The sequence below is a fragment of the Poromitra crassiceps genome, assembly GCF_964638095.1.
Source record: "Poromitra crassiceps genome assembly, chromosome: 15".
NCBI classification, from domain to species: Eukaryota; Metazoa; Chordata; class Actinopteri; order Beryciformes; family Melamphaidae; genus Poromitra; species Poromitra crassiceps.
Window position 1 is genome coordinate 5386822 of NC_139634.1, and position 72089 is coordinate 5458910.

Below are 72089 nucleotides of genomic sequence, written 5' to 3' on the forward strand. Positions count from 1 at the left end.
AATCTATTTTCTTGTTTTTAGCTAGATCTTAACAGTTCTGTGTGTAAATTCTGCTTTTATTCAGTGAATACTGTGAGCAAGAATCAAATAAACTCAAACTCAAACTCAAATCAACCCCCCCCCCCTTTTTTTTTTTTACCCAAATGCATTCTGGAAATAAAGGTGTATGCTACTGTTCTTTCTTTTGTTCAATTCTTTCGGATGTTTTTAAAGGTCCATTTTCATGTACAAGATTTTCCATTTCCTGTTCGTCATTAGTGCTAAGATGTGTAAGGGAAATTAATTTATGCTGCTGTAAGGCCTTGGACCATGGCATATAACATATATCCATATAATATATATGGAAATAACAGGGAAGCATCTGTGGAAGTCTTGTTTTCATTCAATAAAACTGCCTTAAAAATCTAACTCAGAGTGGGATACTTACAACACCAATATCCTTTTGATCATAAATTGATCATAAATTACCATTATATTGGTTGATAAGCCTATGATACATATAATCTCAACAGACAACAAAGTATAGAGAGTGATTTCCATAACAGCAACTGGCATGTATTTGGCTCATAGTCATAAGGATGTCTTTTGCTTTAACTTGTGTGTTCTGTATGTAGCTTAAATAATCAAACATCAAAGCTTAATATTGTCATATCACAGCAGTCATATAGCCTAATAATCTATATAATTATATTTGATGATTCACTATTTTTTATTTTTTATTATTATTATTATTATTATTATTATTATTATTATTATTATTATTATTATTATTATTATTATTATTATTATTATTATTATTATTATTATTATTATTATTATTATTATTATTGTAACAGACTGTTCTGTATGTTATTGTGTACTCTTATTGTGAAGTCCGGAAGAGGAAGTGGACAGTTGGTTCACTCTCTGTATCTCTCTCGCCCCTGACCAAGTAAATGAGTGGCTGCAGCTCCCAACAACAAGCGGTCTCTGACTCATTTCTTCACCATAAACAATATATAAAGAACCCAAAACGCTCGGTTACATTTGTAATATCGAGTGGACGTTTACATTGAGGCCATCGGCCATTGTTGATGACGTTTCACTGTGCGACACTCAGTTACTCCATGTCAGAAATAAAGATGGACGCATGTTGTATACCAGTCAAACTTATGTCTGTTTATTTAGACAATTATATGTCAATAGAACAGTAAACATTACATTATTATTATTATTATATTGATATTATTAATTTAGTAACGTTACTTAGTAACGTTAGTAAATGCCCAACAATGATGGTCATTGACGCATGCATTTAGACGAGAAGGAACACGGACCACGTAGGCTACGTGACAGACCACAGGCACACATGACGGACCACACATCAAGACAAGTGGTCGTGTACACTGACTGACGATGCCTGACGACAAAGAACACGGACGGACCACGTAGCCTACGTGACTGACCACACACTGATGGTCCGGACCATGGTCAGAGCGTCTGTACGCTGACTGACGATGCATTATGAACACTGACGGACCACGTACTAGCGTACGTGACAGACCACACAACCAGCTGACCGACCACACACTGATGGTCCGGACCATGGTCAGAGCGTCTGTACGCTGACTGATGCATTAAGAGGAGAATGAACACTGACGGACCACGTAGCCTACGTGACAGACCACCTGACCGACCACACACTGGTGGTCTGGACCATGGTCAGAGCGTCTGTACGCTGACTGATGCATTGTGACGAGAAGGAACACTGACGGACCACGTGACAGACCACACTGACCAGCTGACTGACCACACACTGGTGGTCCGGACCATGGTCAGAGCGTCTGTACGCTGACTGCAATGCATTAAGAGGAGAATTAACACTGACGGACCACGTAGCCTACGTGACAGACCACCTGACCGACCACACACTGGTGGTCTGGACCATGGTCAGAGCGTCTGTACGCTGACTGATGCATTGTGACGAGAAGGAACACTGACGGACCACGTGACAGACCACACTGACCAGCTGACTGACCACACGCTGGTGGTCCGGACCATGGTCAGAGCGTCTGTACGCTGACTGCAATGCATTAAGAGGAGAATTAACACTGACGGACCACGTAGCCTACGTGACAGACCACCTGACCGACCACACACTGGTGGTCCGGACCATGGTCAGAGCGTCTGTACGCTGACTGATGCATTGTGACGAGAAGGAACGCTGACCGACCACGTGACAGACCACACTGACCACCTGACTGACCACACACTGATGGTCCGGACCATGGTCAGAGCGTCTGTACGCTGACTGCGATGCATTAAGAGGAGAAGGAACACTGACGGACCACGTGACAGACCACACTAGTGGTCTGTGGTACAGTGACGGACCACACCAACTGGTCCGGACCATTCGCTTTAGCACCCCCTAGTGGTACTGACCAATGGTCTGTACAGACCACTAAAAAATGATACAACCCCTGCTGCATTTTTGGACGCGAGGGTCGTCCCGCTTCCCAGTATTGGACATCGCTAGGTAGGGTATCTGGATCTGGTTGCGTTCATGTCTTTGATTTAACGTTTACACAGCGTTCGCGCAAATTCCAAGTAGCGTCAAGTCAGGCAGTATAAAACGAAAACTTCCGGGTATAACCTTCGCAATAATGGCAATTAAATAAAGTAAATGCACGTGTAATGTTTTTTTGTGTGTGTTTCGAAAGATACAGAACGGAGATAAACTGGAAGAATATCTGCTCCCTTCGAAAAGTAAATTTTAACCCGTAGTGAGTCGACATTCTGATTTTTTGTTACCAAGTAATACAACATTTATTTTATTTTGAAGGTAAAAACGTCTAGCTTCCTGTATTCTGTATAATTCTAGTAGGTTTGAGGCATTTTAGGACTGAACATAGCAAAGACCTGTTTTGTTTGTACTGCTTGCGACTCGAGGAAATCGATGCATCTGGGCGTGAGTTGTAGGGTTGTTTAATTAATTACTTACTAACGTTATGCGCAAACGATTATATGCCGTGAACGTTAGGCAGTTATCGCCCATTATGTATTTTTAGTTTTCACAACTGTGTGGTCATGCCCAAATTCCCCCACCCCCGCCGCCCGCCCCCTCTCTACTTTACAAACTCTGCGGAGGTGCTACTCATGTGTGAATGCAACATGCCTCATGTGTGAAAGGGTACACTTCACCTATCATCCGGGGCAGGCTCAGTGGGGGGCAACCCTCACCTGATCCGGAGTTCATGTGTGAAAGTGGCTAAGAGAGTGCAGTTCACAGAGGAGGGTGTGCCAGGCCTTACTGATCACATGGTGGACATGCGAATCAGTAAGAAAGAGCTGAGCCAGTACTGCCGCCGGAGGACACGTGGTGAGGAGGCCACCATCAAACTTATCGAGGACCTGCTGAAGCAAATGGGAGGGGCAAATGGGAGAGACCTAATGGGGGTGCCACTGCTGGAAGAGGTGCGCATGAAGCACATCTGGGATGTGCAGAAACGGCACATCAAGTGCATCCAGGACGTGCCAGTTGTGCAACTGTACACAGCTTTAGGCACCACCACCATCAAGGGCGGGGGCATGCTGACCAGGTACCGCTGTGCCAGAGGGTCCACATCCCTGGAGTCTTTTCACCTGCACCTGAACAGGTTCATTCCAGGTTGGTCTCTATTATTATGTATGATATTTAAAATAATTTGTATGTTTGTTTGTTTTTTGTTTTTTTTGTTTTAATGAAAGCATTATTCAGATTGAAAAGCTAAATATTGTTCATGTTTTCCCAGGAACCAGTGCAAACTCACTGAACTTCCAGCTGTACCTCCTGGAAGGCTTGAACAGGTGGAACCAGGATCGGGGGACTGCAGCTGTGACCAGCAGGCCGTCGTCCCTCCTCACCTACTCCGGTGATGTGGCCCACTTTGTCAACACCAACAGCCTGAAGGTGTTTGGCCAGGAAATGGAGCCAAACTTCAGGCCACCTGCCCAATATACTGGTATGTCTAAGGCCATGTTCAGACTAGGAGGCCAAATCTGATTTGTGAACTTTAATGTGCAGCAGCAGTCAGAGGACACTGAGAACGCTACAGATCTCTCTCTCTGCAGTAGACGAACCTGCATGCCAACCAAACTTGCGTTCTTTCTAGAACACTAGAACACTCATTGGAAAAAGTAGAGATAACAAAGTGGTTTTACATGTTGCCAAACAAGGCCAGGTCGAAACCTGGCATAGGGCCGGTGTGCTCAGTAAAGTGCAGACCTCTGCCAAGGTGTATTGAATCATTTGTGTTCAGTCTACTTTAGTGCACATCAACTGTAGTGTGCCTGTGCTGTAGTGTAGCCTATGTGGGTTAATAATCCTGGGTTTAAGCTTCATTAACATGAAGTGCCAGATTTATGGTCACTTTGGATAAAAGAGGTCGGTGGTTCGATTCCCGGCTCCTCCAGTCTGCGTGTCGAAGTGTCCTTGGGCAAGATACTGAACCCCAAATTGCTCCCGTTGGTGTGCCAGCACCCTGCGTGGTAGCCTGCCGCCATCGGTGTGTGAATGGGTGAATGTAACTACTGACTGTAAAGCGCTTTGGATAAAAGCGCTATATAAATGCAGGCCATTTACCATTTACCATTTACCTTCATTGCCTCGTGTTTTACTGTAAACGAGTAGGCTATTGTGACAAGCGAACTTTTTCAGTGAAACAAGTTCGCTTGTCACACAATACTCTTATTTGAGGGCATGTATGTTTATCGTTCACGTTCGCTAACCTGTCGGTCTTTAAACTCTTTGAACAGGTCGGGGTGCCTGTCTGCAAGATGTTTAGCCAGGTTCGATGTGTTTGAGCCTTTCGCTTTGGTCACGTTGAAGCACCTTTTACACACTGGTTTCGATGTGTCCACGGGCTTGCCTTCGCTGTCGGCAACGTATACAAAATATTTCCATATTTCGCTTCGTGCATCTGCTTTTTCTGCAAGCGTTGGGCGGCTTGCAAGACTCAGAAGAAGCCGCTGCCATTTTCGCTGTGTCTGTCCTCCTGTGTGTCGGGGTGCTGCAGTGAGGACTGAAGGACTGGCCATAGAGCGAGCAGAGAGGGAAGGGGGGAAAGTCGGCACGCCCACACATGAAGCAGACAGAGTCAGAGAGAGCTTTTTTTCACTTTTCACCAGTCACCATTGGTTCAAGGCAATACTGTGTTGCCTTCAAGTGAACTGGGACACAGGCTCTCAACTTTAATGCCGCAGCGTCCTCCTTGTATCGAGCTAGCCACAATATTAGCCAGAGGTGCATTATCGCCACCTACCGGACTGGAAAGTGGAAAGACATTACATCGCCTGGATCCGTGCTCAAATGCGGCGACTGAGTGGAATGTAAGGGCCCTGCTGTGCATGCTGCACACCGGCCCCAAAAATACAATTTAATTGACTGCTTCTACCTGCTAATAATAAGTGTGAAAAGATGAGTGCGAAAAGGAGCAAACATTGATGGTTATGGTCATATGGTCCTATCTTAATATTCCTCTAAATCTGGCTTGAAAAGGCCCAAAAAATGGTTCGCCCCCTGGCACACCCTCTATTTCTGTGGCACACCCAATGTGCCAAGTCTGGCTATGCCAGTGGTGCCGGTAGAGAAAGTGACGTCACTTAGGCGACAGTGTATGTAGTCTTTCTGATTTATAACTTCTAGTGCAACAGTTTGGCGACAAACTGCGACTTTCTTGACATGCAAAGTTATGTTTTAAATTGACAAAATTAGCGTTGGCACCCCATGGCACAATTCAAACGGGATCAAGAAATCCCACTGTGACATCATCAGTGATGTCATAAATCCGTCTGTCTGTCAGTTCAGAGTCTCTAGGAATCGAGCGCATGTAGCGCGCAACATTCCTAGTGACTATAAAAAGGCAGATGCTAAATGCTGAATGTGTCTATTTTTACACCCGTGTGCAAATGTGTAAATAGCCCATGTGACTATTTGCACCCGTGTGTACATAGCCCATGTGCCTATTTACGCCCAAATTCAGGAAATGATTCGAATGTATTTTATATTTTAAATATGACAAAATATTATTTCTAGAGCACAGGGCCTAAAATTTATTTAGCAACTTGGAAGGGGGGATTCCCTTTGTATATGCTTCACGTGGGAGGGGGGGATCCGTGGGTCCAGTGACCACAGTATTTTAAGGGCTTCGATGGGGTCCCCAACAAATTGGTGGATTGTTGAATGTTACCATTATTTCATTTAAAGAAGCTAACAATGAGAGAATGTAGAAGAATGGCTATTTTGATGATAGTTTCACTCTTACCTCTATACCTACCAAATAATCATAATAATTGTTGTGACTTTGTACCTACCTATGTCTTGTAATGGAGCGCCCCAGCACAATAATTTCACACATGCATAGGCCTAATTGTACAACGGAGTGACAATATCTTGAATGTTGAAAGAGAGAGACCGCTAAAGCTCCATTCAATTACCAATTAATAAGAGTTCCGGTTTGGACGTTTAGCCTTCAAAACAAAAACGGCCGCTATGCAACCACATACTATTACACACTATTACTACACGCATGCACGCACGCATGCACGCACGCACGCACGCACGCACGCAAACACGTTAGAGGTTCAAAGGTGAAATAAAATAATTTATTGTTCATTAAAAGGGAAAAAAGTTTGAAAACAAGAGGAAAAAAATACTGTTAATATGCCTGCCTGCCATCCTGCCTGCCACCCACCTCCCTGCCTGCCTGCCATCCTGCCTGCCACCCACCTCCCTGCCTGCCTGCCATCCTGCCTGCCACCCACCTCCCTGCCTGCCTGCCACCCACCTCCCTGCCTGCCTGCCATCCTGCCTGCCACCCACCTCCCTGCCTGCCACCCACCTCTCTGCCTGTCAGGGCCGATTTTACCAACGGGCTTACCCGGGCTGAAGCCCGGGCCCCGGGACATCAAGGGGCCCAAAAAAAAAAAAAACAACAATTAAATTTTTTTTTTTTTTTTTTTTTTTTGGGGGGACCCTTGATGTGTTTTTTTTGGGCCCCCTGTCCAGGGTCTTCGCAAAAAATGTTTTTTTTTACTGACGCCATTCAATGTTTTTTGCAGAGTAATAACATCCACTGTGAGATGGTGTCCACCCGCTATGCCGACCACTCGCAATGTCGACCTTAGGTTTAGGCGTGGGGGTGGGAGAGGTTAGGCTTTGGGTTAGGGTCTGGGGGAGGTTAAGTTTAGGCGTGGGGGTGGGAGAGGTTAGGTTTTGGGTTGGGGTCTGGGGGAGGTTAGGTTTAGGCATGGGGGCTGGGAGAGGGGAGGTCGGAACAGCGAGAGGAGGAAAGGCTCACCCACTTGACATTGATGTCATTGGAAAGTGACATTGTTAGAACATTGGACTTCACCACTCTAGTCAAACGCTTTGCCACGGCAAAAGTCAGGAAGAAGACATTTCAGGTACGAACAGACTTGAATACTGCTTGATTGATTTGTGCAATAATTGTGAGAATGTGTGTGTGCACTGTAATAATAACAGCAATAATAAATACTAAATAATAATAATAAAAGTGCTTGTTGTGACATCTCAGTGGCAATGTTTTCTTTCCAATCAGGCTGTTTATGAAAGAACATGATGGCTAAACCTACAGTTTGTGTTTGTAAGTTAGAATGCTGACAGGAGAGCAGGTGGTGACATGAAAGTTAGTGAGAAAAGGAGAAGATACTGAATAATGACATCACAACAGTATAATCCTAATGTTGATTTAAAATGAGATATTCCTTTAAATACGGCTAAAAAAGGTTAAAAAAAAACACTCAAATTTTTTTCCGGCGGCGCCCAACCCTGCAGAGATGAATAGCCCAGGGGCCCATGAAGTGTAAAATCGGCCCTGCCTGCCATCCTGCCTGCCACCCACCTCCCTGCCTGCCTGCCATCCTGCCTGCCACCCACCTCCCTGCCTGCCACCCACCTCTCTGCCTGCCTGCCATCCTGCCTGCCACCCACCTCCCTGCCTGCCACCCACCTCTCTGCCTGCCTGCCATCCTGCCTGCCACCCACCTCCCTGCCTGCCACCCACCTCCCTGCCTGCCACCCACCTCTCTGCCTGCCTGCCTGCCATCCTGCCTGCCACCCACCTCCCTGCCTGCCTGCCATCCCGTCCGCCTGCTGTAACCAGTGTCTGCAGAGTGATGGTGTTTCAGTTGTCAATGAGGAAGAGCTGAAAGAAGTGGTGATGGCTGTGTACCTGGTGCCAGGCCCGTATCTATGTAGCTATGAGGTCACCGACGCTTTTATTTTGAAATGAAAGGCACGTCAGGCAGGAAGTCATCTGACGCCACGTCCGCGGTAACTTGATTTCACTTGACAAGCGCAGGAGGTAGGAGCAGCAGGAAGAGATGGTGACTGCCTGGCGAGATAATTGAAAGTGAGCGAGACAGTGAGCGAGTGAACAACAGACGAGGTGAGTGAGTGACACTGACAGATTTTTTAGCAACAACCAAGAAAGTAAGTGTCTAGTCTGTCTCTTAAGTAACGTTACCTGTGACACGTTGGGAAGCTACTGGCTAATCATGCATGATGAAGGCTCAATTAAGGCTTGTTATCAATCATGCTCCCGAAGTCAGGTATGCAGGTGGCTGTTTCATGCATGGTTTCAGTTTCATGACCCAATAAGTAACTAAAAGAGTCGTTGTTTGTTGCAGCCCTACTCATCAATGGCAATGTGTCCCACGTTGTCCCACACAAACACACTATTTGTCCCACATTTTGGTTTGCTGAGATCTGGTCACCTTAACACAGGGGTAGGAGAGAATGTTGGGAAAAAATGTCTATGGAAAAATGAATGGCTGACCAGTCACCACCTGGACACTGGAAATGTTTTTAAGTAGGGGGTGCTGCAAGGAAGGGACTCTCTTTTGACGGTTCCCTTGCGGGTGCTGCCGGAATAGAAATTGACGTTATCTCATTTTAAATTAACATTAGGATTATACTGTTGTGATGTCATTATTCAATATTTTCTCCTTTTCTCACTCACTTTCATGTCACCACCTGCTCTCCCTTTAGGTCGTTTTACACTACAACAGACAGCAACACAGGCAGAAACACTGAACTTATTTAGTATTATATTTTATTATCTTATTATTGTGCTTGCTGACAAGCAAGGCACAATCTTAAAGTCCGACATACTTATTATTATTATTCCATCCGCCACAAAGTTTGGCGCGTAATAACTCCCACAATTTTTGCGCCACATAGACATGCCAGACCTCAAAATGAGCGGCTTATTGAGGACAGGTGTGCTATGACTTTTCTAAGGGTTTGTGAAAGCGGTTTGGCCGCAATTCGCCATTAAGCGCCATTTTTTTCCCCTTTGACTTGCATGGGGTTTGGAAAAATCTTGCAGTAAATTAGCTGTAATTCAGAAACCATAACCGCTACAGCTACAAAACTTGGTAGGGGGGTGCACGGAGGGCCCTTTACTATCCTCGAAAAAATTGCACCAATTGACCAGATGGTGGCGCTATAACAGCCCTCCTTACCTTTTGGTCCATAACTTTTGAACCGTAGGGTCTATCATCAAACTTATTTTTTCCCTGGATTCCTTGGGTCCTTCAGCATCTACTCATCTAGGCCACGCCCATTTCCTTCAGACTAGATTTTCCGCCATTTTGCATTTTGTCCAAAACCGTTTTTTTTGCCATTTCTCCTTGAAATGTTGTCCAATCTTCACCAAACCAACGCACACATCATGTGGGGACTGTCCTGCACAAGACTGATTTGGAGGTTTTTGGAAAAAACGCACCGTTGCGATATAATCCACTTCCACATTTCTGTGGGTGGGGCCTATTTCACAAAGATCGTCCGATGCTAACAAAACTTGGTACAGGTGTGGACGGATGTACTCTGAGCCTATAGGAGAAATATTGTGTTGAAGGTGGGGACTGGGACTTTTCCACTGAGAAACACCCACGTCCCAGGTTTCTGGAAGGCAGCATTAGACCCCTAATTGCATGGGCAGGGACCTTGCAAGCCAGGCGAGGACAGCAAGCACAATTACATTTTCGCTAGGAAATGTAGACATTCTAGTTATTATTATAAACCAAACATCAAAAATAACATCTCCACCCTCTTTGCTTTACTTATAGTCTTCAACTAAACCCTAAATATCGCAGTACAAAACATATAAAACACATTTTAATCATATATATATTTTTGGTAACCGTTTATTTTACCGGTACCCTAGTTACATATGAACTATTTGTAATTACACATGAACACCAAATGTAATTACACAGTAATTACCAATAGTTATAAATGACGTTCATATGTAGTTACATGGTACCGGAACTGTAAAATGGAGTGAGTCTATTCAACTGTAGTTCATATGTAGTTACATGGTACCAGACCTGTAAAATGGAGTGAGTCTGTTCAACTGTAGTTCATAATAGTTACATGTTACCGGACCTGTAAAGTGGAGTGAGTCTGTTCAACTGTAGTTCATATGTAGTTACATGTTACAGGACCTGTAAAGTGCAGTGAGTCTATTCAACTGTAGATCATATGTAGTTACATGGTACCGGACCTGTAAAATGGAGTGAGTCTGTTCAACTGTAGTTCATATGTAGTTACATGTAACTTCATACCTGTAAAATAAAGGGTTACCATATTGGTTTTATTGACATTGCAATTCCAATACAAAACAGCAGAGGGTGCTCCAGCACCATAGACTTCCCACGCCCCTGGTCTCTACTTGCCCACAGCCATCCAATGACACTCAATCATGAGACTTAATCTTCTTGGAAACAATTTTTATTTTATTCTGATTGGTCTTAGATTTGTGTCATATTTCTGTGGAGCCCGACATGAGCCCGAAAAGAAAAAAAGAAAGAAAAAGGCCCAGGTTGCCCATAGGTAGATCCGGCCCTGTGTGGGTGGGAGAGAGGTTTTGCCTCCAGCGTCATTTTTGAAGGAGGGAAATCCACTATATAATGAGTGTGCGCTTTGATTTTAGGCATGTGAAGGTTGCAGCAATCCTCTAGTCCTCCACAAGTCTTCATTCCAGGTAAGAATAGCAAAGCTCAAATACTGAGGAGATAAATTCTTGAATGACTCTTTGCTCTTTGCATTCTCACGGTCCTCTTACTAGTTTGCAAATGTTTATTATTATTATTATTATTATTATTATTATTATTATTATTATTATTATTATTATATTTGCTTCATTTTGCACTGCATTCAACCTTTTTCAGCATGCCGTGCCTTTGGTGAAAATGTCAGATAATCTTGTGCAGCAAAATCTCTTGTTCAGACATCTCTGTGTGTAACATTTAGGAGTGGAGTGGAAATTGATATAGCATAGTATTGCGATATTTCATGTGGCAATGGATTGTATCGCACGAATCACACATATCAAAATATTGTATTATATTAATTGACAGGTTTTTACGACAGTGTTGGTCAGTCTGTCTAGTTGACAATGTCACAGACCTTGCCACAGATGAAATAGTTATAGGACTCTTTGACTCGTTGAAAGCCTTCAACTCCGGAGACCTGTATGCCAATACCGTATTCACAAAGTAGTTATAAATGTCTGGTACGTTATACCTGGGCACCAGTGGCATGTCTAGGGAGTGGCCTGGGGTGGCACGGGCCACCCCTAGAATCCCCATATGATTGGCTCTCTGCCCAGTCAGTAAACCAAGCTTCAGTGTATAGGCGCAATCCAGTCTTAAAGGGATACACCACTTTTTTGGAAGTTTAGCTCATTTGCCACATCCCCCCCACATAACCAAGATACACCATGCCTTACCGGCACTGTCCGCTCAGTTTACAGTGAGCTACAGTCATGAAGTTAGTAATTATCGCCATAGAATGGAGGCTAATGGTACAGCTGTTAATAATCTGCCAAGACACACATCTCATGGCGTCAAAATACATGTTGTGCTTCGGGTACTCACCACACAATGAAATATTAATCCAAAATGCACATAATTGGTCTTTTTGGAAGGAAAAGCGGTAGCCGGCACTACTTTCCAAACATGGCCGCCGACCTCTTTTCCTTCCAAAAAGAGAGATTATGTGTATTTTGGATTAATATTTCATCGTGTGGTGAGTACCCGAAGCACAACATGTATTTTGGCACCGTGAGATGTATGTTTTGGCAGATTTTGAACAGCTGTACCATTAGCCTCCATTCTATGGCGATAATTACTAACTTCACGACTGTAGCTCACTGTAAACTGAGCGGACAGTGCCGGTAAGGCATGGTGTATCTTGGTTATGTGGGGGGGATGTGGCAAATTAGCTTAACTTAAAAAAAAGTGGTGTATCCCTGAGAGGCAGTAATGAGCCATAGTAGTGTCTAGCCTGCCGAAAGTCGCAAGAGAAGAAGATCTTGATTTGAAGATTTGGCAGCAGCTGAGCAGCAGCAGCAGTCAACTATAACACTAATGTCGTCTTGTGAAGAAGATTGAAGAGAAGCGTCCTCTGTCTGATTCCTGGTGGCTACATGGTGTCTCCACTGTATGCTATTTATGTATTGTGGCATGCGTGAGTAGACTCTTTGATACACATAGCTACTGTGCCAGTGGTTTAAAGAAAGACAACATACCTGCCAACAAACACAGAGATTTTCACTTAAAAAAATTAAGCACCCGCACTAAAAAAAATACCATGACATGTTACGGTAGGCTTGAAACTTCACCCTGTCTTTAAAAATAAGCCTGCTACTAACAGGGTAAACGGACAGTAAACCTGTGTGCTAGGCTACGTGATAATGTGGTGCAGGTGTGTTTTCATCTTAGCTTGCTAGTTGCTAACATTAGCAAACCTGTCGGCAGTCATTGTTTGGTTGTCAATGCTAATGCTAGCTATGTAAATCTGTCTTGTGTAACTTTGTAGGCCTGATGTGAGCATGTCAAATTTATCCATGCATGAACAAGGAAATCTATTGTGCAAGATATAAAGTGACATAGGTCTTCATGTGACTATTACAGTATGAAAAGAAATCAGAACATTGGGGATTTCTTCTCCATCAAAACAAAGAAATGTAAAACTGCACAGCAGGACAGAGCAGCCAGCAGCACTGCTAGTCAGTCACAGTCAGAGCTGCAGGAGAGAGCAGCAACACGCTCTCCTCCTTGTCAGTCAGATGAGTCAAGCCAGCAGCTTGACAGCAGGAATGTACAGCAGGAGTCCGCAGCGGTATGTGTGGGTAAATAGGCTACTGTAAAATCCTAATAGTTCCAGATTTCTCTTTAGTAACCTAAGCACTTATCTTGACATTGCCTTGATGTCAATGGAATTGTGGTTAATTGCCAGACATTGAAACTAAAGTTGAAACTATGTCAATTATGTGTGTAGAACAGTGATACTCAACCCAAGGCTCTAGAGCAGCGTTTCTCAACGGGGCCGTTTTGATTGCGTCGCGGACATTGGCCATTTTTTTTTTTTTTTTTTTTTTTCATATTTCATTTGAGTTAAATTCAGATTATTGAAACTGGATTAGCCTGACCAGTTTTACTTGTTTAACAAGCTGAAGCATATGCTCTGCCTGTAATTCAAGAGAAGTCTGCCTTTTCATTTCATATTTAATTTTAGTTCAATTCAGATGATTCAAACTGGATTAGCATGGACCCAGTTTAATTAAAAGTTATGACCAGTTTAACTAAAAAGCATATAGCCTGCCTGTGATTCCTTTTTATTTCATATTAGTTAAATTCAGACTACTGAAACTGGATTAGCATGACCAGGTTAACTTGTTTTATTATTATTATTATTATTATTATTATTACCTGTATAGGTTTTTGGGTCACGAAGCCCATAGGCCTTTGTCCGGTGAACACGCAAATTTCCGGGCCCTACTGTGCGGCACGTGGGGGCGTGAAAAATCAGGGGGTGGACTTTACATGTCTTCTGGGCCCCCCTCTGCGAGTGGACACCACTTGTTTGCCCATCAGTCCTACAGATAACCCACAATGATTTTTTGTCATTTTCATGCCATTTTCTTGCAGTTCAAGCATGTTCCACAGTGTGGCACAGTCCCACATTACCCAATGGAAAATATGGTCCGTGCACACCGTGTGCACGTGTAGCACTTATGCTGGAATAAGTGTAAATAGGAGACATATATAATCAAGTATACAGTAGAGTATGGACTAGTTCCAGGTTTGACTATGGAGCTGGTGGAAGAGTAATGAACACACCGACACAGAACTGCAAGAACCGGTTTGTATTAGATCAACAAAATGAAAATGCATATGTAACCATGCAAAGAAGCCAGTTACATAAATTGACAACGCCACCTTGGGAATTTCACCCAAAGAGTTAAACCAAAGTTCAGTTTTACCCTTAAATGAAAAGCAGAGGCAAGATGTTCCAAGTATAACAAGGGTACATGTTTATTTAATGCACAAAGTCCAAGTTAAAAGGTTAACATGCTAAAAGGCTGGTTGTTTATAAATTAAAAACACATTTAGATAGTTCTAAATGGGAGCTGCTCAACGACCAGGAGGAGGGGTTAAGAGTCCCCAGAGAGGGAGCTAAAAGCTAAAATGCGATCCCAAATTAAGACTAGGTGGGGATACACTACAAACAGCACGGCAAACCAAAAACACAAACCCACAGATAACTAGGAACACGGGGATTCACACACTCAGCCCCTCTCAATGGGACAATTTCTCCACTCCTGGCCGGGACAACCTGCAGTCAGAACGTAACAATTAAAAACAGGCAGTGGTATAACAGAAAGTGAAATAGTACAACAAAATAAATAAAACAATAAAGAAAGGGCAAAACAGCAGCTGGCCGCTACTGTAAAGAGACAGGCGAAACACAAGTATTAATACATATATCTATATGTTCTGTGACAAATACCTCTATGAACATTTTACCTTCACAGAGAATAAAGCTCTTGGGATTCTCAAGCTGTGATGAATGTTCTAGGCCGCATGTTCACTTCTGCCTACAAACAGTCATGGTTAGACAGTAACAGTGGAAATAACCAGGAAGTACCTGCATACAAGTCACCCAACATACAACCTTACTCACATAGTGTCAGCAACCAAGCTCCAAGCAACCATTTCCAGGGAAAACCAAAGAGTGTGGGATAAGGACAGCTCAGCCCCACAAGACACAGTATTTATTGAGGTGCACCTAATTATCTAAGCAGCAGCACCTGGGCCTGGATGGGTGTAAATCACTAGGGAGGGAACCTGACTACAACATGGGCCAGCCCTCTAAGTTAGCCTGGCTACACATAACAAAAAACACTTGAAAATAAATCAAGAAAAACAACAAATAAAGTAAATATAAAGAGGCCTTTTAGATAAAAAGAGTGGGTTTACACCTTCTGTAAAGTAGCACTACTAGTGGTGATTTCCGTTCAGTCCATTAATGTTCAAATCAATTCATTGAGTCAAATAATCACATTTCTATTCATTTCATTCCCATCTTCTTCCCCGTCATAAATACTATGCAATTGCACAATCCCATAAAGCCTTCAATTCAGTTCACACTATAAAGTGACTATTGTGACTAAAGTGCTTCAAGTTTGACAATTGTTATGACAATAATTGCACAACCCATATGACCTGTGTGCAATGAGGGAGAAGGGGAGAGAAAAAATGAGTAAAGACTAGTGTGTAAAGTTCTACCACCCAAGGGGAATGGGGCCTATGGTAGGAGTGAGTTAGGCTTGAGGCCTGCCCAGAGTTCAAGGTTCTTCTGGTTTAGCTCGCCATCCATTTAGCTCCAGCTATGAAGCCCATCCAGTATTCGCATGCACGGTTTCCTCCACAACAGCAGCAGTTCCTCAGATCAGACACTGTTGAGTGATGGCTTGATTACAATTTGCATATATAGTGAAGGCTGTAGTTGGCATGGTAGCTTAGCATTTATCTTGGCATGTAGCTTAGCATTTATCATTGCTGGTTTTAGCAATGATGGCAGAAGATTTCCATGCTTTCTGTAATGAGGATGCACTCACCCATGTGGTGTAAAAAGCAGTGTTGCATCCAGTTTCCAATATTCAGGTTCCAAATGTCCAATGTCAGTCAACGTGAACATGAGTCAAGGTTTGTGGCCTGCTTGCATCAAGGTGTGGGGTCTGCTCTCAGCAGGTGTGAGTGAGAGAGTGAGGCAGTGATTTCCTCTTCCCAGACCAAGAAAAGGGGGCGGGTGCAGGACTGAAGAGCCTGCAGCCGATTGGCTCAGGTGTTTGAGTTGACAGTTTTGCTTGTCCAATCATTATACAGGACTGTGGATAGGTGAGTGTGTATATGGCAGAATGTTCAATTCACCTGTGTTACACACGTCCCACATTACCCAATGGAAAATATGGTCCCTGCACACCGGAAGGAAACCATGTGATTGATGTGGCTGAAGATTACCCTCAATAGACTAGATGCACAAAATGAGTTCAGCTGCAGTACTTAATTGAAGCTGCACGTGGGGTTCCGTCTCGCTACTTGGGGGCGGGGCAGTGTAGGCTACTCAGAACAATCAAGGTGTAACTAGAGAACCCATAGTACATTGTCAAAGAGTTGTTTTCGTGCTATTTTCAATTACTGATTTTTACAGAATTGTGGTAAATGACACAAAGGTGACTTTGACAGAAGCGGACACAGCTTTAAGGCCATAACATTGCAGTGGATGCATAGAATGACTAAAGTTTTTGCACGTGTGTTCAGCCGGAGGTCCTGAACTAGTGTAGCGAATATCGCCTCATTCCGTTAAGCCATGCCAAAATGAGAGCCAATCAGGGTCGCTCAGAAGGCCGGGGTACAGCTAATTTGTCATAACATTGCAGCGGATGGATAGAATGACAAAAAATTTTGCACGTGTGTTCAGCCGGAGGTCCTGAACTAGTGTAGCGAATATCGCCTCATTCTGTTAAGCCATGCCAAGATGAGAGCCAATCAGGGTCGCTCAGAAGGCCGGGGAACAGCTAATTTGCCATAACATTGATGCGGATGGAGAGAATGACTAAATTCTTTGCACGTGTGTTCAGCCGGAGGTCCTGAACTACAATGATAACCTTAAATGGAAGTGGGCGAGGCCAAGGGGCGTCACCCCCCACCCTTCTGAGATCAATTTAGATAGTAAGTAGCCCTGGTGGCATGTGGGGACCTCAGGACGACATCCTGAGGGACTGTTTTGACCAAGTAGCATGGGAGGAGTTCAGAGCGGCAGGAGACCTGGGCGCGTACGCAGAGACGGTGTCATGCTTCATTAAGAAGTGTACCAACGACATAGTCCCCACAAAGAAAGTAAAAATAATGCCAAACCAAAAGCCCTGGATCAACAGCGAGGTCAGGGCTGCCCTACACGCCAGGACCACCACCTTCAGTTCAGGCACACCAGAACAATACAAGCAGGCACAATATGCCCTCCGGACCGCTATTAAAAAAGCACAGAGAGACTATGGAAGGCAGCTGGAGTCAAAACTGGACACCAACAACCCCAGACACCTGTGGAAAGGCCTCCATGCTGCTACAGACTTCAAAGAGGTGAAACGACAGAACCCCAGCACATCACCCACCCTACCGGACGAACTCAACGCGTTCTACGCTAGGTTCGACCCCTCTGGCAGAGCGCCTCCCATCCCCCCTCTCCCAGCCCTCTCCCACTCCCTCCCCCCCATCACCTCCCACCCTCTCCTCCCCCCCACCCTCCCCTCCCCCCCACCACCACCCCCCCTCTCCGCCCCCCCCTGCCACCTCCCTCCCCCCATCACCCCCCCCTCCTCCCCTGCCACCCCTCCCCCCTCATCACGAGTTTGGTGTCATTTGGAATAACTTTGGTTTTTTGGAAAAAAAAAAAAAAAGACGGATGTCGGATGCAACAATTCAGTAAAAATCAGTAATTGAAGCTAGCCCTTTCAAAGTTGCTGGACACGTAGGAGACAGTCTAAAGCCTACTCTCAGCAAAGGGTAGGCTAATCGGAGCTACGCTGAGCGAGCTGTGGTCCCGCAGAGTTGAAAAAAATAAGAAAACGCACGAAATTACGAAATCCTGCAAAATTTACATCTCTTTTTGGGCCAGGGACACAGTTCCACTCAACCTTGAGCCGAAATTTTGGCTACAGTGTATGTTGACAACCCCTAGTACATGCTCAAACCGTCATTTTGGTTGTAGCTTCAATTACTGAATTTTAGTGAATATAAAGATACGACATTTTTTTTGTAAAGAAAAAAAGTTCCGTTTTGACCTCCCATTTTTTGTGGGCTGAAAGAGGAGTGTGAGAGGAGTTCCCACAAAAAAAAATTACACCTTGAAGTTACTTCCCCTAGGAGTTATTCAGGTTTGATTTTTTTTTTTTTTTTTTTTTTTTTTTTCAAATTTTTTTTTTTTTTTTTTTATAGCCATGTAGGTACTCTAAGGACTCCATTTTTGGCGAGGAGCCCGAAAACCGACTTCATTTTGGCCAAAAAGCAAGGGAAATGGCCGAAACGCGACTTCCGATTTTTAGGGGGCGTTTTGACCTCCCATTTTTTGTCGGCGGGAAGAGGGGTGTGAGAGGAGTTCCCCCAAGAAAGGACAGCCTTCTAGTCCTTTTACTTTAGGAGTTATTAGCACCCCTATTTTCAACATTTTTAAACGATTGGACCGCCCCCCTGCCTAGGGGGAGGGGACTTTGGCTAATCTTTTCTCAGGATCTACTCTCCTATAGGAGGGCTACATGCTCCAATTGAAATTATAGCTCCAGGTGGTCCAGGGGAGTTAATTGACAACCCTAGCTGAAATTTGCCCTAGGTTGTTAGGGTTGTAGACCGTTCACCCATGTTGAAGGGCTAAGTTGGAACTAGGGTTAGGAAGTTAGACATGTAGTCTTATGTAGTTTTATGCGCTGGTCCCGAATATGGGCGGGGCTTCCGCCGGAAGTGACCGGAAGTGGGTGTAAATAGGCTTTGAACATGGCATTTTGGCCAACCCTAGGCTGTTTTGCATATGGGTTGTTGGGGGGGTGTCATATGAGCATGAATTGGGTTGATTGGAGTCGTTTGGTGAAACGGCTAAGAGACTTTTTTTTTTTTTTTGTATGGGAAAAGTACTTGGTGTTTTTTTTTTTTTTTTTTTTTTTTTTTTTGCTAATGCTAAGCTAACTTTTTTTATCTTTTTTTTTATGCTAAGGTAATGCTAAGCTAACATGCTAGCAACTTCCCGCACACTCCCGCCGGACCACGACCCGCTACAATTTGCATACCGCCCCAACAGGAGCACAGCGGATGCAGTAGCACACGTGCTCCACACCATTCTTACACCTATGTAAGAATGCTGTTCGTGGACTACAGCTCAGCATTCAACACCATAGTACCCTCCAGGCTGGTAAGCAAACTCAGGGATCTGGGACTAAACACGGCAATGTGCGACTGGATCCTGGATTTCCTAACAGACCGCCGCCAGGTGGTGAGGGTGGGCAACCTCACCTCCTCCCCACTGACCATCAGCATAGGAGCGCCCCAGGGGTGCGTCTCCAGCCCCTTCTGGTACGACCTCTACACCCACGACTGCGTGGCGACTCAAACTTCAAACTCCATTGTGAAGTTTGCAGACGACACAGCAGTCGTGGGGCTGATCTCAGGGGACGACGAGACGGCCTACAGAGAGGAGGTGAGGGTCCTGGAACAATGGTGCCAGGACAACCACCTCTCTCTGAACGTCTCCAAGACCAAGGAGATAATTGTGGACTACAGGAGAGGGGGGGGGCGCACACCCCCCAATCACCATCAACGGCGCAGTGGTGGAAAGGGTGGACAGCTTCAAGTACCTGGGAGTCAACATCCACCAGGACCTGACCTGGGCCGGCCACACCGCCACTGTTGTCAAAAAGGCCCAACAGCGAATACACGGACTCAGGCGCCTGAAGAAATTTGGGCTAAGGAAAGAAATCCTCAGGGACTTCTACAGAGGCACCATTGCAAGCCTGCTGACTGGCTGCTTCACCGCCTGGTACGGGAACTGTACCGCCATGGACCGCAGGGCGCTACGGAGGGTGAGGCACGCGGCCCAGCACGTAACAGGAGATGAGTTGCCAGATCTGCATGAACTGTATAACCAGCGGTGCCTCAGGAGGTCCCTGAAGATCATCAAAGACACAAACCATCCCCACAACAGCCTGTTCTCCCTGCTACCCTCAGGGAGGAGATACAGGGTTCCAAAAGCACGCACAAATCGCTTGAGGAACAGTTTCTTCCCGCAGGCCACGAGACTCCTTAACATACACAAATAGTGTAGTAGTCGTACCGTACCGTACTGCAGCTGCTACCATTATGTATGCCTAATGTTTAATTGTATGTTTAATAAGGTACATGCTATTTGCACCTGTATGTCAAATACGTCGAATTTAAAATGTCTGAACACGTCCAACGTATGCACAATGCCTAATGTTAATTGTATGTTTAAACATGCTATTTGCACCTGCATGTCAAATACGTCGAATTTAAAATGTCTGAACACGTCTAACGTATGCACATGACATGTGCACCTATGTGCAATGAATAAGCCACTGACTTGTCTTATCGCTATTCTGCCTTATTGCCTATTGCTGCTTAGTATTGCTTATTGATGCCTATTTCTTATTGCCTATTGCTCATTGCTTGTTGCCTATTTGTACTATGTCATAAACGGAGTCCACAGCACAAGAATTTCACACGTGATACTTGTACCATGGAGTGACAATAAAAATCTAGAATCTTGAATGTGGGCGGGGCCAAGGGCCACATGTGTGGGCTAGAAGGCTGACACTTGGTGGTCGTAGAGTAGCAGGGGGTGCCACAAACATACCAAAAGATCAGCCTTCTAGCCCTCACCTCTCTTGAGAAACAGACGTGTTCACCCTGCATATGTTGGTGTACACCGCGCATGCTTTATCATGTAATATGTAAAAGCTTATATCTCAAAAACGACTCAGGCTAGGAGGCTGAGATTTCAACTGCAGCCTCTCCTTATTATACAGGACCAGCCCTGTGAGTAGCAGGAGGATTGGAAGAAGTTGGATTTTTTGCCTTCGGCAGCTGAGAGCTGGTTTCTAGATTTTGGTCCAAAATTCAAATTGCTCCTATTGACTGGAAACTCAGCACACTAATAGAGCACCGTGGTGGTATTAACATACTTTGGTATCAGCCTCCTAACCTGAGTCGTTTTTGAGATATAAGCTTTTACATATTACATGATAAAGCATGCGCGGTGTACACCAACATAGGCCGGGTGCACACGGCTGTTTCTCAAGAAATGTGTGGGCTAGAAGGCTGACACTTGGTGGTCATAGAGTAGCAGGGGGTGCCACAAACATACCAAAAGATCAGCCTTCTAGCCCTCACCTCTCTTGAGAAACAGCCGTGTTCACCCTGCATATGTTGGTGTACACCGCGCATGCTTTACCATGTAATATGTAAAAGCTTATATCTCAAAAACGACTCAGGCTAGGAGGCTGAGATTTCAACTGCAGTCTCTCCTTATTATACAGGACCAGCCCTGTGAGTAGCAGGACGATTGGAAGAAGTTGGATTTTTTGCCTTCGGCAGCTGAGAGCTGGTTTCCAGATTTTGGTCCAAAATTCAAATTGCTCCTATTGACTGGAAACTCAGCACACTAATAGAGCACCGTGGTGGTATTAACATACTTTGGTATCAGCCTCCTAACCTGAGTCGTTTTTGAGATATAAGCTTTTACATATTACATGATAAAGCATGCGCGGTGTACACCAACATAGGCCGGGTGCACACGGCTGTTTCTCAAGAAATGTGTGGGCTAGAAGGCTGACACTTGGTGGTCATAGAGTAGCAGGGGGTGCCACAAACATACCAAAAGATCAGCCTTCTAGCCCTCACCTCTCTTGAGAAACAGCCGTGTTCACCCTGCATATGTTGGTGTACACCGCGCATGCTTTACCATGTAATATGTAAAAGCTTATATCTAAAAAACGACTCAGGCTAGGAGGCTGAGATTTCAACTGCAGCCTCTCCTTATTATACAGGACCAGCCCTGTGAGTAGCAGGAGGATTGGAAGAAGTTGGATTTTTTGCCTTCGGCAGCTGAGAGCTGGTTTCCAGATTTTGGTCCAAAATTCAAATTGCCCCTATTGACTGGAAACTCAGCACACTAATAGAGCACCGTGGTGGTATTAACATACTTTGGTATCAGCCTCCTAACCTGAGTCGTTTTTGAGATATAAGCTTTTACATATTACATGATAAAGCATGCGCGGTGTACACCAACATAGGCCGGGTGCACACGGCTGTTTCTCAAGAAATGTGTGGGCTAGAAGGCTGACACTTGGTGGTCATAGAGTAGCAGGGGGTGCCACAAACATACCAAAAGATCAGCCTTCTAGCCCTCACCTCTCTTGAGAAACAGCCGTGTTCACCCTGCATATGTTGGTGTACACCGCGCATGCTTTACCATGTAATATGTAAAAGCTTATATCTAAAAAACGACTCAGGCTAGGAGGCTGAGATTTCAACTGCAGCCTCTCCTTATTATACAGGACCAGCCCTGTGAGTAGCAGGACGATTGGAAGAAGTTGGATTTTTTGCCTTCGGCAGCTGAGAGCTGGTTTCCAGATTTTGGTCCAAAATTCAAATTGCTCCTATTGACTGGAAACTCAGCACACTAATAGAGCACCGTGGTGGTATTAACATACTTTGGTATCAGCCTCCTAACCTGAGTCGTTTTTGAGATATAAGCTTTTACATATTACATGATAAAGCATGCGCGGTGTACACCAACATAGGCCGGGTGCACACGGCTGTTTCTCAAGAAATGTGTGGGCTAGAAGGCTGACACTTGGTGGTCATAGAGTAGCAGGGGGTGCCACAAACATACCAAAAGATCAGCCTTCTAGCCCTCACCTCTCTTGAGAAACAGCCGTGTTCACCCTGCATATGTTGGTGTACACCGCGCATGCTTTACCATGTAATATGTAAAAGCTTATATCTAAAAAACGACTCAGGCTAGGAGGCTGAGATTTCAACTGCAGCCTCTCCTTATTATACAGGACCAGCCCTGTGAGTAGCAGGAGGATTGGAAGAAGTTGGATTTTTTGCCTTCGGCAGCTGAGAGCTGGTTTCCAGATTTTGGTCCAAAATTCAAATTGCTCCTATTGACTGGAAACTCAGCACACTAATAGAGCACCGTGGTGGTATTAACATACTTTGGTATCAGCCTCCTAACCTGAGTCGTTTTTGAGATATAAGCTTTTACATATTACATGATAAAGCATGCGCGGTGTACACCAACATAGGCCGGGTGCACACGGCTGTTTCTCAAGAAATGTGTGGGCTAGAAGGCTGACACTTGGTGGTCATAGAGTAGCAGGGGGTGCCACAAACATACCAAAAGATCAGCCTTCTAGCCCTCACCTCTCTTGAGAAACAGCCGTGTTCACCCTGCATATGTTGGTGTACACCGCGCATGCTTTACCATGTAATATGTAAAAGCTTATATCTAAAAAACGACTCAGGCTAGGAGGCTGAGATTTCAACTGCAGCCTCTCCTTATTATACAGGACCAGCCCTGTGAGTAGCAGGAGGATTGGAAGAAGTTGGATTTTTTGCCTTCGGCAGCTGAGAGCTGGTTTCCAGATTTTGGTCCAAAATTCAAATTGCTCCTATTGACTGGAAACTCAGCACACTAATAGAGCACCGTGGTGGTATTAACATACTTTGGTATCAGCCTCCTAACCTGAGTCGTTTTTGAGATATAAGCTTTTACATATTACATGATAAAGCATGCGCGGTGTACACCAACATAGGCCGGGTGCACACGGCTGTTTCTCAAGAAATGTGTGGGCTAGAAGGCTGACACTTGGTGGTCATAGAGTAGCAGGGGGTGCCACAAACATACCAAAAGATCAGCCTTCTAGCCCTCACCTCTCTTGAGAAACAGCCGTGTTCACCCTGCATATGTTGGTGTACACCGCGCATGCTTTACCATGTAATATGTAAAAGCTTATATCTAAAAAACGACTCAGGCTAGGAGGCTGAGATTTCAACTGCAGCCTCTCCTTATTATACAGGACCAGCCCTGTGAGTAGCAGGACGATTGGAAGAAGTTGGATTTTTTGCCTTCGGCAGCTGAGAGCTGGTTTCCAGATTTTGGTCCAAAATTCAAATTGCTCCTATTGACTGGAAACTCAGCACACTAATAGAGCACCGTGGTGGTATGAACATACTTTGGTATCAGCCTCCTAACCTGAGTCGTTTTTGAGATATAAGCTTTTACATATTACATGATAAAGCATGCGCGGTGTACACCAACATAGGCCGGGTGCACACGGCTGTTTCTCAAGAAATGTGTGGGCTAGAAGGCTGACACTTGGTGGTCATAGAGTAGCAGGGGGTGCCACAAACATACCAAAAGATCAGCCTTCTAGCCCTCACCTCTCTTGAGAAACAGCCGTGTTCACCCTGCATATGTTGGTGTACACCGCGCATGCTTTACCATGTAATATGTAAAAGCTTATATCTCAAAAATGACTCAGGCTAGGAGGCTGAGATTTCAACTGCAGCCTCTCCTTATTATACAGGACCAGCCCTGTGAGTAGCAGGAGGATTGGAAGAAGTTGGATTTTTTGCCTTCGGCAGCTGAGAGCTGGTTTCCAGATTTTGGTCCAAAATTCAAATTGCTCCTATTGACTGGAAACTCAGCACACTAATAGAGCACCGTGGTGGTATTAACATACTTTGGTATCAGCCTCCTAACCTGAGTCGTTTTTGAGATATAAGCTTTTACATATTACATGATAAAGCATGCGCGGTGTACACCAACATAGGCCGGGTGCACACGGCTGTTTCTCAAGAAATGTGTGGGCTAGAAGGCTGACACTTGGTGGTCATAGAGTAGCAGGGGGTGCCACAAACATACCAAAAGATCAGCCTTCTAGCCCTCACCTCTCTTGAGAAACAGCCGTGTTCACCCTGCATATGTTGGTGTACACCGCGCATGCTTTACCATGTAATATGTAAAAGCTTATATCTAAAAAACGACTCAGGCTAGGAGGCTGATATTTCAACTGCAGCCACCCCTTTTATAGAGGACCAGCCCTGTGAGTAGCAGGAGGATTGGAAGAAGTTGGATTTTTTGCCTTCGGCAGCTGAGAGCTGGTTTCCAGATTTTGGTCCAAAATTCAAATTGCTCCTATTGACTGGAAACTCAGCACACTAATAGAGCACCGTGGTGGTATTAACATACTTTGGTATCAGCCTCCTAACCTGAGTCGTTTTTGAGTTATAAGCTTTTACATATTACATGATAAAGCATGCGCGGTGTACACCAACATATGCCGGGTGCACACGGCTGTTTCTCAAGAAATGTGTGGGCTAGAAGGCTGACACTTGGTGGTCGTAGAGTAGCAGGGGGTGCCACAAACATACCAAAAGATCAGCCTTCTAGCCCTCACCTCTCTTGAGAAACAGCCGTGTTCACCCTGCATATGTTGGTGTACACCGCGCATGCTTGGCTAGGCTTGGCTAATGTGTACTAGGCTCTATTAGGCTGTGCTAGGCTGGACTAGGCTGGGGTGTACTAGGATATATTCAGCGGTACTATGCTATACTAGAATGTATTAGGCTGTGCTAAGCTACACTGTAATGTACTTGGCTTTACTGAACTATACTATAATGTACAAGGCTCTATTTGGGTGTACTGGGCTGGATTAGGCTGTACTAGCCTGGGCTAGGCTAGACTAGGGTGAACTAGGATATACTCAACTGTACTAGGCTATACTATAAATTACTAGGCTCTATTAGGATGTAGTAGGTTGTAATGGGATGTACTATGCTGGGCTAGGCTGGAGTAGGCTGTACTATGCTGTAGTACAATGTACTAGGCTATACTACAATGTAATAGGCTCTATTAAGGTGTACTAGCTTGTACTAGGATGAGCTAGGCTGTACTAGGCTCCATTAGGCTGTGCTAGGCTGGACTAGACTGGGCTAGGCTAGACTAGGGTGTACTAGGCTATATTCAGCTGTACTAGGCTATACTAGAATGTACTAGACTGTACTAGAATGTACTAGGCTGTGCTAAGCTACACTATAATGCACTTGGCTTTACTGAACTATACTATGATGTACAAGGCTCTATTTGGGTGTACTGGGCTGGACTAGGCTGTACTAGCCTGGGCTAGGCTAGACTAGGGTGAACTAGGATATACTCAACTGTACTAGGCTATACTATAAATTACTAGGCTCTATTAGGATGTAGTAGGTTGTAATAGGATGTACTATGCTGGGCTAGGCTGGAGTAGGCTGTACTAGGCTGTACTATGCTGTAGTACGATGTACTAAGCTATACTACAATGGGCTATACAGGGCTGGTCCTCTATAATAAGGAGAAGCTGCAGTTGAAATATCAGCCTCCTAGCCTGAGTCGTTTTTGAGATACAAGCTTTTACATATTACATCCCCTGTATAAATAAAGGTAAAAAAAAAAAAAAAAAGATAAAGCATGCACGGTGTACACCAACATATGCAGGGTGAACACGGCTCAAAATGGCTCAAATGGCTCTCTGCTCCCCTCTATTGACAAAATATAGTCAGTACAGACATGTTCACGAAAGAAAGTAGCAAGTGTTCAGTAACCTAAGTTACTGAGGTTCGTGAACACGAAATGTCTTCCGGCACGAGTTGTTCATTTGCCTTAGTTTTTTGTATTGAGCACTGCCTGCTGTGCACACACTTTTATTATTATTATTATTATTATTATTATTATTATTATTATTATTATTATTATTATTATTATTATTATTAACACATTCACTGCCAGCCGTTTTTCAATACTGTAGTTAACTTCTGCCAAGGTTTTTTTTTGAGGATTCTGGCTCATCTTTCAAGAGCCGAGGATTCGTTTCTGTTAGGATTTTGTGAACACACAATATCTCAAAAGAACTAATAGAATGTGTTCTTTCTCTGTCTAAAAGAGTTAGTTTGTAGAGTTAGTAGTTATGTAAGCATTAGCAGTTGAATACAGCATGGTTTCAGCGTCTGAAAATTTATTCTGAGATAAACGGCTTTTTGTGAAATTCGATAGAACAGTCACTTTAACCATTCATTTTTGGCATCAGTAAGACGTCAGACATCTAAACAATAGTTTTGAACAGTCATTTCCTCCATAACAGCAGGAAACACCCCTCTCCTTCAAACTCCTCCTCCTGTGTTCTTCTTGGCTGCAGCGGGCGTGTCACAAGCTCGTTTCTGTTGCTGCTGTAACCTCGCGTCACCAGGCTCACTGCTTTGCTGCTACTGTGCCTGTCTGCTGGCGGCGGCTGGGCAAGTCTGGATGGGCTCGCTCGTTTCTTGGAGTTTCGGTTGAGAGCTTTGATGAAGCTTTTGCGATTCTGGTCATATTTATGCTGCGTGTTTCAAAGTGTGTTCCACCCGTAATCTATTATGCAAATTTGCAATCCCGCACCGCCAGCAATCAGCGAGATTGCGAGAGATGTAAAAGGGTTAGATGCACATCCCACGGTCAAAAAAAAAAATTCATTTTTTTGACGTATTAACACGTCATTGGCAGTCAACCGTTGGATTTTTTTTGACGTATTAACACGTCATTGGCAGTGAACGTGTTAACTTGTTTAACACGTTCACTGCCATTGACGAGTCAACTCGTCAAGCAGAAACCAACGGTTGACTGTCAATGACGAGTCAACTCGTCAAAAAAAAAAAAAAAAAATTTGACGGTGGGACGTTGATCTAACCCTTTTACATCTCCTATATAAATAGTTAAACTAGCCGGCCAGACTATGTAACTGCTGCAGTTTGTCAACAATATGGCGAATAAGGTCTATTGCAGGCCAAGCTGTGTATGTGATGCACAGTTTTCTCTGTTAAAGGAGCAAAACTATGGAACAGTCTACCTACTGAGCTGAAAACACAACACGATTTTAATGTTTTTTAACAGGGGTATTAAGTCATGGTTAAAAGAGAAACAACTGTGTTATCACAGCCTTGTAGACCTCTGGTGGTACTCTGTGTATTATGTCTGTATATTGTGTGTACATTGTTTGTACTGTATTGTGTACACATCCTTGAATACCTGATGTGAACATTTTGTGACAACTATGAATGCATTAATTGACAGAGACACTAAAACATGGAGGAACAGCCCTAAAAGAAGCTCTCTTCCATGTTTGGTCAAGATCTCTGGCAGTTAATGAGAAGGCGTGACTTTGCCCTTAAAAAGTCTCCAGCATCTAGTGACCTCCTTTTCAATACATTTGTATGTGTGGCTTTACTCATGTGGTTTTATATTTGATTATATTTCTTTTTGGGTATGTCCTTTTGAGTTGTATTTTAATATAAAAGCCGCCTGTGGACAGTTGTTGAAAAGTAGAGTTCTGCTATACACACACACACACACACAGACACTGACACTGACACTGACACTGACACACACACACACACACACACACACACACACACACACACCACACACACACACACACACACACACACACACACACACACACACACACACACACACACACACACACACACACACACACACACACTTATTAATATAATGGACTTCTGTAACTCTGTCTTTCTGAACAGCTCATCACAATGGCAGGAGCAGCAGAATCTTCATCAAGGCAGTGCATCATTCAGATAATAAATCGATCTTCATTCACCCTTTCCCACCCCAGGTAACTGAATATATGTTTTCTAAATTGAAGCACACAAAAAAAATAAAAAAAATCACTTGTGTCAATCGATCATCGTAGACACACAGAGTCCGTCAATTTCGTCCATCATTAAAGTTTCGGAACAGGTTTGATTTCTATGGCATCATTTACCTATCTAAATGCAAGAGGTCGTTCAGGAAATTTGAGAGCATGATTGATTAATTTTATGTTCAGATTTTGGACCCGTGGACTCAAAAAGCCCCTGCTCACACTTACATTTCCTCTGTTCGAGCTCAAACTCGGTGCCTGCATGCAAATGTCCTCCCCTCCTTCTCCCCTCTCCAAACTGCTTCTGTGTGCTCTTGAAACTTCTGCTCTTGGATCTCTTCTCTTCTCTCAGATTTGTTAGGCAAGAATCCTGTCAGAAATCCACAGCCAATAGAATGCCAGGATAGTGTCACATGATCGCTGGGTTGGGGATCATGTGACACTATCCTGGCATTCTATTGGTTGTGGGTTTTTGATAGGGTTGTGTCACTGAAAATCCGAGCGCAGACAAAAGATCCAAGAGGAGAAATTCCAAGAGAGAGCACACTCAGTTTGAATGGAGAGGAGAGACATTTGAATGGAAGCACATATAAAATCTAAGCGCGAGCAGGGGATATTTGAGTGTAAGTGCATGGAATCTGTCCATAAAGAAAAGTTTTGAGCGCAAGCGTAACGTTTTGAGCGTGAGCGTATAGTTTGAGGACAAGCAGAGTAAATCTGAGCACACGCAGGGGCTTTTTGAGTCCAAGGGTCCAAAATCTGAACGTGAAATTGATAAATCATGCTCTCAAATTTCCTGAACAATCTCTTGCATTATGATAGGTAAATAATTCCATTATTGAAAGCGGAGTACAGCGGTGACCAGTGAGCAGACCAGAAAATGGAGGGGGAGCACGGAGGGGGAGCAACAGTAGGACAGACCAGGATCAGCATCAGCATGCAAAATAGGGCTTCATAGTTCAACGAAAATATTTTATGCTTTAAATCTAAAATGTTTCATGGATTACATTCTAATCTAACAAACCTATCAATTTAAAAGTCAAGCACGTTACAGTGGAAACAATAAAGTTTAGCTCAAAATCACAAATCAGAATGAGGGGGGTCCCCGGTATATTCTTGTAAGGGGTCCTTGGCTGAAAAACATTTGAGAACCTCTGACCTAACTAACTATCCGGTGTGCACAAAATTGTCAGACTAAACTCCAGCTTACACCCCAAAAACCTACAATCCGCTACAGAAAAATGTATATTGATTGTTTATTAACTGGCCCCTGGCCTTCTATCATTTCACGAAAGTGGCCTCCGGGCAAAGCACGTTGAGTATCTCTGCTCTAGGCAAAGACCAATTACGCCCTTCTCCATTTTGCTTAAAGGGATAGGCCAACTTTTTGGGAGTTTAGGCCATTTGCCACATTGGCTATATTAAAACTAGAATGTACATGGTTTTATTTTCAATCTGCCTGCAGTACAAACTCTCTGCGAGAGCCCTCACTGCTGATAGCTTAGCGCTATAATGGCACTATGGGATTTTGGCCTACTGTAGGCCATATGTATGTATCTACATAGTGTGACATGTAGCCTACTCACCACATGATGAAATATAATAATCCAAAGTTACGTTAAACAGTCATTTTCGGAGTAAATCCACACACAGAGACCTAAACAAACAGTAACTAACAGGAGTATAACTAAAGTGACTTCCTTGTTTGTGGATCATCCAGGTATAAAAGACGTGGAAGGGTGCTTGTTTCAGAGCCTCTGCTGCTTAATTTGCGGTGGAAGTGTTTTGAGTCTGCTCTGCTACTCCAACACTGTCTTAATAGGCTCATTTCACAGCAACCTTTTGAGGTGGTAAAGCAGGAAGTAACACAGGTGTAATCATTAGCGTTAATGACGCTTTTACCACCTCAATTGCAATGTTAACACTCTCTCTCTCTCTCTCTCTCTCTCTCTCTCTCTCTCTCTCTCATAACAGACGAGGCCTCAGGCAGCCTCCTACTATGCCTTATACTATAAGGCTTATAGTAAAGACCGCCTCTGAGAATAAATAAGACTAATTTATGTCTGCTGGTTCTACTCTTCAATTTTTGACCCCAAATATCCTTAGTTCATTAAGATTCTTCAACTCTTTCTCTGACAGGATCTACCTTGAGAGTGGCTCCAATCAAAACCCTCCACCACCAACTATTGGCCCTGCCGAATCTGGAGATATGTTGTTCGTCAAGACTTCTACCGCCGCCACGGGATCTGTTGCCGTCTTCACTTACGATATCAGTGGGAACCAGGGGAGAATGGCTGTCATGTTCTCTGTGCCCTGGGACTTTATCCTTTTCTCAGCATGGTATGCTGTGGGAATCTTTGGCATGGAGAAACAATGTGATGAAGCGCTGTACGTTTTGATGTATCGCGGCAATGAGGTTCTGTTTACCAGAAAGAAAGCTGGCCATCATCTCCCTTACACAGGCAATGGTGTGAAAATCAGTGCCACTATGTCAGATAATAGGCAATCTGTCATAAAGTTGGAAGTGACTGACGCCTAGTGAGTCAGAGTTGCTGTAGTCTGACTGGGTTGAAGCAGCATGGTGGACTTAGCTCTCTCATTGGTGCCGACCATTTCAGTCGGTGCCGGATGGAAATCCCATCCGTGCAAGCTCTGCATTGGCTCTGACCCACTCTGACTGCGACTGCCACCATATTTGGATTATATTTGGAACTCTGTGCTATCCGGTAGCTCATTGCTACACGCTGAAAACGATTGATGTGGCTTATGCAAAGAAGCCAGCCTGCATGGTACGTTCGGTGGATGGTTGTAAACAGCCTTTTCCCCCTCTAGTCCAGAGTGAAAGCATTCCCAGCCAGACTCTCCCCGCCCCTTTGCTGGGAGAGTCTGGCAAGCGAGACTAGAATTGCTGAAATGCATCTTTCATTTGTATTTCCAACATTTTCTGCTTTATTTGTGCAGTATTTTAGGTGGGCTAATAGTCTGGGCTGAGACAATATGCTGTCAGAGCACCACAGAGATCTGTGAAAACTCTTAAACATGTTCACAAGCTGTCAGAATGTTTTTTTATTCTTGTTTTTTTCCCCATGAATTTACTAAGATCTGCTTTAGTGTATTATTCCATTGGTTCCATGATTGTTGAATGAATTAACATTTTGCAGAAACTGAAATGGAAAAATCTGAATGTACGCATAACCCTACTGTAACCATAGCCCTGCTGCACCTTTCTAACCTGCTTCGATTAATTAACCTGAATCATAATCTGTGATATTACAATGTAATCTGTGATGCTGTATGGTGATGGAGTAATTTCCTGGTTATATGCATGCTATGCTTTGAACAGTGTAAAATCTCAAACACTCAATAAATTAAGTAAACATAATTTGTGTGTGTGTGTGTGTGTGTGTGTGTGTGTGTGTGTGTGTGTGTGTGTGTGTGTGTGTGTGTGTGTGTGTGTGTGTGTGAGAGAGATGATGAGATAAACTTTATTGTCACTTCATGGTACAAGCAGGGGCGGATCTAGATTATTTTCAGGAGGGGGGCACAGGGGGGAACAACAGTTACATTGGGGGGGCCTACCCCGCGACAACAAAAATTAAGACCGCCACGGCGCCACCGACCTCTCTCTTCAACATTTCGATTGCTAACTGCTAAGTGGAAACAATTGAATTACTTTCCTTAACTTGTACAGTTACAGTGTATTTGTGTCTTCATCGTGTTCACAATCACAATTAGAGAGAATGAATAACGGTGTAGGAGAATGACTGTTTTGATCATAGTGTCACTGTTATCCCTCTACCCCCTGTAGTACCTCCACGTACCCATAGGGGTATGTGTACTTCAGTTTGGGAACCAATGACTGCTCTACATGCATACCTGCAATAACAGTCTTAGAATTCAGGACAAAATCACATGACAAAATTCTCAGATGTGAGTTTTTCAGAGCCCTGCCCAAGAAAAGTGTTAGTTGGTTAGTAAAATCTACCTTGAGAACATACAAAGCATTGAAAGCAATTATTTGATATGCCCAACTTCAATGTAAGTGGATAACATTATTTCCCTCTACTTTTAATGTTGAATTAATGTAGAACAAGAAACACTACACACATGCAATAAAAAGCAAACAACTAACTTACTTATTGTAGCTAACGTTACTATTAATTCAGTGCAGACAAACAAAGTCTAAAGCAATGATTGTCCACATAATGGGTTTGATGGGAGCTAGCTGGCTGGCTAATGCCAATGCTATGCCGACAGAGCCAAAGTGGTTTAGTTGAGTTTGATGAAGCCAGCTGACTAGCCAACAACACTAATGTCAGCAAACAGAGCCACATTAAAATGGTAGTTTGGTTGGGTTTGAGCCAAGCCTTAGCCAGCCTAACCTTGGATGGATAACCTCGCGAGATCTAAAGAGATTCTCTCGACGTAATCCATCTTGTCATGCACAGGCAGTTAGGATGATTGATCGAACCATGCCGGCCCGACGAATCAGCGGCAGCCTTGGGCGGGCTTTCTGTGTGACGCTACTGAGAAGCGTCTGGGCAAGTAGTGGGTAGTGGGTCTTTGTAGTTATTTTCACTCGTCAACATGGCTGCCGCCGCGGAAGCTAAAGCTAGCGAGGCTATCGTAGATGCAGCAATAACTTCAGTTATTTCTCAACTGGACAGCATTTCTTCATTGAAAGAAGAGCAGAGAACTGCACTGAAGGCTTTTCTGGGTGGAAAAGATGTTTTTGCTCTTCTCCCGACTGGATTTGGCAAGAGTTTTATCTACCAACTGGCTCCGCTGGTAGTTAAGAAAATGGGGACAAAGCCAAATCCTATATTGATCATCGTGTCTCCGTTGGCTGCCCTTATAGCAGATCAAATCAAAGAGGCGAGGGAGCTGGGAGTCACTGCTATGCAACTCGGAGATATTGACGGTCACACAGACATCCTCAATGGGCGATGCCAGCTTGTTTTTGGTAGTCCCGAGTCTTGGCTATTTAACGATAAATGGCGGAATGTGCTTTCCTCAAAAGTGTACCGTGAAAACCTAGTGGGGATTGTCGTCGATGAAGTTCACGTCACATACAAATGGTAAGTTAAACAACGTTTAATGGTTGTATAATATAATGTTAAATGACTGTAAAACTGATAGCTGAAGATGAACAGGTTTATAAAAATACTGTTACAGTCTCATACTTACTGTAAGATGAAGTGTTTGATGTTTATCTGAACCTACAACATAAGACATTAAACACTACATCTTACACTGAGTCTGATACTGTAACTGTATTGCTGTACTGTTATCAACTACGCACGTTATTGGTAAACTTAATTACCAAGACTCATTATTGGATATAATTTTCTTTCAAACAGGGGAGAGGGGGACAAAAAGCAGCCAGCCTTCAGAGAGAGCTTTGCCAAGCTAGGGGAGCTTCGATCCATTGCCAAAGAAGGTGAGTTTTGAAATACACTTCAGTAACGCTCCTTGAAGAAATCCATTATTACTTAGTAGTAATTCAGAAAAGGGGGTAAGTCTCCTCAGATCTGCATTGATTGTATGTGAGGGGTTGTTGTTGATGCATGTGTGCATTTATTTGTTTTTCAGGTACACCTGTTTTAGCCTTGACTGCATCTGCTGATACCAAGAACAGAGGCCGTGTCACCAAGCTGCTGAATATGGAGGCTGCAACTCAAGTGACTGTTAGCCCAAACCGGAAAAACATCAGGCTAGGACTGAGTCTGGTTCCTGATGACAACTTTGACTGTATGGACTGGGTAGTGAAGGAGGTCAAAGATAAGGGGCTATCGATGTCACCCATCATAATATATTGCACATCACTTAAGTCAGTAGGAAAAGTGTTCACCTATCTTAAAGCTGAACTGGGGGAAGATGCTTGGGTCGACAGAGACCCAGATCGTCAGGCTAAAAACCTTCTGATAGGAATGTTCCACAGCAACACACTGCCACAGAACAAAAACCGGGTTTTGGACATTGTTCAACAGGTTGGAAGGGCTGGCAGAAATGGGTTGCAGTCACATGCTGTTTTGTATGCCATAAAAAACTGCAATAAATGCAGATGTTAAAGAACTTAAAAAGACAGGCACTAAGAGCTGCTTCAGAAAAGCGCTGTACGGTCATTTTGAAGAGCACACCACGAGTGTTGAGCCAGGGCATCTGTGCTGTACCTATTGCCACTTAGTATGTGCATGTAAACCTGAAGGTTGTGCAGAGCCTATTCCCAAATATGAGGTAATAGAACAGGATGTTAGCATTCAAGGGAAATGTAGAGTGGTAACACAGGAGGAGAAATCTTTAATCCGTGACATGTTAGAGGAATACATGAGCTGTTTAGCTAAAGACACTGCACATGTCTACACTAGCAAGTCAGCATGTACTGGATTCAGTGCTGAACTTATTGATGCAGTAGTAGAACACAGCACACACATATTTGACTTGGCTTACATTGTTAAAAACCTTCCAGTATTCAGATTAAAACATGCCAGAGAAATACTGCTAATAATCAGTGAAGTATTTGCTGATATTGAGGCTATAGAGCCTACTCCTCAAGAGGATAGCTACACTGAGCCAGACATTGATTATACTGGGTACTTTGATGAGGAAGACGAGGACGACTTTGAGAAAGAATCAACAAACAGCAGCCCAGACTTGTGGGAATAGCATTCAGCAGTAGGCCATTAGAGGCTCTTGTACATGACTCTGGAGATGGGGTGTCGACCTCAGCCGTTGGAGTGTCTTGTTCAGTGGACTTGTTTAGTTGGATAAATGATCATGAATAAATTGGTTTTGCCATATAAGCGATTGATTAAAAGTTTGTGTTTTTCAAAACGGTCTGATGGTGTTTCTTTTCAGCTATTACATTTTTAAATAATGATTGTGGAAGCATTAATCCAAATTTGCCATTTTACATTGAGAACAGTGACACAAATGAACTAACTTACAGATAGTGTAGAAACATAACTTGTTCTGGAATAGATTTACTAGCAAACATAATGAAAACAGCATTGAAGTAAATGAAAAAAGTTTAATATGAAAACAACACTGCATCAAATCCAAACATTAAGTATATACAATTATGATACATATTTACAGATAAAAGTTCCAACACCTGGGTAAGCAATTCTGTCTTTCTTTTGTTAGTCCCTTTTCAAATGGGGACCTCCCTCCACTCCTTCAATTTGCTCCTCATCCAGGCCCACAACTCAATGTGCTTCACTTTGGAAAGCAGGTTTCTTTGGAAATTGGGGAACGCTGTGAACTGTCTGTCTGGTTGGTCTCTGAAGAGCTCGGCCTCTCTGACAACCTCAACAAGTGCAAGGATGTCCTCTGTCTGGTTACTTGCTTTATGTGTGCCGCAGGACTTTGAGACACCTAGCTCTGTGTCTGTGGTGTCCATCAGGTCCTTTAGGACGCCAATGGACTTGCTGACCCTGTCTGCTGCTTTCTCGGTCATGTTTGGACCGCTGCGCTTCAGGAAAGACTTCAAGAAGTTGTTGAGGTGTTCCATGTGCAAATCGAGGGGGATATTCTTTCCCTTCCCTCCTCTCCCATTCCAGAACCTATTCCAGGTCAAACTGTGTGCCAAGCGAGGGGAAAGAGTGGCTTTGATCTGCAAGGTCAGCAGGAGTGTACTGTAAGCATATTGGCTGTGACCGTGGGCCTTGTAGAATAACAATGCTACAGTATACAACCTCAACAACCTCTCCCCATCTCCCTCCTTCACTGCATCCTGCATGTTGGACAGGAAGAAGCCAAAGCTCAGTTTTGCTTCTGTGTGGCTTTTTTGTGGTCCACTGAAGTAGGTCTAGCTGTATCTGATACTCCAGAAGGTACTGTTAAGCCATGTTCTTTTTTCTCGTGGTTCTCCCTTGCCTTGCTGTATTTGTACGTGATGGGACAACCTGGCATGCGGCATGGGAGCTTCTTCCCCTGTAGAGGCTGGTCGCTGGCGCTGTCTCTGACACCGGTTACAAGGTCTGGGATGTCATTAAACATGACAAAACGGTCGACAATTTGGGACACAGCTTCATGCAGCCAGCTCCTTTTCACACCTGGTGAACCAGTCGTGATGTGGTCGGTGGATGAAGCCATCCGGGACATCTGTTGAAACATAATAGTAAAAGAAACGATAATTACAGTTCGATATTTGTGGAAGCAATACACATGACAAAAGAGCCATGATATTTAAACAATTCAAAACGTTAGGGTTGTGCTACAACCCAGGTTTTACGAGTGAGAACGAGAGCTCTCACTAGTGCCTTAAACGCTGCAACGCAGCCCTATGGAAGACTGTTATTTTGCTCCAAAATTACTTTTCATTAAAACCTGACCACCCACCCGTAGGTGGCGTGGTACCCCCTGGGACTGACACGGATCCACGTGACTACCTCCTACGTCCTGCCAGTCCAGGGAAAAATCACTCTAATTTCTTCCAGCCCGCTGAGATCCGACGCACCCCGTGACGCATCGACACAGCAAGGCTGGGTAGTGAGAGCTCTCGTTCTCACTCGTAAAACCTGGGTTGTAGCACAACCCTAACGTTTTACTTCGTTTCGAACTCAAGCTCTCACTAGTGCCTCCATTCAACCGACCTTGCTGCCGGGAGCACCCCACAGGGCGACCCGAACGGCACCGGTGAACCACGGCCATATGGCAACGTTTATGCCTAACCGTCTGACATATTAGAGTGGCAACGATACTACTTTCTTGCCACCGACAGCACCGCGTGCGCGAACTGCGCACCGGACACGTCGAGACTGTAGTACCTGACAAAAGTGTGATGAGAGGACCTTGAGGCCGCGGCACACATGTCCTCCACCGACACACCGCGCAACAACGCAGAGGATGTCGCAACACCTCGCGTAGAAAGCGCCTTGATACTCTCCTGGGGAACCTTGCCCACGGCAGAGTATGCCAACGCGATCGCCTCCACTATCCAGTGTGATAAGCGATCCTTGCCCAAAGCAAACCAACAGCTGATCTGTAATGCGTAAAGAACGCGTCCTGGCCACATAGGCCGAGAGCGCCCTTACGGGGCACAGCATGAGCAAACGTCTCTCCTCGCCCGTCTCTAACTGAACGGCGGGGGACAGAATGCTGATAAGTCTATGACCATAGACCTAAAGCTGACATCAATAATCTTAGGTTGGTAAGCCGGGTTAGGTCGCAACGTAACCCTGCGCCCATCATTACCACACAGGCCTGCTGCACCGAGAGGGCAATCAGGTCACCAACTCTCTTTCCTGACGACAAGGCCAGCAGCAGCGCGGTCTCTAAAGACAGAACCCTTAAATCGGCGGAGTCCAAGGGCTCAAACGGATGACCCGTTAGCCCGTCCAGCACCGTAACCAGGTCCGATTTGGGGGGGAAAACGCACCGCGACGGCGGGCGCAGTTTACGCGCCCCCTTCATGAGGTGCAAGACCAAAGGGTACGCCCCCACGGGGCTCCCTTCAATTCCCCTATGGCAAGCAGAATCGCGGCTACGTACACCTTAAACGACTGCGGGGACTGACCCGCGTCAAGCAGGCTCTGAAGGAAACGGAGAACTGGTCGCACACTGCAGTTCACTGGATCCACGCCCTTACTTGCTGCATAGTGCATCCCACATTATCAGGCAAGCCCTGGGCTAGCAACTGGTCCGGTTCAGGAGCCAGACCGCTAGCTTCCACCTGCCTGGGGAGGGGTGGAACACCTCCCCCTCCGCCTGGGATAGGAGATCGGCCCGTACCGGCAATGCCCAGGGCGGATCTTGCGCCAGGGAGACCAGGTCCGCAAACCATGTCTGCCTGTGCCAAACAGACTAAAACGAGCCGGAGGCGCTGTTCCCTCACCCTGTCCAACACCTGACGGATCAGGGGGGGTCGGGGGAAACGCATAGAGCCCCTCCCTCGGCCACGCGTGCGCTTTTAGCGCGTCATGACCTAACGGGGGCTGTCCTCCTGGATCGAGAACCACAGTGGGCAGTGTGTCACGCGCCGCGATGCGAGAGATCGACGCAGGCGCGACCAACCCTGGCCCAAACCTGTTCCATCACCCGAGGGTGGAGGCACCACTCCGTATAACGGGGATTGCCTCGAGACAGCAGGCCGGTCGTAACTCCGCCGTCCCGGCAGATAGACCGCTGACACTGAAAGGAGACGGGGATACACCCACAGGTGAATCCCCGCTATGGTTCAGCGCCCCCGACCGCACACCGCCCTGTTTGTTCAGGTGGGCGATCGCTGCCCTATTGTCCGAGCGAATCAGCACATGGTGCCCATGTGTGAGCCGCTGGAAGTGTTACCTCCGCATGCCGGGGGGACTGCGGAGGCAACGTTCTCTTTCGAGTCTGGCCGCACACGGACTTGTCCGGCAGTGCGGTCCCCAAGAGAGCTCCCAACCAACGATGGGCCCATGGCGCCATTGATGGTGGGCTTGTCCTGAGGCAGAGCCCGGCGAATCGCCTTCAGCTCTAGCACGTTTATGTGGCGAAGCTCCTGAGCCTCCCACCGGCCGTTTGCCGAAAAATGCCCGCAAATCGCACCCCCTCCCCAGAGGGAGGCGTCTGTGCGAATCACCATCCTGAGCGGGACAGGGCCCCACCGAGTACCTCTCGAGAGGTAACGGGGGTCCGCCCATATAGCCATCGCCCGCCAGGCCTGACCTGTCAGAGGAACCCTGCGATGACGGTCCCCGGCCGAGTCCAGGCGAAGCCTGAGAACCATATTTGGACCACGAGGGCATGTGTAGCCTCCCTAGCGGGATCACATGCAGTGCTGAGGCCATCAGGCCCAACATCACTGTGCACTGATGCACTGACACCGAGGGCACAGACCTAACGTCCTTGGCTTGCTGTCCGAACAGTGCGAGCCTGTCGCTCTGGCGAAAGGCTCGCAGGAAGTATAGCTCGAGCCCCAGGAAGGTCGCCGCCTGCGCTGGGACGAGGCAACTCTTCTGCCGGTTCACCAAAAACCCTAAGGTTTGCCGGTGATCGGTCACCACCTTGGTATGTTTCGCGGCACCAACCCTCGAGTCGGCCGCTAAGAGAACGACGTTGAGATATAGGAAGACGCGGATCCCCCTCGCGCGGAGGGGAGCCACGGCTGCCTCCACGCACACCGTGAGGGTTCGCGGGGTCAAAGACATGCCGAATGGCAAGCCACAGAACTCGTAAGCCTTCCCCAGGAAGGAGAACCTCAGGTATTTCCTGTGTCTCCTGACCATGTGGACATGGAAGACCGCACCTTCCAGATCCCTGGAAGTAAGAAATCCCCCTGTCTCAACTTGAACAGGCGGGGAAGAGAGCATTCGGGACGGGACTTCCTCAGCGTCTTGTTTTTGAGACGCCGAAGGTCCAATTTTGGACGCATGGAGCCGTCCATGGCCTCCTCCTCCACGGCCAGATCGGGGGTCCCGTCGAACGTGGGTGGGAAAACTGTAGCGCGTATCCCCTCTGGAGGGTGCGCCGTAATGGGGACGGGGGAACATAGATGCTCCCAGGCATCGAGCCTGTTGGACAAGATGGTCTCTTGTGGCCAACGGAGCGGAACCCGTTCCACCACTCGGATCATACTCTCTCCCTCAATGTCCCCATAGGAGACAGTGAACGGTCATCAAAAGCAGAGAGCATATGAACTGAATCAAGTCTCTCTGCCCGCTTCGCGCTCAGAAAAAAGTATCACCGTCTCATCATCGTGGATAGCGAGACTGAACATTTTTAGAAACACATTTCTCAAGTTAGAAACTATAGAAATGATCCCTGAAATATAGTCATGAGCATATTGCTGGGCCCCAGGACCTTTCGATCCGGTGCCCTGATGGGGGGGGCGGGACGTGAGAGGCTACGCCCCCCCGCCGCATGGACAGTTCCGTAGAAGCTGTGCATGCTGGGGGAGAACTTCTTACGCAAGCTCCGCCTACTGACGCGCTGTTGTATCGAAGTAACCCCCCCCCCCCCCCCCCTGCCGTGCGCCTTTCGCAGGCTGGGGGGACTGCGGAGGTAACGTTCTCTCTCGAGACGCACGTGGACTTGTCCGACAGTGCGGCCCCCAGGCGAGCTCCCGACCAGCAATGAGCTGTTGGCGCCATTGATGGTGGGCTGTCCTATAGGAGCCTCTAGCTGAGGCCAGGCCGTAGCCATGGACCAAGGCGAGCCTTGATGCTGGGTATGAGACCCTGGGCGAGCTCCCGACCGAACTCGGGCCTTGGGCACCGAGGACGGTGGGTCTAAAGCTACAAGCCGCAGGCTGGAACTAAGCCCAGCCTTGGTGAGCCAACCGGTGGGCTGCCTGCTGCCAACCGAGGCCAGGCCGTGGCCATGGACCAAGGTGCGCTGTGCCCCCAGCCAGGCTCCCTGCACTTGCAGGGGGCGCCCCAACAAGGGAGTGCGACCCATGGAGAGCTCCCAACCACCCCGGGCCTTGGGCACCAAGGGCGGTGGGCTTGTCCTTAGAGCTACAAGCCAAAGGCTGGCACTGAGCCCAGACCTTGGCGAGCTGTACGCCCTGCTGGACGCGTAGCGCCAGCAAGGAGCAGTATGTCTATTGTAGCGGAGGTATCTCGCGCCCAATGTACTTAGCACCCAGGTACTAACTGCACGGGTGCACGCCAGCTATCTGCAAAATGCTATCGTTCTGTGCTAAACAGTACTAATATTGCTATCTGCACCTATGCAAGGCACGCTAGCTTTAACACTTCTTTGAGAGCGGACCTTGGTCAGCTCTAAAGAGCTTAGCTGCGGACAAAACCGAAGGTTCAAGGCGCCTGTGCAGCGTGCTCGTGCCCAAGGCCGAACACGCCCTTAACGTGCCGATTCATACTCGGCCAAGTAGTTTTACACACGGCCCATCCCCTCCCTGACCTTCCCTGCTCAGTAGCAAGAGGAAGCAGGAAGCTAACCACTAATAGCAAGCTCCCGCAGGGCGCACCCTATTAGCGGGAGTACTGCTTAAGCAAGCTAGCAAGAAGCACAGGCTAGACAGTAAGCAACCCGGAGGCTAGCGAATGTGCGCGTGCAATGGTAACGTAAGCGGCAATAGCCCATCCCGAAGGGGGGGCACCAATACCCACAACCTGTTAACCCGAGAGAACAGACGTGGAAGCCACTAGCTAAGCTAGCATAAGCACTGAAACAAGCGTGCGCTAACACAAGCCTGCGTACAGGCCGGTGTAGCGCGTCTCTACCCTGAGTAACACGGGGAAGCAAGCGTGACCGCAAGCAAAGGCCAGCGGCCCGTGAAGCTAGTCAATCTCAGAAGAAACTCCTCAAAGGGAGTTGCAATCTAGTAGATGCTAATTGCACGAGGCAAGCAACACTTAGCAGACAAGCAAGCTGGCTAAAGGCCCAATTATACTCAACGTTAAAGACGGAGACGGACAGACCCTCTGTCCGTACTCTGCGTTCATTTCGTCCGTTTTCTGTCCGTCATCTGAAAGCTTACAGATACGCATGAAACGGAGGAAATCACACACACACTCATGCATTTGACTCTCTACTGTGGTGGATGTATTACTTAACATGATACCAACGTGAAAGACGCATGGAAGCATGTGGACAGTGACGATAACACCGTTTGAAACGGACGCCCTTAGTTACGGATGAAAATGGAGTATAATTGGGCCTTAAGATGGCGTAAGTACTGAGAGAAGCGGCCCACACAAGGTGCGGGGCGGGCTCACCTAGCTAGCGAATCGCCCAGCTAAAATCCCAGACGCCAGTAAAGCTACACTACATTTATGTAGGTCACAGCAACGCCTGTGCGGCGTGCTCCTGCCTTGCATGCACACATCAAATTAATTGTGCTGGTCGTAACCGGCCAGCGTAGCCTCACAGCTAATACAGCACCTAGCTGTTTACAAGGTAGTCCAGGCTAGCTGCACTGAGCAAACTAGCTAACTATCTAACGCGCGCGCTTTAAAGCCGGCGCCTAAAGTACCTAGCACACGAAAACTACCCGCACGGGTGCCAAGGTAGCTATCTGCAACAAGGGGTTCCTTTGCCTTTCCGACATGCTGCCACTCCGAACGTTAACTTCCATCATTCGGACTGGCGGTCGTTCACCTTAGAAGCCGCAATGCCGACCTTAGGTTTAGGCGTGGGGGTGGGAGAGGTTAGGTTTTGGGTTAGGGTCTGGGGGAGGTTAGGTTTAGGCATAGGGGGAGGTTAGGTTTGGCGTGGGGGTTGGGAGAGGTTAGTGAAAAACGGGGAATATAGACCCCCTTTCGGAGTGCCGATATTTCGGAGTGGCAGAACGTCGGAGTGGCAGCACGTCGGAGTGGCAGCATGTAACCCTGCAACAACTGGGCTACTTAGCCTCTTTGTTCCTGTGCTACGTGGTACAAGCTATTTGCACGTATGCAAAGCTTAACAGTTTGAGCGCGGACCTAAATCGGCCCTCAAACGAAAACGCTGCCCCAGCCAGGGGAGCGAAGCAAAGCTACACAGCGGCAGCAATAACCACTATACGGCGATAGCAGTAGAGCTACACGGCGGTAGCAATAAACAGTTAACTAAGGAAGATACTCTTAGCTTTAGATGACTTGTTCCGACGCCGCAGGGTGAAGGGTACAGGGTCGGTCTCCGAAGCCTGCTTTATCCCGTCCACGCGACCCTCTTGAGGTGGGCAAGTCAGCCGGGACGAGCCTAGTATCTAAAGCTATATAATATAACTCCTTGTTAACCGTCGGAGCTTTCACAAAACACGTCTTCACAGCGGGTGGAAGAAAGCGGAAGTGATTTTTCCCTGGACTGGCAGGACGTGACGTAGTCACGTGGATCCGTGTCAGTCCCAGGGGGTACCACGCCACCTACGGGTGGGTGGTCAGGTTTTAATGAAAAGTAATTTTGGAGCAAAATAACAGTCTTCCATAGGGCTGCGTTGCAGCGTTTAAGGCACTAGTGAGAGCTTGAGTTCGAAACGAAGTAAAACTAATAATTCAGAAGCATAGCAGGGAAGGAATTTTCACCTGCCAAATGTTGGATGTGAAAGTGGGCAGGAGATTTTTGACTGAAATTAATAATTTACCACTGAGTGGGTGGCGAATTTGATTATTTATCTGTCAGTGTTCACCTTTTAAAAAGTTAAGTTCCTATTAAAATTATTACTAAGTGTTAAGATGTTTAGAAAGAATATATAGTGACCAGCCAGTATGTGACCATAATTGCACTCGACTGTTTAAGTGATGAGGATAAATTGTATACCTGTGACATCCTTCAATCCGAAATGGTCCATTGTGGCAGCCAGAAAGAGAGCAGCAGTGTCCTTATGCACAAACTCTTTATATGCATTGAATGCAGCATGCGGACCTTGTTTCGCGTTGCTGCACCTGTAAGATGATGAGAACATGGAGAGGAGCACGAAGAAGCAGAAGCAGAACAATAAGCAGTTGGAGATGATAGCATGTAGAGCAGTGGTTCCCAACCTTTTATGTCTTATGTACCCCTTAAGCTGTTTTTCCATGCCAATAGTAGGCCTACCCCCTCACTCATGCATGTTGATGATTCTCCTACATTTGTTCTATAACTTTTAGTTGGATATGCAGACATACAAGTAAATCCATACAAAATATTTGTTTAATTGAACTGCCAATGTTTGGGTTTGGCCTTTTATTCCTTTTGTCACTAGACTCCCCTAAACCTGTTTCTGGAGTGACAGCAACTGAATGTATTTATGCCATGTATCAGCTTAATAGTTGACACTTGCCAGGGGGAATAGTTGCAGCACGCACGTACCATTTTAACATTGGGCTTAAGAAATGACTTGGAATGACTTTCTTAAATCTTTCCAAGTACCCCCTGCAAGCTGCTCGGAATCACTGATGGAGAGCAGTGATTCCCAACCAGGGGTACGTGTACCCCTAGGGGTACTTGAGCAGCTTGCAGGGGGTACTTGGAATGATTGGGGAATACAATTTACCTCCAAAATGATAAATAAATATATATATATTCCAAGTCATTTCATAAGCCCATTGTTAAAATGTGATGTGTGTGCCGCAACTAGTTCTGCTGGCAAGTGTCAACTGCTACACTGTTCTGCTACTGATAATGCCAAAAAACAACTAAAAAGCCCAAACACCGGCAGTTTAGTGAAACATATTTTGTATAGATTTACTTGTATGTAATCATCAACACGCATGAGTGAGGGTATTGTCATGGAAAAACAGCTCAAGGGGTACATAAGACAAAAAAGGTTGGGAACCACTGAGGACCACCAGAATAATGTCAAATTTGTGGTGGCTGGATTTTTTTAACCTGATGCGCCGTGGTGACACATATAGTACTAATAATAACAATAATAATAATAATTGTAGGAGCCATTTTATAGTTTTCCTATTCCTGTTCGAAGTTGAGCACTAGGTAGCACCCTTGGGTCATTGGTTGCTTGGAGTCACCGGTTACTTAGGGAGGTGGGTAGCAATCATGCTCCAGGTGTGTTGCTAGACGGGGAAGCTATACAGTTTTTGCCCGCCACCGTATGCCACAGTTGGTGCTGTATATTTATGGAATAATTGTTATGGTGAATGACTGCATCGGTATGGATTCTTGCCTATCTTGATAGCTGAAGAGCATTAAACGGTGGGCACATTCATCAAACCAAGAAACTGGAGTCGGAATCTTATTTATTCACAGACACTGCTGTTGGCCGGCGCGTCAATTAGGTCACCGTCTATGTAGCCACCTCAGTGGCTTAAAGTTCTAGGCTTAGCCGCTACAATAATAACAAAGAGCACTTTACATAAACTAAAAGACGCTGTACAGTAACCACTGAGGAGACAATGTTAGTCAAACTAGAACGACCGCAACGTGGACTTATGCCTCCGCCATTAGTTCATTTTGGAGTCCAAATCGCCATTTGAGGCAAATTGGAAGAGATTCCGTCAAGGCGCTCCTGTGATGTTGCGTTACAGAGCTTGGAAATTGGGTGTGTGAGAGGTCACAGTGACCTTGAACTTTGACCACCAAAATGTAATCAGTTCATCCTTGAGTCCAAGTCGATGTTTGAGACAAGTTTGATTAAATTCCGTCAAGGCATTCCTGAGATATCGCGTTAACAAGCTTGAAAATGGCGTTCGAGAGCTCACCTTGACCTTTGACCTTTGACCACCAAAATCTAATCAGATCATCCTTGAGTGTAAGGCGATGTTTGAGGCAAATTTGATGAAACTCCATCAAGGCATTCGTGAGATATCGCGTTAACAAGCTGGAAAATGGCATTTGAGAGGTCACAGTGACCTTGACCTTTGACCAGCAAAATGTAATCAGTTCATCCTTGAGTCCAAGTCGATGTTTGAGACAAGTTTGATTAAATTCCGTCAACGCATTCCTGAGATATCACGTTAACAAGCTTGAAAATGGCGTTTGAGGGGTCACAGTGACCTTGACCTTTGACTTTTGACCACCAAAATCTAATCAGTTGATCCTTGAGTCTGAGTAGATGTTTGAGGCAAATTTGATGAAGTTCCGTCAAGGTATTCATGAGATATGGCGTTAACAAGCTGGAAAATGGCATTTGAGAGGTCACAGTGACCTTGACCTTTGACCAGCAAAATGTAATCAGTTCATCCTTGAGTACAAGTCGATGTTTGAAACAAGTTTGATTAAATTCCGTCAAGGCATTCCTGAGATATCACGTTAACAAGCTTGAAAATGGCGTTCGAGAGGTCACAGTGACCTTGACCTTTGACCTTTGACCACCAAAATCTAATCAGTTCATCCTTGAGTCCAAGTCGATGTTTGAGACAAGTTTGATTAAATTCCGTCAAGGCATTCCTGAGATATTGCGTTAACAAGCTTGAAAATGGCGTTCGAGAGGTCACAGTGACCTTGAGCTTTGACCTTTGACCACCAAAATCTAATCAAATCATCCTTGAGTCTAAGTCGATGTTTGAGGCAAATTTGATGAAATTCCGTCGAGGCGTTCCTCAGATATCGCGTTAACAAACATCGTACGGACGGCCGTACGGACGTACGGCCGTATGGACGGACAACCCGGATCCATAATGCCTCCGGCCTGGCTATCGCCGGCGGAGGCATAACAAACAGTGGACAAAACATGGGTCTGACAGACAGACAGACAGACAGACAGACAGCGATGGATGGGGGATGAGAGTTGGGAGACTAGGAGAAGACGGTGGAGAAGAGATGGCTTTTGAGGCGGGATAGAAATATTGTAATACTCAGATTTTCCCATGTCAGGGGGGAGGGGGTTCCAGAGCCTGGGAGCTGCCCTAGAGAAAGCTGCAGAGGTTAGACTTGGGGTGGAGAGGCCAGCAGAGGTGGGTCTGAGGGACTGGGAGAGGGGGAGAGGATCTCAGTGAAGTTGGTAAAGGGCTTTAGAGGTGATGGAAAGGAGTTTGTACTTGATCCGGTAGGAGAAGTACACACACATGAATATATACAGACAACACATACACAAACCCAGGTCATCGATCATCAGTCGTCAGGAGTCAGTAGTCAACCACCCCCTCCCCCCCAGCAGTACCAAGCCGGAATTCATTGTGGCTGGACTTCACCTCCCCTCAGTACAGAGCATTGTTAGTCGTGATGATGAAGTACCAAGCCGTAATTCATGGTGGCTGGAGTTCATCAGTGAAAATAACAACCCTGAAAAACATTTGGAGACTAGTTAACAATGCAGTTTAACTGAGAAAATGTAGATATAACAACATGCATGCAGAACATATTGACATAAAAAAAAAGACACCTACTGAGAAGACCACACAACATGTTCACGATCATCAGTCATCGATCATGCGTCATCGATCTACAGTCATACATCACTCATCAATCATCCACAATTAAAATTATGACGGCGTTTATTTTTACCTCAACTTGTTCATATTTGATAACAGTGTCCCATGGTCTCGTGCAGAATCCTCGTTGTAAAATATCCTGTGATAGATCTAAAATGCACTTTCGTTTTTAGTACAGCAACCAAACAATTTCGTGTAGAAAGAATTGAAATTAAATAGTTTGTCTATTTAGTCAAGGCATAGATAAGTAATTACAAATTCTGAAAACATTGTTTTGTGGGTGTAGTGGGTGAAGAATCAGCTGATAATCCATATTGCTGTGATTAATCAGTTTGAGCTGATTGAGTGAGCTCACCTACCTCAAACAGGTTTCGGATTGCATGCCAATCCTCAAACTTGAAGACAAGGCCTTCTAGTCTGTCTTCACTGCTCTCTCCTTCAGCAAAGGCCCACTGTATGTTCCGACTGCTCCCCTCCGACAGCCTGTCCCCGCCCACTAATACGCTGGCCACCACTCCATGTGGGCCCTTTGGAACTGTTATGTGACCAGCCAGTCTCCTCCTCTTCTTGCTCTCTCTCCCCTCCCTCTGGAGTTCCTGCTCTATCATAATTGCCTGAGCAGCAACACCTGGAGTCAATCAACTCAAGGGTTATTTAAATGGAGGTTGGAGTGGAGAACAGGAGAGCTTCCACACACATACACAGAGCAGCGCCTGGAGAGGGTTCTGCCTCTCCAGTGGTAATTATTATTTGTACTTTCTACTTTAGTTGTACTTTGTTTAGTTGTACTTTGTTTTGTTATTTTGTTTATTTGTTTAGGCTGAAGTCCCCGGTAGTTATGTTTTCGACTGTTCCTCTTTAACCCTTTGTTCTTTTGTCTCTTCAGGACAGTTAGCTGGCTTCGACGGCCCAAAGGGGTTGGCCCAGGCCTTTTCCTCAGTTTGGCCGGATCTTCAGCCTCCTTTCTTTATATTGTTTGCTACTTTGATCGTTTTCTTCTCTTTTTTGGTTACAATAAACATTTTGATTATGGTACAACTGTCTGGTGTCCTAAAATATGTTCTGGTCTTCTGTGGAGCCATACTTTGTGTTGAAGACCGTAACATATTATGGGGGCTCGTCCGGGATGTAACAGGAACATACCTACATGAAACATATTTCATATTTCAATGCACCACATCAATGTATGTGCATGGTAGAAAAGCAATAAGTTGGTGCAGGTGTCACTTTGCGTCAAACAATGCCTGCTGAAATGCACAAATACTGACATCAGATAAATTAGTGACCTGCCTTGGAATTTATGAAACACATGTGCCAAAGATTTTGCCCACTCCTGCCTTAGTTCATACTTACTCTTTCTGGAGGTGCTGTAGAACATCCACCAAGTCCCCAGTTTTGTTCTCATCTTTGAAGAGAAGTCCAAGAGGGTGCTATGAGGGGGCACGGTGGCTCAGTGGTAGAGCTGTCGCCTCGCAGTCAGAAGGTCCTGAGTTCGATTCTCGCCTGGGACACTGTGGGCGCTGTGGTTGTGTCCCCCCCCATATCTTCAGTGCCTACTGCCCAGGTGGGGTATCTCGTCGTAAGGGCCTTTCTGTCTGTGTGGAGTTTGCATGTTCTCCCCGTGCTCCCCCAGGGGGGTTCCTCCGTATATAACCCCCCCCCCCATTAAAAACATGCAGAAGATCAGATCGTCATCGTCATCCGACCAGTGACGACAACATCCGAAGTTGGTCCCCGGGCGCTGTACGAGAAAGCGACCACTGCTCCTGGCCTGCCCAGGATGGGTTAAATGCAGAGGACAAATTTGACCGGCCACCGTCAGCATGTGTGTGTTTGTGGCCGTCCGTGCATGTGTTGATGTGTAATCGTGTGACAATAAAGACGGGCTTGTCCGTCTGAAATCGTGTTTATGAAGAGAGAATATATGGCTTGTAATAGCATAAAGGTTTGCGTTAAAGTTATATGCCAGTACTGTAGTCAGTACTTGCTCAACCCACAAAGTTAACTGAACGTATAACTTACAATTGCAGCGTACTTCATTTTATACTTACGTGGGTGGAGGCCTCTGTCATTACCCACATGGAAAGAACCTATATGTACCCTATATGTTTTGATATATATAGTTTCCCCATATATGGTGCATACATAAAATTGGCCGTTTTCCTATATTATATGTACATATATGTACCTATATGTACATATAGGTACCTATATGTATAGGTACATATATGTACCTATATGTACATATAATATAGGAAATCGGCCAATTTTATGTATGCACCATATATGGGAAACCTATATGTACCTATATGTACATATAATATAGGAAAATGGCAAATTTTATGTATGCAACATATAGTATAGGTGCATATATGACATATAAGTATATATATAAACCTACATGCAAAGAAACCTATATGTTACCTATACAGTATATCACCTATATACATTACTAAAATCCATAGCTACATACATAAATTTAAAACACAAAATGTAGAAACTTTTGAACATGATTTATTAACAACAGATATACCGTACATAAGGTGACAACAGTGTTAGTGCTTAACAAACCTCCCTTAACAGAGGGGACGTGTGTGTTGCCCAAACCAACCAAGCCCGAGCCCTACCCAAGCCCAAACTCAAATACAATTTTTCTATTTTTTCGCTGATCTTCTGAGCTCTGTGAGCTTACTGTTGATTGCTGTGCCAATCTGCCCTCGGGTGGCTGCCGGCCACTTCTTCAGTGTAGCATCTACAGAGAAGACAAAGATAATGAGAAGACAGTACTGTCCCAAGCCAAGTCACAGCCTCCTAATCTACATGAGCTGCCCTATGAGTTTGGCCCTGATACCAAGATTTGAAGTGTTTGTCATGTACACCTCATTATTACAATTATTGAGATTATTTAAAAAGTCATCTAATAATAATGATATAGTGCTTAATCAGGAACCCAAAGTGCTAACAATGGTAAATGGACAGTCCAGGACTGCACTTTTCTGCACCCAACGGTACCCAAAGAGCTTTACAATGGCCTCTCATGAACCCGTTCACACACACATTCATACACCACCAGCCAGCTGCCATGCTTTATTAGAAGAGCAAGATATGCATTACAACATGAAGTATAGACAAGATATTATGGCACAAACTAGGGATGCACCGATATGAAAATTTTGGCCGATGCCGATAACCGATATTAACATTGCTGTTATGGCCGATAACCGATATTTACCGATGACGATATGATCTGTATAAAACCACATTTTTATGATCATCACATTTTGTACATACTGAAAAACACATGTTAACACTGAATTTGAAAAAGTTATGCATTTCTTTATTTGCAAAGCCTTTGGAAAAGCCCATAAATCATAGATTTACTGCATTATTTCATATCAATGTGAAGAATTTGGATGATAATGATAACCGATATTAACATTGCAACATCTGACCGATACCGATATGACCGATATGTTAAAAAATGACCAACATCGGCTGATACCGATATGATTGCCGATATATCGTGCATCCCTAGCACAAACACAAAACAATGAGTATTAAGGGAGGGGTGAATATGAGTGTTTTTTAACAGTGACACCAATTTGTGTCATGGTGTTATTTACAACACTACATGTTCTACAAAAGAGGACTACACACTTAACAGAGAAATATTAGCCCAGAGATGTGGATCTACTAGAAGAGCGCTGTGAGTAAGAAGTGGGGAAGCGATGAATTAGAATTATAAGTGCCAAGCAAATACCAATAATGGGTGTCCTACCTGATGCCGTCTCCTGATGGCTAATACAAGGATGATAATAAACATTGATACAAGGATGATTTTAAGTAGTCAACATATTGAATCTCTAAACTTCTGTTTTCCCTTCTCACTTCATAAGCATTTACTCACCGATAATGCTGTTCTTTTTAGTTTGGTCCAGGGCGACCAGCTGCTCCATATCACCTCTGGTTGGCTTCCCACCTTAAAGTAATATTTCAAAATTATAACAAAAGGTGGGTCAAATGAGATGTTGGTATGGCAGCAAATTATGTTCACATACTAATACATAGTTCATCACTTCAATTAGGTAGAGCAGTGGTTGTCCTGGGACACATGAGGTAACTAGAAAAGGGTTCCAAATAGACCGTTCAGACCTGCAAACTCTGGAGTACTGAAAAAGCTGACCACGTACAAAACCCTATTCACTTCAACTACCATGATTGACCTAAAAGGGCAGCCAAAAGGTGACAAGCAGGCATAGAGAGTTATGTGATACATGACATTAGAGTTTGAAAACCACTTGGGTTAGAGTGTGGGGCGATTATAAAGAAACATTACCTGCATCTACAGCAACAAACACAACACACCCTTAGGAACATATGGGTAAAGGACTGCGGTTGAAAATTAGCATTCCAGTTTAAGGCCCATTCAGCAATATTTTTGTGTTAAAATAGCTCTAAAACAGCTCTATATTCTCTTAGGAAACACTATTGTATGGTGTCTGGTCATATGCGCTAGTTCCACAATTCCGTGCATTGGCTGCAATCAGCCCTGATTCAAAATCAACCTACAACTGACCGCCGATGTATTTCTGCCTAAACGTCAGTATGTGAGGAATTGGGATAACAAAACCTTAACTTAAACAAGCGAATTCGCCACACCGCTGAAAGTGCCTTTAAATTCTAGTGTATTTACTTTGTGCATTGTACCAGGGATAGACTCCTGCGTAAGCTGGCTGATACAGACAATAGGCCAATTCCGACCACTTCTCTCTTCATCAGTTTCTCTTGTGCATTAAAACACTGTCCTTTCAAAATAAACAAATGGAGAGAAAATCTTTACTGGCATTGACAAGTTAAGGGATAAATAATTGACCGGCACTGCCTTCGGAACCGTGAGGCAAAGCCGAGGGGTTTTGTAACGCAATGGAGATCAATTATTTTGCGATAATGACCAAGTATCCATAGGTTTTCCCGCCTATTACATGGCTAATTTGCCAACAACAAAAGTTCTCAGCAACAAACTTCAAGAGCCAAGAAAAAACGTTAAGGAATCTATTTCCAAGCAACAGAGAAATGCGTTTGGAACGCTCACTAGTTTTGCTGGCCTGAAACAAACTTTTCAGTGTTTAGAATGTTCGCCTCTCCATTGAAAATTAATTGGTTGCCCTTGACAGAGGTCCGTTATTGTCCACAGAGGTTCGTTATCGAGAAATAACAGGCCTGTATAAAGTGCGATTGACCAATTACAAACAAGTATTTCAGAGTGCCATGTAAAAATTCTGTATAATATGACTGACTGTTTAGTGACAGAACAGATTAAGAACATGTTTTGTACCGTTCAGGTTGCTCTTAAGCAGAGTCTGCAGGTCAAAGGTGCCGAGGAGGAGGTTCCGCACCATGGCGGTAGCCGTGGGGGAATGCTGGGCAGCGTTCCAAGCCTCTTTGCTGCAGAATACATCCGAGCACTTCATAACTTCGATCTGAAAGATTATTTTACATCACATTTGTTGTAGTAGATTCTTTGTGTCTTTACTTACAAGGCAAAGGTGTGATATAATATTCTACTATGTCCGAGATGAAAGAACAATCCAATGATCACAATTATTTTAATGGCAAATTAGATGACAATTCGTATTGATACTTAATGGTTAGCTTACCATAGTTAATAAGCGTTTATGTATTAATGCAGAATAATCGCTCTAGGTCATGCTCAGACAAGCCTGCCGATGGAAAGCTTTACAATGTGCAAAGTTAAGAACTGTGGGGCACAACTCCTCACAGCACTACTTTGGCCATTTCAGGCTTAAAGGGGAAGTTCTCTATTTAGCACATTAAGGCCTGTTAGAAGGTTATTTCTAATCATATACAATGGACCATGTCATTTTTGTAACATATGGTCCAGTCGTGAGAAATCATCTATCACATCTATTTCAGGATTTGGGCTGTATAATGGAAGTGAATGGGGCATGTAAAAATCCTTCAAAAACACCATTAAACTCTAGTTCTCAAAGTCAGGAAAATCACCAACTGTTCACTTGAGTCTGCTGATGTTCTGACAAAATAATCGCTGCAAAGTATGCTTCCTATCAGGTTTTATGCTTCATTCAGTATGGAGCATATTGCAGCTTATAAAACGGGTAGGTTAAATCAATATGAGCCCCATCTGCCCATATGTGGGTCAAGGTTGGCCTGAAACCATGTAGGGCAGGGGCGTTCGACTCCCTGAGGAGAGTACTGAGACAGTACAAACCTAAAAACCAATTCTATAATGATAAAGGTATAAGACAAACTAATCATTGGCCATAACTTTATCAAAGGAAGGAAGTAGGCAGGGGATGGGGGGGGAGGAGGATGGAGAGCAGGGAAGGAGAGAAAACAGGGGATGGTGGGGAGGGAAGAGGGGCAGGAGGGAGGGATGATAGTCACAGCAGTTACTTACTTTGTTGGTGTTTTCACTCTCTGCTTTCTTCGGCTCTACTGCCACAGGCTTTAACAAGACAAAAAGCATGAACAGGGAATTTAAATATTATGACTCATTTGTCCAAGATTTGTAGCCTAATTTGACTGCCATTGATTTCCTATAGCTACCTCACCAATCATGCAACGACAACACTACTCTGAAGTCTACAAAGCAGTGTCTCAGCGAGAGAGAGGTTTAATTGAAGGAAATGTGATTTGTAAACACGCATTGTTTGTATCATGACCAGAGGCGTTGTTAAACGTATCACATGGAGCTTTAATAAAACACAAAAAAGGCTCCAGCAGTTTGTGAGCTTAGCCATGCATAAACACAGACCTATTTACAATTGGCTCCTACAAAGCACAGTTTATATCCATCCTTACTACATAACATGTTACTCACCTGTTTGTTCGCTGAGGTCTCAGCTGTCGATACCATCTGTCACAGAAGAAAACCTTGTTAAACTCTTCAACAATAAAATATGCAAATGTATACTAAATAACAGCAGTGAGGAGGACCATAAGACCATGGTGGGGGGGGGGGGGGGGGGGGGGCAGAGAGGAAAGGGGGCAGGGGCAAGGGGGGGTGTGGGAAATTATGTCATGAATCTCTGCATGTACTTCGGTGCCTAGTCGGTTCTTACATTCCTCGGTTCTGATGGTGCCTATTTTTCCATGGTACCGACACCGAAGGTACCGAGTTTCTATTTAAAAGTTACAAATACTTCCACAATTAAGGTGGCCAGTATAAAATTTGTGCCCACTTGCATCAATATAAAGAGAGATTGAACGTGTTCTCAAATCGGTTTCCCTCCCGATTGTTGCGCACCCGTAATAATCACCATCCTTGACCGATGCAGACATGTTGACAGCGAGTGTGTAGCCTGCTCCTAATATGTGCGGTGTTTACCAACAAGGTCTAAAGCTTGGATTTAAAATATGTGCTTCGCATAAGGCTACAGCTTAAATAATGGCGACAGACTCAGAAAGACTGCGGGAAGAAAAAACTCTCCTCTCTCTCTCGGTTTTGTTTTGTGTGAAGCACTTTGGGTTGCATTTGATTGTATGAAAGGTGCTATATAAATAAAGTTCATTATCATTATTATGCTCTATACAACAAGTTAATTACACAAGTAATCAGCCAAATGTCATAAAAGAGTTTGCATAAAATCCCTATAGCTCTGCTTGAGTAATAAGTAAAATAAATAAATAAAAATCTGAGGAAGCAAAGTGTTACTCACCACCGTATCTTCAGTATCGGAGAGGGATTCTGTGCAGTCCATGTCCACCACAGGAGACCTTTCAGTCTTGTTCATAGAAGAAAAATATTGTTATTCTTCAATAAATTAAAGTGCAAATACCAGCAAGTTATTAACACTATAAACACTATCAGAGGAACAGAGGAATCAGATCTAACTTACCCTATGAGCAATCGAGGAAATGTCTCTCCTCATTTGAGGGATTTCTAGAATGAGGATGTATAGAGAAAAACACTAATTTACAATCAACACATAAAAATAGCAGCAAGCAACTCAGTGCCCTTACTTTATGTAAACTAAAACAACTTTTTCACCCTCTACCACTCTAAAGAGACTAATGAGACGGGAAACACGCATGTCGTTTCTCACTAGCAATTTCAACCCGAGATGAGCCATTTTAAAATAGCTATACCTATCCTATTCATAGCTTTCAAGGGGCGTTACGTGCTGCCGGGAACGCCCACCTGACGGTCAAAAAAAAAACTTGTTCATTCGCTGCCAGCCGCGTCGACTAGTTTCTCATTCTCACGCTGTGTTTGTTCAGCCGTTTGTACACACGTCTTTGCGGCCAACATTTCCTCAAAGGTAAGCTCAAGTAACGTTACAATAATGATTAAAATACCCCGTTAACGTTACTTGAGCTTACCTTTGATTAAATGTTGGCCGCAAAGACGTGTGTACTTTGATGGTAGCCATTTGCCCTCCCCAGCGACTGAACCACGTCTAATGGCACAAATCCACAACCTCCTCCTCCTGTCTGAGTTTTCTTTCTCCGACGGCATTCTGTAAAAGCACAAGCCAGGCGTGTCTCCTCGTCGGTTAGTGCAACCGATAGCACAACAGGTATCCGGCATTTTGGCTGAACAAACCGTGAGAAACTAGTGACTCGGCGGCAGTGGAATGAACAAGTTTTTTTTTTGACCGCCAGGTGGGCGTTCCCGGCAGCACGTAATGCCCCTTGAAAGCTATGAATAGACCCGTGAACAGAACGAGTGTGTTAAAAAAATGGGGGAGGGGGGGGGCAGTGAGTTTTTTTTCAAATGAAAATTGAAAACCGGTCAATAAGACCCGAACAGAACTTAAGAGTTAAAGATCATTCTAATTCTAACCTTAGCAACGTGCATGGCTATATGAGCACACACGCTACCTCCCTTGACCCCAGCTAACGACATAGTGTTGGTTGTTTTGCTCATAAAGTTTCAACGTTAATACATCGGAGTATCTATCTACTCCAGAAAAAACCCTGCTTGGGCACCATTAAAATATTAAAAAGGAGAATACTTACGATTGATAGTCAGGTCTTTAAGGTGCGCATTTTCCTTTTTCAGAGATTGTACTTCACTTCTCAACTCCTGTATCGTTTGCTGGAGCTGGTCCACTTTCCTCTTCTCCCACAGTTGTTCATCCAGATCTTTTCTGACTTCAGAAGCTGACTAAGAGAGAGAGGTAATGCAGAACAATAGCTAATGTTATTCAATAGGCTCTTTGCCATGGAAGTATAAAGAGAACTGGAAGAGACGATGCAATGCATTAGGCATAAAAAAAATAATTGTTTGTTTCTGGTTGCCTACCTACCCTGATTATTTATGCCCTACCCAAATTATTTTATGAGCTGGAAAAAAGAAAAAAAAAACTGAAGCCAATTTGGTCAAGTTAGCATTAGTTAGTTAGTAAACCATAGTGTATCTGTCAGACAGTAGGCTACCTTTCTCTTAGGGGGTGGGTCTCTTTCATCTTCATCCTCCTTCTCCTCTTCATTGGCTTGATGGGACTTGAGGCAGATAAAGAGAGAGAATGAATGAGACAGAGAGCCAGAAGGACCAAGTTGCCTACTGTGCTGGTTTCTTACCTCATAACAGCTACAGTTAATGCAGTTTATTAAAGCTTTCTCATCATGAATTTAGTGTTATGTAATGTATGTAACAACACAACCTGGATGCAGACTGGTACTGTACCTTCTTTGAAGGTCTGTGAGCCTCTTCCCCTCCCTTTCTTTTGTCACCCTAGAGAGAGCGAGAGCGAGCGAGCGAGAGAGAGAGAGAGAGCGAGAAAGAGTTAATTTTTAAAGTTTAAGCTATTGTATAAGAAAACCAACAATCGGTGCAGTCAGTTACCTTCTTCAAAGCTGCCGGGGCAGACTCGTACTTAGGGTTCGGAATGGAATGACGTTTTAATGGCTGAACTTCGCGGCCCTCAATGCCAGCAAGCTGTATTTGGAGAGTCTTCTCGAATTCTGGTGCAATGAAATCAAAATGATAATGAAAATGCAAATTGTGCGTCTTATCTTCTCACAGTGAGTGTTTATGTTCACATAGATTGTTGAGGAAGCTTAAAAATAGCCTATACACTAAACCTGGGATATAGGTGTCTATTTTCCTTTTTTTAAAGTCTAGTCTTCCGTTTTGGGCACTTATGGAAATATAGCCTAAACAAATTTCAGTTTTTTGGCACTCAGCTGTAATCCAATAATATAGGACAAAGGTTAAGATAGTAATGGAGCTTGTGCATATAGCCTATTTATTTAAATGTAGGGAACAAAAATGTAAGCTAGGTCTAGGTCTATGACAGGTGTTCCTTATCGGTCTTTGTCAAATGTAGTCCTTTGTGGCATACGTACAGGTAACAGTGTATCAAATTATCTGCGCTGCATTGAATCCTCAATTGTAGCCACAACTAGCCGATCTACATATGATTATGCAGTAGAGGCTAATGCAGTAGAGACAAACAACATGATAACAGGTGTGCACTAGCTACATTTGACATGGTAACATCACATACTTGCAACGTGCACTATTACAGCCTCGTGAACCGGCCAAGGCTTCTTTCCGGATCTCCATTCAACCAAGTGAATCTCGGGCTCCTCTTCACTTCCATTAACAAACTCTTCTACATTAAAATTTCTAATGCAATCGAGTGTTAGGATACTATAACGTCCTTTATCCGTCCCCGCTGTCCATTGCAGAAGAGCATACTTTATCGGATTGTTTGTTTGATCTGCCATCCTCTCTTTGTGGCTATCATTCTTCCTAGGCGGTAAAAGCTGTGTTGACGATGACGTCATCAATTATGCGACGCTTAAGTGATATCAATTGCCTCTAAAAAATGTTTTAGGAATAAACAAAAAAAGTAACAAGCTTGGAAAGAAATGTGGATTCAGTGTTTACATTATTCTATAACAACAATTTCCAAATATTATTTTTAACACCAGACTGATTCCTCCCGGATGTAGAGGGGGCAGTAACTTCCGTTCAGGAAGCAGTCTGGTCTTATATATCCCAGTGTAAATCTCTGCTTCAGAAGCAAATAATTATGGATCCAGTACGTTACAAAAGGTACCTCGTGGACGACGAGGCACCCGTTCCAGAAAGAACTAAGAGAAGACGGAAACGAAAGTAAGTAACATTAAGCATTTAGTCCGCTACAAAACAGTCTTCTTAACAAAGGCCGCTAGCTAGCTTGCTAACTTTAGCAACGTAGCTACCGGTTGTCTCGATGTCTCTTGAGTATCTAACAATCTGAATAATGTAGCGATGTAAAACGCCCATGCCATAATTTCCCTCAATGTGAAACATGGATTCATTACACACAAAGTGAAAAAGTGTGTTTGTATAAGTGTTACGTATATCTTTCGATCCAGTTTAAAGTTGGCTATCGCCGGCCCCCAAGAAAACACCAAAGGCAGTCCCAGAAAACAGTAGCTAACTTAGCTAGCAAAGCTGGAACTATACGCCAAAAGGGTAGAACTATTTCACTTTGTGTGTTTTGAATCTCAATCATAAAGGTTTACAATATTATCTTGAGTGAGCAAAAGGGATTTAACAAACACTTTTCTTGTTAGGGATTGCGAAGATGAGGGTGATGCAGAAGCTGTGGCCTCGACTTCTACAACTCAGTAAGTAGACCAAATACACACACACAGATACATGCACTATTCTTTCTTGGCTGTGTTAAAAGAGCATACTAGCGGGCGTGGCTACTGGTTCAGGAAGTCAAGAATTCATATTCTCTATTGGATTAAGTGATTAATCAGATGTCTTTTTTATTTTAGGCATTTCACTGAAGACGATGATCAATATGCTCAGGCTTCTACTGCTTCTGACGACACAGTAAGTTGCTAAAAATGACCCCACTATTCAAGTCAGTTGTGTGTATGCATGCGTGCAGTGTGTTTGTGCCTACATGAGCATGCGCTTTGAGCATCTTTTAGATGGAAAAGTGCTCTCTAAATGCAATATATTATTATTATTATTATTATTATTATTATTATTACTTTTAACTCATTGAGTGCCATGGACGTCCTTCGACGTCCAATTAAATAGTGACGTAGAGTGCCACGGACGTCCTTCGACGTCCAATGCGTTTTTTGACGGTGGGACGTCGATCAAAGCCTTCCGCAGCTCCTGTACAACTATAGTAGCTATTGGAGGTCTATAACCTATTTTACAGAACCCTTAGGTGGCGACAGTGCTCTCCAGATTACAGAAATGTCAGGAATACACAGCCTGAAATAGCCTTGATCAAAGAGAACCCGCTCATGCTGCAGTCCAGAGCCATGTAGATTGTTCTGGCTGCAACTGACGGTGCGTGCGAACACAGTCAATCCGCGCACACAACTGAGTCCTTCTGCCTCTGTCTGTCTGTCAGCATAGTTTCTCCACATGATTAGCCGCTAGAAAAGCAGCAGCGCGACACTGAAAAGCCAAACCTTTCACTGCAGTCCGCGTGTGGCTTCTCCATGTTGCGCTGCCTGGGAGGCGGCGCACCAAAAGCATTCCGAAAATAGACGCTTGGTGCGAGGCTGTGTGTTACTAGTGTGGGGAGGAGTTTTCAGCTGAGGGGGGGGAGGGGGGGTGGGGCACGCAGGGCAGGACACAACTACACCACATCACTACATCAGAAAATATTATCTAGAGTCAGTGAATGTGCTTGAAATGCTGCATTTCACAAAAGGCTGAATATCTCAGCTTATAATTTGAAATGCCTGAAAACGCTGAAAACAACCTATCTTCTCCGGCTCATAACTAAAGAACGGAAAATGGTATCAATAAACTTTTTTTTGCTGATGATACAATAGAGTCTCCTTGTTCTTTTTGCGTGTTCGGTGTTTACATAGTAATATCACACAATATTCTGTGGGCCTCGAGAAATCACTGAAAACGCTCTGAAAACTCTGGCACTGGGAGCGTCCGTTCTCCAAAAGTGGCTGGCACTCAATGAGTTAAGATGATTCCACAATCCAGACTCCCACCAAGTGTTGCTTAAAGGGGGGCACAAATTGGAAATATGATTTGGCTTTGTCCTTTCTAGATCGTAGCAATACCTTCCAATGTTTGTAGTCTTGTTAGAATGATTTAGGCTATACATTTATATTTCTTGATGACACACAAAACTGCACCATAATAAGTGGGGCAGCAATGCTAGAAATTCCATGACAATTGTGCATTTTGTGATAAAAGCATAACATTTGTTGACAACTATCAAGAGGTCAAAATAACCCCCAAACTTTCCCCTACAACCCCCAAAAAGAGTCCCAAATTTTGGTCCTGGGGGGGCCCCCAGGGGGGTGAGGCCCCTCCCCCTCCGTCCAAAATTAATGTAAGTGAATGGGGAAAATTGATGCATTTCAGCTCTGCCCCCCATAGTCGAGAGGCCAGGCAAGGTCAAAAGGACCCACAACCTCTCCACTACAACCGCCTAAAAGGGAATCGAATTAAACCTCTGAGGAGCCGCATGGTGACCTGTTCAGTGTGCCAGACTTATAGTCAATGGAAAACAGTAAAAATGCATTGTATGCATCGGGTCACCATGGGGCACCCCAAAGGCTGTATTTGAAACCCTTTTAAATGGTTTTAGAGGAGAGGTTGTGGGTCCTTTTGGCCCTTGGCTGGTCTCTCTAGACAGGTTGTGGCAGAACTGAATGCATCAGTTTTCCCCATTCACATCCAGTAATTTTTGCCTGAGGGGAAGGGGCCTCACTTAGTGCCCCCCTGATGCCCTGCTGATGTCACTCTGACATCAACACAGGATAGTTTCACAAAAAAAAAACCTGTGGGAAATACATAGTTATTCCTAAATAATCAATGTATGAGCTAATAAAAAAATCATGTATATGACATATTTTGCAACCAACGATTGTACGATTTTTTGCCTGACTTCAAATCCAGGTGGTTACCACAGGAAACCACAGGAAAGAGTACATTTGTATGAGTCTGCAAATTTGAGAGCTAATCCAATGTTTTAAATTCACAGATCAACCAACCAATGCCTGTCCCAAGCTCTCCACCTGAGGATCCAGGAGAGGGACCGCACTCTCCTTGGGAGCCAGTAGAGGGCCAGCTAGAAGACTCCACAAGTCCGACTTCAGACCAGAAACCAACAAAAGAACAGGTGGAACTGCTGCTGCTAGCATTGAAACTCAAACACGGGTTAACAAATAGAGCCTTGGAGGACATTATGCATCTCATCAACTTTAGTGGTGGTCCTGGTGGGGAATCAGTTAGTGGTTCAAAGTATCTTTTCTACAAATCATTTGATTCAGTGAGAGACATATTAGAAGTACACTATGTGTGCAAGACTTGCAACCTTAGCATGCATGAAGGTCCCTTCAATGGCAAGTGCCCAGTCTGTGACCAGAACATATCAAAAGCGCACGCACAAAAAGATCAGTGTTTTTTATACCTGCCACTAAAAGATCAAATCAAAAAATTGCTTGAGGACAACCAATTAGGGAAACACTTAAAACACCGTTTTGAAAAGAAGGATGCCTCCATCAAAGATATATACGATGGACATTTGTACAAAAGACTATCCCCCCTTGAATCACCAAACAACATATCACTGGCGTTCAACTGTGATGGAGTGCCAGTGCACAAATCAAACCCCAAAAGTTTGTGGCCAATTCTGTGTACTGTTAATGAACTGCCAATAGAAATACGGGGAAAACATGTTATGGTTGCTGGCCTGTGGTTTGGTCCAAACAAGCCCAATATGAACACCTACATGAAGCCATTTGTTGACGAGTGCATAGATTTGTACTCTAATGGTGATATGGAAAAGTGACAGCGGGGAAGTTGTCACAAGTAAATTTACTGGTTACTATCATGGTGGCAGATTCAGTTGCCCGACCAGCTATTCAGAATTTCAAACAGTTTAATGGAGAGTTTGGGTGTTCTTTTTGTACCCAGAAAGGAACCAGTGTGTTAAAACGCAGGGGGCGTGTACGGGCTTATCCCTATGAAAACGCAGAGTTGAGGACTCCCTCCCAAACTGATGATCTGGTAGAACAGGCACTTGCTGGAAACCCCTCTAAGGGAGTGAAAGGGCCTAGTATTTTGTCTTGTCTGCCCAATTTTAATATAATTGATGGCTGTGTACCAGATTATATGCACAGTGTGCTGCTGGGTGTAGCTAGAAGCATCACCACACTGTGGTTTCATTCTGAAAACCACCAATCTCCATGGTATTTGGGACGCTATATTGAACAGATTGATGACATTTTAACTTCTATTAAACCCCCCTGTAATGTTTCCCGTGTCCCCCGCTCAGTGAAAGAGAGAAAATTTTGGAAGGCTCATGAGTTTTACATGTGGCTATTTTATTACAGCCTACCGACATTGAAAGGGATCTTACCTGAGAAATACCTTAAGCACTGGTTTAAGTTGGTAAAGGGGGTCTCTCTTCTACTTGGTGAGAATATATCATCACTGCAGATATCAGAATCTGAGAAGTTGCTTACAGAGTTAGTTGAGGAAATGGTTCCCCTTTATGGGATCAATAATGCCACTTACAATTTACATTTGTGTCTTCATCTACCCAATACTGTGAGGAACTGGGGTCCCCTCTGGGCACAGTCTGCATTTGTCTTTGAGTCATACAATGGGATCCTTTTGGATATGATAAAGAGCAGCCAGGGAGTTACTCAGCAGATAGTGAAAACGGTTTGGCTACAGGTGGCACTTCCATCATTTGCCAAAAAAACCATGGGGGGAGCTTCTGAGGAGTATTTAGCTCTCTTAGAGTCTTTTTCAGATGAGAAAAAAAAGGTGCAAGAAGTCAGTCGCTCCCATGGTGTCACATCACTGGGTAGGCCTAAGATTTGTTTGATCAAAAATGAGGATTTTCTAGCCTTGAACAGCATCAGTAACATGGCAACTAGAGTCCCCGTTAAGTACTTTAGCAGAGTAGTGGTTAACGGTCACATAGTTCATTCACAAAACTACACACGTACGTTCAGGAGAAATTCATTCACGGTCATTCTTTCTGATAGCGAGGAAAGTATTTTCTTGATTAAGACATTCATTGTCACTGATCTTGGCCAGGGGGATACATGTTATGCAGTGGGGAAGTTCTTTCAAAAAGAGATCGCTGAATATTGGTGAGGGATGTGATGAACCACCACAGTCGATAATGGCTTGAAGGCATCTAGGTGCTGTGTCAGGATTCGGCTCCCCAGCGCATATGGGCTTGCGTCTCAGGACCAGGGAGGGAGTTCCCGATGTCATAGTCCATAATTGGCCGAGTGCAGGGCTGTAGTGGTGGCTAAACGCACGTAAACAGCGTTTACGTACCTTTTTCAATGCTCTGCAGCGTTTAGGCACCTTTTAAGATCGTTTACTCACATGTTTAAATCGTTTATGCACACTTATTATTGCACGAGTTTTAACACGTTCGCGTAAACTCCGTTGATGCGGAGACCACGCCAAGCACGTCACACACCAAAAGAAAAGAAAAAAGATTACACATGGGCATGGCACTGACCAGGATCTCCGCGAACCGTAGCCTATTTTTGTGGAGCGCTCCGCGGGAAAGGTACACGGCCCCGGTCACGTTTGTGCCTTTATCGAGCTGTGCTTGCCTGCCCAGACAGCGCTCCCTTCAAACAACTTAAACGGTGCCATTGTGCCAGCGATGCGCAATGCGCATTTGGAGACCAGCTCATGGTGAGCTGAACATAGGTAAGGTTGGTTAAAAATGTGTGTCCGGAGTGGGGAAAATCATATAGGCTCACCGTTTTACAACTGAAGAGTGAATCATGATTGATTTCCCTCTGATCAAGTAAAGTTTGTAACATTAGGTGCGTGCGAGTCGACTTGAATAGTCCAGGTGCTACTGTATAAAGCCAATATAATACGACCATGTTGAAAACTATCTAGAAACATATTGGTGTTTGTTGTGCCGAGATCTGTAGCCTATAAATAAATATTGGCTGACTAAAATTTAGTGGCCAGAGTGGCAGAACCACTTTTATTTCCATGTACAGTATGTTGTCTACCTATCCTTGCCCAATATGTTTGTGGACAGTTTGAATTATATATTGGTATTCAAGAATCACAGATTCAATCTGTCTACATACTTTTAGCTATAAAGCTGAAGCTGACAATCACAGGTACAGTGTGTGTGAGAGAGATAACTATATTACTCTTCAAACTGTATATACTAGCCTGTGTGTGTGGTGGGGAGCGGCAGGCAGTGAAATTTAGGCACAACATTAAAATGAACGGCTCTCAAGTAGGACTCGGTTCCCTTCGTTCATAGCAAATTCAATAGATTTGGATCGTTCGCGAACGTCACATCACTACAAACAAAACCTATCTATACCATCTATATGGGCTACTGCCTTCTCCACATTCTCTCATTTGGACAATGCATTGGTGTGCATTACCGTACTTAGTATTGCTTTGAAATATATTTTCTGTTTATAGAGCCACAACAATTATGTCAGAGTTCTGTAAGATGATTACCTTTTGTTTTAATACATTAGGAATTGAAACTTGAGAATTTCCTAAAAACTGGAATTCGTATCACATTAGATATTATTTGTGTATTGGTTCATCAAAAATGAATATCTTTGCCCTATATAGAAAAAACCCAAAGTTGCAGCCCAGAGACAGGCGGAGGAAGAAATTCTTTCGGAAGACAGCCAACTTGACCCAGGGCTCCGGAGTGCAGGAGAATCTTCAACAAGCCAAGAAAATCCTGGCCAAATCAGAGAACTCCAGAACCAGGTCAAGGTTTTGCAGAAGGAAAATACCAAACTGCGCAACATGGTAGTTAAAGGCAAGTATCTAGTATATTAAATAGTAACCAACCTCTTAATCTTAGATTAAATTCATAGATGTGTACTTCATTTTGGATGAAATAGATTAATGTGGTAGGAGGAAATAGCTTTGCTGCCAAATGAATATAGACAAATATATTTGTCTAGCAAATTATCAGGATATCAGGACATGTATACCTTCATCCTTCCCTTCATAGATTTGTTGAACTCTGGTCTGAGCAGCTGATCAGGGCTACAGGTCAAACTCAAGAGGGTACTGCTACTGCACCCTTGAGTATGACTTGAGTAGCCCTGAGTCTGTAGCCAGAGTTCAACAAAGCTCTTAGGGGGAGGATACATTTATAAACAAGGAACTGCCTTTGCACAAATCAGCTTTTTCATTTAAGTCTTCATTCCCCTTCATCTCCCTTTTACAGACATGCCCATTTTATGATAATCCTATGCAGTTTTTTTTGTGGGGCGGGGGCAGTTGTTTTTATTCTAATAAAATATAATACTTAAATATTTCTGCATACTGTGGTCCCCAAACAGTCTTGGAATTGCATAATTTGGGTATGACTGGAATGGTGAGAGACTCTTGTGGATTCAATGACCCCAATTGTATTCATGTCTGATGATATTACATGTCATTGTAGATAGGGCTGCACAATTAATTGAATCGAAATCGCAATATGGCCAACTGTAATATCCAAATCGCAGGAGCCTGCAATTATTTGATAAAGGTAAAATGTAAAATGACTGCTGAAATGGAAATGTCTCTGATTTGCATTTCAGAAATCTGGTCACCATAGGCTAAACTGCAGAGGGATGTATGTGAATTCCATTTCGGGCGTAGCTTAGGCTATTTGTCCGGGTGTAGCTTACGCAAATAGCATAGCACAGAATCAGATGACGTGTGACTAATATATAGCAGGCACTCATAGAACGTTTGAAAAATAACTTTAATTAATTTATATTTAGAAACACTGATTGGAGGGTTGTTTAAGGCACATCTTAGCCACCATGCATGGTTGCCACCTGTATAATTTTGTAGCACGTATTTTTTATGAAAATTATTTTCAGAGATTCCAGCTTTGTTGGTGGACGTGAGAAAGCTTATCACCACCAAAGATGTCGATGACTGTGAGGCTGAAAGTGAGGGCCCAGGTGAAACTTCACTTTGCACACCTTGCAAACCTTCAGAAGTAAGTATTTTTGCATACATAACATAACATAAAGGGTAGCATTCTGTTGCTTGTGGTGATTTTCTTTGTTTTTGCTGGGTTTTTTTTACAACTAATAAGGTGAAAATAGGGAATGATGGCGCCACCACTGTCTCAGCTCATTGTTGGGAGACTGCTAAAGCACAAGCTTCAGCCAATGGGATGGCACGAGTGCTGCTGATGGGCCTCTTCAGTGTTGATGTTCTCCTGAAGTCCAACCTGACGGGAGGACTCAACAAGCTTGATCCCACTGCAGAGCGACGACAGCCTCTCGATCCGAAGAAACTGCAAGCTTTACTTGGTAAAATATCCATTGTTAACTTTCCTGTTTTGTTTTTATTAATGATTCTATTATTATTTGTAGCTATTCCAGAAAATCAATGTTGGTCCCTAGTGGGCTGGTTTACCAAGTTTTGTCTTTAAGCTTTAAAGGACAAATTGCCTTCTGAGTCAGCTGCCCAATGGCATAGGGGTGCAGCTTATACCTTTTCTTTTTTTTTATATCAAACTTACCGCTTATATCAGGTAGGGTTGGCACGATGGACGATTGCATCGACCATCGTGATTGGCCGACCCCCCATCGACCTCTGAGCCTTCTACATCAGATCATCGTGATTAATTATCTGTTCGAAATAAAGTTGTGTCGTTTTAATCATAAAAAATACCAAGTCCACTTACCGTGACGCGTGGGGGCCGCTCCGGCGGCATTAAACGAGCACGCCCAGTTCAGACTCAGAGAAGCCTCCCCTCCCCCTCCTCCGCTCTACTGCTTCTTTGCACTGGGAGCGCTTGTTTAATGTCGCCGGGGGGTCCCCCGCACATGAGAAGTCAGTTATTTTGTTGCAAACACTTTTAAGACAAAGAAGAAACTTCACGTTCTTTCCTGTTTTCAACCCAAAGTGAGTACAAGTCTTCAACTGTGAATTTAACTCGCCTGTTTCCAAAGTGAAAGTTGAAGCCACTCACAGCAGCAGCCTCAACGCTAGACTCATCTGACTGATGAGTCTCGCGTTGAGGCTATCAGCAGCTGTGTTTCTCTCTCAACTCTCCTCTCGTCAAATCGCTCTCATTAGGTTCAAAAGCCCACGCGAATCTAACGTTATATCAGCCAGTAATTCAGTCAGTTTACTGCCAGCTAGTTAAATTCAACACACACAAGTAGTAGTGTAGGGTTAGCACCCCTTGAAAAACAAATTAATAATATTTTTTTAGAACTTCCTCAATAGGGCACTTCCGCTTTTTTGAAAAGGGGAAGTGATTTCTTTTGGGTAAAAATCAATTTCTCAGTACTTCCGCAAAGGGCACTTCTCCATTTTTTAGGGTTAGGGTTAAAAAACACTTTTCTTGTGGAAAGTGGTTATTTCAATAGTTCTGCAAAGTGTACTTCTCCATTTTTTAGGGTTAGGGTTAAAAAACACTTTTCTTGTGGAAAGTGGTTATTTCAATAGTTCTGCAAAGTGTACTTCTCCATTTTTTTGTCTTGTGCTTAAAAAACACTTTTCTTGTGGAAAGTGATTTTTTCAAAAGGCCTCCAAAGTGTACTTCTCCATTTTTTGTCTTGTGCTTAAAAAACACTTTTCTTGTGGAAAGTGGTTATTTCAAAAGGCCTCCAAAGGCCACTTCCCCATTTTACCCCATACCACAGCTCACGATAAAATAGCAGCGTTTTTTTTTGATCTCGGGGGAAATACATTTGAGCAATCATTATGCAAACCCAGCTGGATCATTTTACATAGTGGGTAATATCTCTTTTGCTCGCTGTTGTTATGGACGCGACTTGTGAAACACCAACGACTTCCGCAGCACGCACCACGTCTCTTCGTGACAAGAGACGTGCAGCACGCAGCACGTCTCTTGTCACGAAGAGGCTTGCTGCGTGCTGAACGCCTCTATGACGCAACTCCACGACAGGAAGCACTTCCCTTTATAAGGACGAGAGCGATCAGCTGAGTACAATCACAAAGCCATAGCTGTTAGTTTCTTTGAGAGAGGCAGTGACGGCAGAGCGCAGCAGCAGCAGCATTTTTGATCCCAACTAACAACAATTTTTTGATCTCGGCCAAAATGCATTTTGCCCCATTTTAGGAGCTACTAAACTAATATTTGTTAACAGCGGCGACCATTTTCACAATCTCTATCTCAACCATAGAGACCCAGACTTCCCCTCCCATCCCATCTCACCCCCAACACCAACGACAGATTCCACTGCCTGTTGATGTTTTCTCTGACTCAACCGGCCCCCAGGCTTCCCCTTTCCACCCCATCCCCCACGTGACATTGTCTATTACCACGGCCGGTGTTCTGTCGATTTCGCAATCACTTCCGTTTTAAATAAACTTGTTTGTTTTTGACCGTCAGGTGGGCGTTCCCTGCAACACGTAACACCCCTTGAAAGCTACGAATAGCGGAGAGATCAGGTGGGCGTTCCCGGCAACACGTAACGCCCCCTTGAAAGCTATGAATAGCTGCTTGCTCACGTATTTCTCTGACTCACCCATAGAGGCCCCACAGTTGTTTCCTCCCATGCCCACTTATATGTATGTACAATACAATGTACAATGTATCCACCATTCAAATATTCCATAATTGCATGTTGAGCAGGCTATCTTACCTAGTATAGCCTACTAATGTATAGCAAAGCATTCTGGGTATTCCCAAGGCTATTCTGTAGATTCCATCCGGGCAACACACACACACACACACACACACACCCACCCACCCACCCACCCACTCACACACATATTCACAGCCAGCCACAAACACACGCACCCACAAATTCACAGGTAAACATGACACACTGAAACATTCCAGTCAACTTCATCATTCATGTGTGATATTATGTATTTTCCCATGTTTTTTCCCACTCCGGATCCAATTGTGACATCACCATGATGATTTTTGATAGGCTATAAGCCTATTAAGCTTTGAACTAAATTTGATTAATACAGATTGAGGTTTCAATTTCAGGTTTGAATTGAAAACGATTGAATACAGACTATGGTGTATGACTATGCCGTTTGCCCTGTCTCCCTTATCGCCGTAATGCATTATGGGTAGTCAGATACTACCGGTACTTTGGCTAATGTATCAGCTAACGCTACTTACTTTGCATTACAGTAAAACGCCACTGAATGACCAAATTGATGCATTGATAAAAGTTAGTTTGTTGTTTATGCGTATGCAATAACGGATGCGTTATTATATTTACTGGAATACATACACACGACAGCCTATGTGTCCTATCAGAGTTTGTTACGTTATTGTACAGCATTTGGTTCAAACACAGCTGCATCACTATACGTGTGAGCGTAAGTATTAATGGTTTACAACTTGTTTGTGTTGTACAGCATTTGGTTCAAACATATGGCGACATTGAATCAGTGTTAGCTTAGCGCTAGCTAGCTAGCATACACTACGATCTGTAGAATTGGCCTGGTCTTGGTCGATATAACCAAAAATTGATATAACGTTTCAGTAGCATGGATCCCTCTCGTTTTTTATTACAGTTGAAGATTTCACAAATCTCAACCACTCTCAATCTTGGTACAACCCAGACCCCGGATATCCGTGACCTACGGGTATTATTTCAAAATATAGAATATGGAACGTGAACAAACATCTTAGTTTTATTTTTCGTATTTTTATATGATTATTTTAATAGTTACTAACTATATTATTATATAACTAACTAGTCCTCCTCACAGAATTGGTTAATTTACTGTGAGACTTTATGTTTTGTAGACAAACACCAAGTATATATAATAATGGTATATAATAATAATCTTTGTAATACAATTGTTATAAAATTAAAACGTATAACACACTTACAATATGTTTGTTGTATGTATTACAACTTAATTCAACTTGGTCTCCCCCCACATCTCCTCTTCTCTCCTCTCCACACCTCACCCCCTCCTATCTCCTCTCCTCTCCTCTCCTCCCCTCTCATCAACTCACCTCTACTCCTCCCCCTCCCCCTCTTCTCCTTTCCTCCCCTCTCCTCTCCTCTCCTCCCCTCTCATCTCCTCCCCTCTTCCCTCTCTTCTCCTCTCCTTACAAGCCTATAGATGAGGGATTTCAGACAATGTGTCCATTGTTACAATATGTTTGTTGTATGTATTACAACTTAATTCAACTTTTGCCTCTCCTCTCTTCTTGCTTAACACACACAAATAGTGTAGTAGCCGTACCGTACCGCACTGCAGCTGCTACCATTACGTATGTCTAATGTTTAATTGTATGTCTAATGTTTAATTGTATGTCTAATAAGATACATGTTATTTGCACCTGTATGTCAAATACATCGAATTTAAAATGTTTAAGCACGTCTAATGTATGCACATGACATGTGCACCTATGTGCAGTGAATATGCCACTGTCTCAGACTTGTCTTATCACTATACTGTCTTATTGCATATTGTTGCTTATTGGTACTTATTGCCATATTGCTTATTGTTTTTGCACTCACGCCTTGCTATATTTGTACTATGTTGTAAACGGAGTCCACAGCTCCCCTCTCCCCATCCTCTCTCCTCTCCTCACCTCTCCTTGTCTCCTCTCCAGGAGGGTGATTGAGGTGAAATTTGGATCCAGATGTTAACAGCATACATAATGTTATGTCTCGAAAGACAAGAGCTATGTAACCTACTTTAAATCAGATCACTCCGGTGTACAAACATACATTGGTTGTCTAATAAAGTTTTACAAATCAATTAATTTGGTTGTCAACCATCGTTAAACGAAACTTAGTAGTTGTAAACTAAGTAGTTGTATCGATAAAGACTCTAATCGTTAAGCAGTCTCGAAAGTGGGGTCAATATCAATCTAGATTGATTTGATTCACTAATTTGGCGTTCTCTCATGTAAAATATCCAACATCCAATATTCAGAAGTAGTGATTACTACACAGAAGTAACTTTAGTTCCACCATTTACTCTTTGCTTCAAACATAATTTGGATCAGTTGTAACTTTGACCATTTCTAACAATTTCTAGACAGTGAATTTACACAAGCACTTGAGTGAAATTCATAGTACCTATAGGGACTGTGATTGAATGAACGCAGATTGTCAGATTTGTTTACCAAACCCTTATCCTGGTGCCTGCAAGGGTCGTCTGTACCACTAATGTCAGCCACTATGTGTTACAATATTGGGCTGGTGTCATAGACCTGGCCCAAAAGTACATGCATCACATATATGTGTGCTGTATATATACATATATGCCTCTACCGTATGGGTTAGTCATAATAGTCAAACATGGTTTTTCATGTTCTGACTTGGTGAAATGTGTGTTGCATATATACATGTTAGTTTACACATAATAGCCAAACATGGTTTTTCATGTTCTGATGTGCTGAAATGTTTTACACGTCACGTAAAACAGTTTTTAAAACAGTTAATTAGCCTACACAATGTGTTATTTCAGGTTATTGTAAGTTATTACATAGTTGCAATCTTTCATACTTACATACTTACAAGTGGGTTGTTTTTTAATGGCATGTGATTTGCGGTTCTAATTACCCAATGTGTAAGGTGATTGTCAATTGTCTATTGTAAATTGTCAATTGTGTAAGGTGATTGTGATGTCAGGTGATTGTAAGTGTGTCATACATACCTACAAGCCTTCATATCAGTTGGTTGTGTCAATGATTTTCTGTATCTCTTGATGCGTCAGCATTGTCTTTGTCAGGCTTAGAAGCAATGTCTAAACAGTAAACAGTTTATGACAAGTGGT

At 44.2% G+C, this 72089-nt stretch overlaps 1 protein-coding gene across 2 annotated transcripts; it reads left to right on the forward strand.

The window, feature by feature from the left end:
• Positions 1-10907: 10907 nt before the first annotated feature.
• Positions 10908-32016, forward strand: LOC310789984 (DELTA-stichotoxin-Hcr4b-like). Of its 2 annotated transcripts, none has more exons than XR_014553367.1 (3): positions 10908-11027; positions 28522-28613; positions 30780-32016. XR_014553367.1 is itself a non-coding variant. In XM_083651706.1 (3 exons), the coding sequence occupies exons 1-3, from the start codon at positions 19238-19240 to the stop codon at positions 31177-31179; spliced, it is 546 nt and encodes a 181-aa protein (XP_083507832.1). In that variant the 5' UTR covers positions 19138-19237; the 3' UTR covers positions 31180-32016. The 2 variants fall into 2 exon arrangements, 1 of the variants encoding a protein (XP_083507832.1); XM_083651706.1 differs by lacking the exon at positions 10908-11027 and adding an exon at positions 19138-19291.
• Positions 32017-72089: the final 40073 nt, after the last annotated feature.

Excerpts from the sequence above, each read along its gene's own strand:
- LOC310789984 (XM_083651706.1), top strand. The coding sequence starts at position 19,238 with ATGCTGTTCGTGGACTACAGCTCAGCATTCAACACCATAGTACCCTCC. Across the intron at positions 19,292-28,521 it reads CCATAGTACCCTCCAGGCTG|CTCATCACAATGGCAGGAGC; the intron begins GTAAGCAAACTC and ends CTTTCTGAACAG. Across the intron at positions 28,614-30,779 it reads TTCACCCTTTCCCACCCCAG|GATCTACCTTGAGAGTGGCT; the intron begins GTAACTGAATAT and ends TTTCTCTGACAG.